We start from the raw sequence: 72,089 nt of genomic DNA, 5'->3' as shown, positions 1-72,089 counted from the left end.
GTGATCATGGTGTCTCTTCACAGCAATGGAAATCTTAACTAAGACAGACATCATACCTAGCTTTGCATTTTTGTTTAGAATAATACAAAAGTAGTTTATTTTATGTGCACATGCTTCATCAGGCTAAAATTGAAACATAATGGTCTCTATTACACAGTAAAACTGCCTACTTAATATGTTCTGACCTCACTTTTCATCCATTTGCTACATTAAGCAGTATACTTCAAGGTCATTCAGTATGATATTATCATCTTCCAGGATAAATGTCTTTTTTTGTTTCTTTGTTCTTCCTGGTTAATGAAAAATTTGATCTTTATTACAGAATATACTTGTGACATCATATCCTGTAGAATGAGATGCAATTATAAACAACAAAAGACTTTGAAAATGCATCATATTTCTAGGTTTGAAGTACAGAAAAAAGATAGCTGCTTTACTCTTGGGTGTACAGTCATCCTTCCTTAATCAGATGAGGCAAATAGAAGTCCAGCCAGCTAACAAAAACGCAGATATCAAGTTATACCAGATTTCAATGTGATGACTGCAAGCTGTGCTATCTGTTGATCATTTTCAGGAACTTTTGCAATCCCACTAGTTTGTATTTTAGAACCAAAATCTAGTCTTTCATTTCTGGGTCTTGAATATATGGACTACTTAGAGCTAATAATTCTAAACAAAATAACATATATGTTGAAATTCTAACTCCCACTACCCCAGAGTACTACTTTACTTGGAGATAAAGGTTTTACAGAGGTAATAAACAGTGAAATAAAGTCATTGGGGCATGCCCTAAAACCATTATGATTTTTGAATTCCTAGAAAGTGACAGAGAGAGGATGGTTGACATAAAGACTCAGGAACAAGGCATCCATATATGCAAAGCAAAGAGGCTTAGGAAAAAGATTCATTTCCCACGGCCTGTCAGAGCCAACTCTGTTCGAAATTGCTTTGCAAAAAGCCTACCATTATGCTACTTGCAGACCTGAATTTATGTATTCCTGAAGCCGCCTAGTCTGTGGCTTAGGCCTTCCAAATCTCCAGTAATATATTATAGTAGCCCCGAATAACTAGTTGCTTTAAGGCTCTTCCTGAGGGTGCAATGGTTTCCATATCTAGCCAGGGAAAATTGGAATTGTTTCTTTTAAGCACCTACTATATGTGTGAAGTAAAGTATATGTATAAAGGAATCTGTGAGGCATGCCAATGAAGAATGAGATGGGGAAGTCCTGGAGAAATGTTCTCCAGGCAATGCAGAGGCTCCAAGTCCAAAACTTCAGTTTTCTTTCTAAATTCATTTCCAAGCTGTTCATGCCATATTATCGTTTCTGTGATGTTATTTTTTCTATGATCCTGGAGATTGAACCCAGAGTCTATGTGAGTACTATGCCTTAGTATTTGTTTTAAATAATTTTAACTCTGGTACTGGAGAGATAGCTCAGTAGTTAAGAACACTGGCTACTACTCCAGAGGACCTAAGTTTGATCCCTATCACCCACATATCAACTCATAACTCCAGTTCCAGTGGATCCCACTCTCTCTTCTGGCTTCCATGATACTGTTTGCATGTGATACACAGACTTACACTCAGGGAAATCACCTTTCACAACAAATAAAAATGAACAAATCATTTTTAGAGAAGATTAATTCTCCTCCCTACTATAGTGAAAGACAAAGTTCACCACACCTACCATTTCTGCAAATTGCAGTATTGTAATGCATGCTAGTGCTTCCAGGGTTGATGTGACCCAGGCAACCCCAACAAGCTAGATATTGCTCTAAATAGGCTAATTAAAGAGACAAATAATAGTAGAAAACAGAGAAAAAAGGCTTATTCAAATGTGGTCACATTGGGGAAAGGAACAAATAAAAGCTTCATTTACTGCCCTCTCCCCCATAAGTTCATCTTTGTAACCTGCATAGCTATAGACCAGGTGAAGGTATGGTCCTATTCACTATAAACTTGTCAGTGTTTTAGATTCAAGCTGTTCTGCAGGGTGAAGTAATAAATCAGAACTGTATGGTAAATCTTTCTGTAAGACAAGTTGCCCCAGCCTTTTTCTTCTCCCATCATGAGACTCCTGGAGGAATTCTAATTCTCTGGAGACTATTGTTTTATTCATAGTTTGATAGAGCAGTGGGTCTCAATGATTGATTGCAGCTTCTCCTCTTTCCTCTCCTCCCAGTCCCTCCTTCTCCTCTACCCTTCCCCCTTCTCCTCTACCTGTCTCCCCTTCTCAGAAAATGAGAGGCCTCCCATGGATATCAACCAGGCTTTGCATATCACATTGCAGTAGGACTAGGTGCATCTGAGAAGAATAGTTCTTAATTAACTAGCCATACAAATATTACTTCAATGACCCAAACTCTGAACTTGTGCCAAAAAGGCATCCACCAATCTATTCCTTCAAAAATCCATTCCTTCTGTGCCAATTTTGTGGCAAACACTGAGATCAGAGTGGTGAATTAAGTAGGTAAGACCCCTAGCTCTCCTTTGGAATCACTACTAAGGACATGCTTAGGTGTGGAGTAGAGTCACCCTGAGCCTATAAAACAAGTTACCTTTTGTAGCACCTAAGATTGTGAGTGAGTACAAGATATTGGACAGTTAGTTATTTATCCTGTTGTAGGTTTGCTTCTGCTTTGATTTGGCTGTTACTAGGACTTGGTTGCTCTCTCTTGGAATATGTAACTTGTTTTTTTAAAATTGATAAGATCCCACAGTTAAGGGATTTTGTACATTTTTAAGGAGAACAGGGACTTTTAAAAGATGAAGTATTCAATGTTCAATATCTTTAGTCATCAGGGAAATGCAAAAGATAAAAAACGCAGGTGACAGCACATGTTAGCAAGGATGTAGAAAAAGAGGAACACCCCTCCATTGCTAGTGGTATTGCAAGCTGGTACAACCACTTAAGAAATCAGTCTGGCAGTTCCTCAGAAAATTGGAAATAGTTTTGAAGACCCAGCTATATCACTCTTAGGCATATGCCCAAATGATGCTACACCACACCACAAGAACATGCTCCATTATGTTTATAGCAGCATTATTTATAATACCCAGAACCATGAAACAACCCAGATGTCCCTCAACAGAGAAATAGATACAGAAAATGTGGTACATTTACACAGTGGAATACTACTCAGCGAAAATTACCCATGGCTTGAGGTCAGTATTTCTATTTTGGTCATGCTCCAAGAATGGCACATATCGCTTGATCATACTAGCCCTTTTTGCCCTGGAAATACTTTTATTTATGTCCATCATGTTAAAGCTTGTCTTTAACAACATCAACATGTTGGCAGCCAAAGTACAGGGCTTGAACTTGAAAATGGACCCCCAGACAGAGTTGTTAGATTAACAGCCTGGCAAGCTAAGGACGGGTAAGATTCTGCACAGAGCCTTACCAACCTAAGATATAAGTATATTGTTTTTGACAATGCATATTCCATGACAGGTAAGGAAGGCATTCTGGTCAGAATGATCTAAGATAGGCTCAGTCTTGTTTATGAAATAAAAAAAGGGGAGAGGCAGAAAGCTTTTGGGGCTCCTTGGCAAGAATCTGATATGGGCCAAGGACAAGGAAATGGGCTGCTTAGCAGGAATATGCCATTGGCCAAGGACAAGGAAGTGGGTTTCAGGCAGGAATCTAAATCTTAGGCTAGAACAAAGAAGTAATTTCAGGCGGGAATCTAAATCTTATGCTAGAACAAGGAAGTAGGCTTCAAACTTGAAAATGTCTTTGGGCTACTACAGGGAAGTAGGGTCAGATATTTTGGTCATCCTCATAAGCCATTAGAAACAGTAAAAAAGGGAGTGTTCACAGAATTTTGTTTATTGCCTTGCTTATTCTTTGATTATTTGTGTTTCTTGTCTTGCTTGTTCCTTGACTATTTACATCTATTGTATTTCTAGTTCCTCAACCTAGAACTGACCTTAATACTTGCTTGTAATTAAAATGGTATAAAAGCAAAAAAAGGAGGGGGCTAGGATAGGGGATTTCTAGGGAGGGGCAATGGGGAAAGGGTATGGCATCTGAAATGTAAATAAATAAAATATCCAATAAAAATCAATGACTTCATGAATTTCACACACAAATGGATGGAACTGGAAAATATCATCCTGAGTGAGGTAACCAAGACACAAAAGAACACACATGGTGTTGTGGTAATTATTTAAAACCAGCCTCTGGTCAAGCCGACTATCTAAGCTGGGTGGGTCTGCCTAGCCCAGCCTATGTTTCTTGGCCTGGGGCCATGTGCATGCTGCAGCTAGAACTGCCCTGCCAGAAACACCAGCCCTACCACCCACTAGATACCAGAATGAGAGATGGCTCTGCCAATCTTCCACGCTGTCTCCACAAGGCAGGACATTGCCCAGACCATTCCGCCATCCATGCGGGGCCAGTAAGAGAATGAGACTCTAATTCTTATAGATTAATCAAAGGCTTTATATGTTTGATAATGATTAATAACAAGATGCCCATACAAAGAGAGTTGTATCCCAATTAGCTAACCTAATTATAAGTTTATAAGTTGTTCCCCATGAGTGCTCTCCATACCTGTGTGGTTCTTCATCTTCCTACAGCTCTGCCCTCTCTAGCTCCTCCTCTTCCTTTTTTATCTTCTGCTCCCAACTCCTCCTCTTCCTCTCCTTACTCCTCCTACCTTAGCTCCTCCTACAACATGGTATGGTATATACTCACCAGTAAGTGGATATTGGCTCAAAATCTCACAGTGCCCATGATACAACCCACAGACCATATGGAGTCTAGAAGGAAGACCAGGGTGTAGATGCTTCAGTCTTGTATTGAGGGGGGAAACAGGATGATTGTGAGAGGTGGAAGGGGAGGGGGACAAAGGAGGGAGAAAGGAGGAGGAAGAAATAAGGATGGCAGTATCAGAATCTGGAGGAGACTTGAGAGAGGTACAGAGGGTCAGGAAGTCGAATAAAAATAGGTAGCAGGGTGGGTGAGGAACTGAGGATAGCCACTGAAGGGTCCCAGACACCAGAGAAATGTGAGGCTCCCAGGATCCAATGGGATTGACTTTAGCCATAATGAGCAGAGAAGGGGGAGATAGAACCTGCAGAGACCACCTCTATCTAGTGTCCTGGTACACTGATTTCCACTTTTAGAAAATGTTCATGGGCATGCTTGTACTCATGGAGGTCAGAAGACAGTTCCAGATCCCTTGGGGCTTACATTGCAGATGGTTATAAACTGCCTTGCTGGTGCTGAAAATCAAATCTAGATTTTTCTATAAGAGCATCTATTGTTCTTAACTGATGAATCATCTCTCTAGCTTTGGCAAAGTATATTTTTGAGCCATATTTTAACTCATCAAAGGAACTTTTGACTTATAGCTCAGTTTTACTGTCTGCCTAGCCTGAATTATCTGTAGCAGGACTGAATCCTGCAATCTGTAGCAGAGACTAGTATTTATCTATAGATTCAAGGTACTGGAGGAAAGATGAGGACATTAAAGGATATTCTCCTTATAAAATGCTTCTGATGCCTTTATGCATGATAATAGATGCAAATGAAGAGTAAGAGAAGGTTGACATTTCCTTGTTTAACTTTAATATTGACTCATTGGAATAATGTGAAAGTTAATGCATCTAAGGAGGAAAAACACCAAACACTTAAAAATTTATATTATTTCCATGAAATCTTTTAGATTGTTAGTATTTTTAAAAATAAAATTGCAACTGAAAATATACTGAATATTGAATAATAACACAAAACAGAAAGAACTGCAGCTTAAGTATCTTTAGTTCATTGAAGAAAAATAAAAACTCAAGTCAGTTATGTCTAAATATGAAAAGTCAGAGCCAACAAGAAGGCACATGACCAAGGCAGTAACAGCAATGGAATTAAAACCCAGACCTTTCCAGATACCTACTCACACCTTTGTAAGACACGCTGCATCCATAAGTCTCTTGTGTATCCTGGTCTTGTCTCATAAAAATTTATAGAGCCATCAATGTCTTCCATAAAAAAATCCAGATGAATTTCAGTTTTAATGAAAATATTAAAGAACATTATTTTAGCAAACATTGTTTATTTGCAATATCTCTTCCTGTTAAGCTTGATTTAGAGTTTAAGCAGAGATACCTAATCTTATATAAGTCTCAGCAGCAAATAATTCAGGCTTCAAATCAAATAAGGTTTGAATTCAACTTCCAGATTTGTGGGGGTTTTCTTATAATTCAACAATGCAGGCTGTTGCCTTTTACACAAGGAATTGTATGTCTCACCTATAATCAAATGAACTCTTTGAATTACATACAGATCAGTTCTCTTCTGTTTTGAAGTTTGCTGTAAACAATCAGAATCCACAAGATTCTCCAATTCAAGAAGACATTCATTTTTGCTTGCTGAATTTTTTTTATTTGTATGTGATATGGAAGTAGAAGAAATCTATAGAGTCCTAAAGTCTCAATTATAGCTTAGCTTTATATATTAAAGTTCTAAACATTTATAAACAACATTCCATGCTTGGATGCCATGTGGCACACATTCAAACCTGTCTAATTCCCCATGGGCTAATGTAGACAGCAAAATTTCATTTGTTGTCCTGAGTTCTGTATTTCTCTGTAGGCAAACAATTTCTGATTGCCCATTCTAACAAGGTCACAACAGTAGACTCTGAGATGAGATTCAAAGTTGAGAGTGGTGGCACAGGACAGGGCAGGCAGGAGCAGTGATGACTTGAGCCCAGTACTTTTCATATCACTTATATACTAAAAGAAACAATATGTAAGTAAACATTGCATTAGATTACATTTCATCTGCATTTATATTATTGAAGGTCAGTGAAGGGAGGGAGGGAATGTTTCAGAGTCAATTCTCAATATGCTCGAACATATAACAAGGACATATGCTCAACTATATTCATAGCAGTCTTATTTATAATAGCCAGAAGCTGGAAAGAACCAAGATGTCCTTCAACTGAGGAATGGATACAAAAAACGTGGTATATTTACACAATGGAGTATTATTCAGCTATTAAAAGCAATGAATTCGAGAAATTCCTAGGTAAATGGATGGAACTAGAAAATATCATCCTGAGTGAGGTAAGCCAATCACAAAAGAACACACATGGTATTCACTCACTGATTATTGGATATTAGCCCAGAACCTTGAAATACTCAAGATTCAACTCACAGGCCACATGAAGCTCATGAAGAAGGAAGACCAAGTGGGGGTGCTTCGGTCCTTCTCAGAAGGAGTAACAAAATCCTCAAGGGAGCAAATATGGAGACAAAGTGAGGGACAGAAACTGAAGGAGGGGCCATCTGGACACCATTCCACCTGGGTATCCATCCCATGTGCAGTCACCAAAGGTAGATGCTGATGTGGAAATCAGGAAGTGCATGCTGATAAGAGCCTCATATGGATGTCTCCTCAGAGGTCTTCAAGAGTCTGAAATATTCAGAGGCAGATGCTCACAACTAGCCATTGAACTGATCATGGGGTTCCCAATGGAGGAGTTAGAGTGAAGACTGAAGGAGCTGAAAGGGTTTGTGGCCCCATGAGGAGAGCAACAATACCAACCAACCAGAGATCCCAGGGTCTAAACCACCAGCCTGGGAGCACTTAGGGAGGGATCCATGGCTCCAACTGTATATGTAAGGGTGGAGGGCCCTGTTGGGCATAGGTGCGAGAAGAGATCCTTGGTGTCATGAAGGCTGGATGCCCCAGTGGGTGGGAATTTGAGGGTGAGAAGGTAGGAGTGGGGAGTAGGTAGAGGCACATCCGCAGAGAAGCAGGAGGAGGGGTGAGGGGATAAGGCATTCCTAGGCGTGGGGGGGATGGGGTAAGGGGATAACATATGAAATGTAAATAAAAAATAAAAAAATAAAAAATAAAAATGAAGATATTCCAATAAACTGAGTCACTCAAAACATTTGTGCTTCAGTACATGTGAAAGTTATATTTTGTGCCACAGTCTATTAAGCATACAAAAGTATTATATCTAAAATGTACACACTTAAAGCATACAGGAGAACCAGGGGTCGGAAGTTGTAATGTCCTGATAATTGTTCTTGTGAAAGACTGGTCTGTAGCATGTGAAACTGCTTTCTACCATTTCACCCTCAGTAGACTAGCTAGGAGTTCAAGGCCAGACTGAACAACATAGCAGGCCCATATCTCAAAAACAATAGAGAAAATTAAATTTGTGAGAATTTTGATATTCTTCCCTGTTTCATAAAACAGACTGTTATATGTGGATGTATCAGAGTAGTGATGTGGATGTCATTCTCTTGTACTTCTTTTATTATCATGTTATTAAAACAGGGCCATTTTTTCTATAGTCATGGAATTGAGTTTTGTAAATATGAAACAAAAGGCACCAACCACACTTGGAATTTGGCAACTCAGGTCTCAAATTTGCCTCTGTATGAGAACTTAGGCCTATTTTTTTTTTAAAAAAAGACTTATTTATTTTATTTATAAAAGTGTTCTTTCTGCATATATACCTGGGTGCCAGAAGTGGGCATCAGATCCCATTACAGATGGCTGTGAGCTACCATGTCTTTTGCTGGGAATTGAACTCAAGATCTCTGGAAGAACAGCCAGTGCTCTTAACCACTGAGCCTCTCTCTAGCACCAAATTAGGGCTATTGATGAGACAAAGTAATCCAAGCATTTGGGAGGTTGAGGCAAGGCAGTCAAGAGTTAGAGGCCAGCCTGGACACATGGAAAGAAATGTCTGCAAAATTTAAGTAGCTATGTATATGTATATGCATATATAAATGTATATATGTCTTTATTTATGTCTGAATGCTTCTTTAGCTATAAATCATATAGTTCATATTTACTCTTGATTTTTAAAAATTAGTTTGTCTATAGGTGCCCCTTTAATATAATTGTAATTTAAGATAACTTTTTTTGGTTTCTCGGGACAGGGTTTCTCTGTATATCCCTGGCTGTCCTGGAACTCACTCTGTAGACCAGGCTGGCCTCGAACTCAGAAATCCACCTGCCTCTGCCTCCCAAGTGCTGGGATTAAAGGTGTGTGCCACCACCGCCCGGCTTAAGATAACTTTTTAAAAATTTACTTTTATATGTACTAATGTTTTATGTACATGTATGTAAGTTCACATGTGTGCCTGAAGCCCACAGAGTTCAGAAGTAGCCACTGGAAAAAAACTGAAGTTACAGATGTTTATGATCTATCATGTGGATGTTGAAAATCTAGCCTATGTCCCTTGTAAGAATGACATATGCTCTTAAGTGTTCGCCATCTTTCCAGCTCACCAAAAGCTTAGTTTTATAAGTTACCCTGTTTATTTGAACTTATGCTAATAGTAAAAAACAAGTAGAACTTTTATGTCAGGTTAGATTGTAGTTTCCATGTAACTGTTGTAGATAGTGCAGTTTCCCAGGGTTCTGTTCTCATTGAGTTTCTCCCCATGGAAATGGGTTGCCAATCTCCATTGTAGTAAACAATTTGGAAATGGCCATAAGATTTTTCTTTGTGCTAAGGAGATAATTTTAAGCACACTATTTCTTTGGGAATAAGATTCTATGTACCAAGATGATTGTTACATTATAATAGAGAAAAGCATAAAGAACACAAGTGTCTAACAGTAGAGAATTTCTAAATTAATTGTGGAATCTCCATCTAATGAAGTAGTATGCAACTCCTAAAGTCAACTGTTCTAGTTTGGTTTCATTTGTTGTTATAAAACAGTGAACAAAAGCCACTTGTGGGGAGGAAAGGGTTTGTTTTTCTTTTCCTAAGAACATGAGTTTCTTTTCCGCAGAAACTCAGCGGGAATCTGGAGTAGCAGTCATGGAGGAAAACTATATGGTGGCTTTCTCAGCTTGTTTTCTTTTTCAGCTTAGGACCACCTGTCCAGGGGTGTCACTATGCACAATGAGCTAGGCCCTTCTACACTCAAGAACTATTCAAGAGAACTATTCAAGAAAATGGCCTGAAGAGCCCAATCTGATGAGGCCATTGTTCAATGGCAGTTCCTTCTTCTCAGGTGACTCTCATTTGTGTCAAAACGACTTTTCTTTAATTATATGAAGACTATTATAATAATGTTAATATGTAAAATCAGAATATAAAATTGTATGTATAATAATGTAGCAATTGTGTTACAGATAAATAAATAAAATATCCTAAGGTAGCATTCATAATTACCTCTGCCTGATTAAAAAATATTCTTGTTCTTCAAATTTTTTATTTTTTCTTCAATAGGTAAAGTATTAATTTTGTAATAACAAAAATACACAAATGTGATGTGTATTCAATTGTTGCAAAATTATTAGAATGGTGTACTTGAATAACAATAGCAAAAAAGCTCTTTTGCTTTTTTATGTAATAGAGAAATCATTCCTATCAATTTCTGTTCTCCAGAACAATATACAGTCTTCAGATAGTTATTTGTACCATGTTAGAGTAAGATCGATTACAAATACAGCCATATGACCCCATACACATCTCAGTTGATTAACTGGCCCTTTGAAGTCACTGCATGAAAGAGTTTTCCATGTCCTCTAATTTCAGACAATGGGTGTCATTAAAATATATACATTTGTAAAATTTTCAATTCTGTTTGAAGAGGCATTCTATAAATATGCTGAATATTCAATTCCAAGTTGAAGATAATGGATAGTACATCTTTAGGGACATGGTGTTCCACATGAAGACAGAGACAATGTGTTGCTTTTCACAGGCTTTAATTGGAAAGGACCTTTTTGCATAGAAAGATTACCTTCATTTGAATTCTCTTTGTATTTGTGTCACATTGGTGGTTTTACATACTCAAGAACCAGATGATAGATCATCTGCCTGTCGGATAGATACGTATTTCAAATGCCAATCTATCTTTTTAAAAATGAACAAAAGGTCAAGGGTCTTTTCGAAAGTGCTCCGCAGGAGATGGAATGGGGCTGAATCCTCAGAGGGCCCTTCATGCTCAAGCTGGTGCTGACTCACAGACAGATAATACATTTCATTCAGCCACATAGCTAGATGTAGATAGTTCCAGCTCCCATGTTTTCTTCTCAAATAAATTTTGTGATCAAAAGGTCCATATATATAGATATACTTGTAGTGCTAAGGTTGGAATCAAGGGCCTTGCACAAACTAGGTAAGCACTCTGCTACTGAGCTAGAGGAGTCTTTTTCAGGCTAAGAGATGGGTTTCCAAGATACTGGGTCAGTAGCCTGTGGGGTGATAATTGGCAAGAAGTAGCACATCTTCCTTCCTGGGTTTATTCTCACAGCAGGTATTGACAAACATGATTTTGAATTCCTGAGCTTTTCACCTTTATCTCCTGAGTGCTGAGATTACAAACTTTGAATTTGGTGCTGAGGATCGTGCCTTAGGCTTTGTGTACACTAGGCAAACACTATATTAAGTGAGCTATGCCCTTTCCCCTGTTTAATTTTTTTCGCTCCTTACGTATCTCCATCATTTCCTTTCTTGAGATTCTGTTCTCTCTTCCTGCATATGTTGCATTTCCTTCATGAACTTCATGACTAGATTCTGGCCCAAGTTTGGTTTTATTCTGCTCTCAGTCCTTAGAAGCTGATGCCTATTTCCTTATGAACCTGACCTCCAGCCCTTTCCCCTCACCCTATCCACACAGGGCTCTAGCTGGATTCTAACATTTGCTGAAATTAGCCTAGTTCAAATAAACAAATAATTAGCATTGAAACGAGATACTTAGATGCTCAGCAACAAACTAACATGAAACATTATCCTAGAGTTCATGTAAATTAGAGCTTATTTTCCCATATCAGTAAGGAAGTGTATAATTTGAAAACATTTAAAGGAAATCAGTTTCCCCTCTTGAACCAGGCACAGTACAATGTCACACAATTTACTTGTTTTTAACTATTAAGTATGACTAAACAGTATGAAACACTAAACTCAGCATCCTGTAAGTTGAAGTTAACTCATTGAAATTTTAGAAAATCAGTTTGCAAAGGAGTCTTGGACACAATGGTTAAGACATGCTACCCTTCAATGCTTACTAATACTAAGCATTCTCTGTGTTTTAGAGCACTGTTGTTAATTACTGGGCAGGCCCAGAAGTATTAACAGAGCAGGGTTGGATGCCTCCTCCCCTGCCAAGGCCTGTGTAGCTGGGGAGACAGCAAATGTTCCTGCAACACTAAGTGTTGGCATGTTTACTCACCATTTTCTCTTAACCCTACAAAATTAAGAAGCTAATTTTATGTTTGCCAGGCAGGGTGGCCCTTGCCCTTTTGTTTTTCATGATTGAGATAACTGAAACTTGCTTGTGTTTTCCAGCTAGAAGCCACTGCTGTTAATGCTTTCAATATGGAAGCACTCTGGTTAAAGCATTGAGCCAAATTTAAGGGAATTATCAAGCTTTCGGAACTAAAGTATAAACAGAGGGCAATTTTCAGAATTTTTAAGTCCTTCTTCCTGGCTCTGAAGTCTTTCCCCGAGGCTGACGTTAGGCAGGACTCAGTCATTTTCCTTGAGGCACCAAGTTAAGTTCCTCAGGAAATTAGCTTTTGTTGTGGCCCATCCTGTGTTTCGTACTTAGTTAATCATTACAGATTCCTAATTTGGTATTCTAAGTGTATGATTTGGTGAGCCACAGAATACTGTAATTTAGTATTTGGTGCAGTCAAGGTGACCATCCAAAGTAATGCTTATGAAGGGGATTGAGGCAGTAGAAAAATGACTAAGCTGCTCAAGCACATTTAAGACCATCCATGTCTAAGTGAGAGGCAGATAGTCAGGCCACGGTTTTTCCACCTTTATTTGCATTTGTAAGCATGGAAGGAAGAGCTGTATCTATTTGAAATAGACTTTTGAATAGTTCAAAACAAAAGCTTCTGGTTGAATTTCACTACTGTTTTTTTTTCCTGGTATTAGGCCTCAAACCCAGAGTACTGCATATACAGACTAAGCAAGAACGTTACTGCTTAGTGATATTCCCTGCCCTTGAGCCCAGTTTTAAAGAACTAATCGTGTTCTTTTCAGAATTTGAAAGACTTCACACATATTTATCAATATTGATTGTTCGCCATTAATATACAGATGATGCTGTAGCTTAGTAAGCACTCAGTCTACCTTTACTTATATTTTCACTTGTCCAATAGAAAAATATAATTTTTGAAGTTACATTTCATTTGAAAATTATGTGAGAGGAAATAATGAGAAATATTATACATAGATTATTTAATACAGACCTTTCTATGGCAGAAGACAAATGTTAAACGTTGTCAGGGAACCATAAAAAATTAATGCTACACAAGATAGTTTCTCTGTCTTCAGTTGTGCCTACATCTTCATAACCTAGTCAAGCACTCCACAGCCACTTAACTACACCAGAAGCCCCAAACAGATTCTTTGCACTAGGAAGTAGAAGTGGAAAATAGGTGAAAGATAAAAACCAACAAAATGAAAACCTCAACAAAACAACAACCCCCTTAAACAAAACAAAGAATTTGACACATCTTATTTGATTGATATATAGATGAAACTTACCACCATAAAGACCATTATTTTTTTTTCTATTGCAATAATTATATTTTTAAGACAAAGAAGTATGAAAATATTATCCAGGCATGAATTAAGAGAGAAATTCTATCTTTTGACATTTTGTTTACTATAATCATATGTCTTAGATATTGTCTTTTTTATTGGATATTTTATTTATTTACATTTCAGATGCCATACCCTTTCCCATTTCCCCTCCCTAGAATACCCCATCCCATCCCTCCTTTTCCTTTTTGCTTTTATACCATTTTAATTACAAGCAAGTATTAAGGTCAGTTTTAGGTTGAGGGACTAGCAATACGATAGATGCAAATAGTCAAGGAACAAGCAAGACAATAAACACAAATAGTCAAAGAACAAAAAAGGCAATAAACAAAATGCTATGAACACTCCCATGATCACTGTTTCTAAAGGCTTGTCAGGATGACCAAAATATCTGAGACAACTTCCCTGTCCTAGCCCAAAGTCATTTTCATGTCTGAAGCCTACTTCCTTGTTCTAGCCTAAAATTTAGATTCCTGTCTGAAATTACTTCTTTGTTCTAGCCTAAGATTTAGATTCCCGCCTACAATCACTTCTTTGTTCTAGCCTAAGATTTAGATTCCTGCCTGAAATTACTTCTTTGTTTTAGCCTAATGTCAGATTCCTGCCTGAAGCCCACTTCCTTGTCCTTGGCCAATGTCATATTCCTGCTAAGCAGCTCATTTCCTTGTCCTTGGCCCATGTCAGATTCTTGCCAAGCAGACCCCAAAGGCTCTCAAACTCTCCTCTTTTTTTATTTCATCAAGACTGAACCTGTCTTAGGTTGTTCTGACAAGAATCCCTTCCTTACTCATTGTGCAATATGCATTATCAACACAATGCACTTATGTCTTAGGTTGGTAAGGCTCTGTGCAGAATCTTACCCGTCCTTGGCTTGACAGCCTGTTAATTTAATAACTCTGTCTGGGGGTCCATTTTCAGGTTCAAGCTGTGTACTTTGGCTGCTAATACATTGATGTTGTTAAAGACAAACTTTAACATGATGGACAGGAATAAAAATATTCCCAGGATAAGAAGGGCTAGCATAATCAAGCTATATATGCCATTCTTGATTCTTAAAGTAGCAATTTTAATGCTAACAAAGCATGCCTCTCACTCTTTTTCTTTCCCTCCCTCCCTTCATCCTTTCTCTTTCTTTCCTTTTTTTTTCTTTATTCCCTTTGAGATTAGGTCTTACTATCTTTGCACCTCAAGTTGCCTTCACACTCCTGACACTCATGATTTGTGCTCTATCTTCGGTAATGCTGGGATTAAAAGCATTCCCTACTGTACCTGGCTAAATTTCAAAATATCTCTGAAATACTTCTGATGAAACAATTCTGATGCACCATTTCTAATAAAATGGGTTCTATTAAATGTAGTGTATATTTTGTGGAATTAAACTAAATTTACATTTAAAACTGCTAAAGTAGTTTATATAGTTACCAATAAACAAATCCAGGAATACAAATTTATAGCTATGGGTACAGCTTTTGATCTTCAGTTAATAATAGATAGCATATAGTGAGACTGAAAATAAATGGACTTCCCATTTGGTATGTATACTGTGTGAGAATATGCTGAGGTTTAAAATTCCACCTGAAAGTAACCCTGAAAAGAAAACATTAAATATTTTATTCAAAATATGGAATAATTAGGAGATTGCTGTTTCAGAAGTTCATTGATCATAAGCAATAAAATAATCACAATGAAAAATTATCCAACAAAGATTTTATCGCTAACTAAATATTTATTAAGTCCCGTTTTTCTTACATGGGAGTAATAGAAGATTTGATTCAAGAAAGGAGAAACCTCAAAGTTGGCCTTGAAGTGTTTTTTGGAAACACAACAAAAAAAATTTCCATATCTTCTTTCACTGTTTTTTGTCAATCTCATACAATCTGTCAGCTGTAACAAAAATCCAAAGTTCCATCTCATCTGCTCAAAATGGTTCACTGATGTTCTAATTAGATATTATTCCCCATGGCTTCTAAAACCTTATACTTACTGTTTTAAATTTCAAACTATTTTTTAATTTAAAAGTATGGAATCTGTTTTGAATATAAAACAAATTCAGAAGTTGCTACACCTTCAATTAAGTAACTGGAAGCACAATTAGGTCCTGGCTGTTTATTCTGAAATAACGACTGCTTGCCTGTGTCAGTAATTATTCATACACAAAATTTTGCACTTTTGAATTTTGGCAATTAGTTAAATCATGCAGTTAAATTAGGCATAACAATTGGACATAGAAGAACAAAACACAAATAGAGAAATCAGAAAAGGCATCTCTTATAAAGAATGAGTAGCTGTCTGATGTCTTTTCAGAGAATTTTTATAGTTGAGGTGAGAGATTTGTTGATGAGAAATTTCTCTGCTTGTACTGTTCCCAGAAATCCTTGGGATTCATGGCAGAGTTGAGGGTCTTTGAAAAAATCCATAGATTTCTCTCTGAAAAATCACTAATGGAGGGGGATTATGGACCAGACCCTTGGCTTTCCCCATCTTCAAGGGAGACTTAATTTAACATTTCTGGTGATAAGGAGAAGCATGTAGAATATTTTCCCTTCTCTATTATCTCCTGCTGCAATTCTCATAGTCAAATACAAAATGCAAACTTCCTGCAGAAAGGCCTGCAACAGATTTCTGGGCATTGGTAATATACTCTGTGATTGTCTTCCATTTTGACTTTTAATAGATTCTTTTATAGAGTCCATAAGAAATCTGAAATTTGAATTTATTAATGTGTGTGTATTTTTATGTGCACATGAACACATACATGCATATCAAGGTGTGCTTTTGGAGGTCACAGGATAATTTGACAGTTGATTCTCTCTTTTGGCTTTGTGAGTTCCAGGGATTGAACTGATTAGCCTTGGCTATAGGTGCCTTTACCCACAGAGTCATTGTGTTGACGTTAGGACTTTTTTGAGACAGGGTTTCTTCTTGTCTCCAAAGCTCTGAGGATAATCTTGAGCTTTTTCCTGGTCCTGTTGCCTCTACCTCCTAGGTGTTTTGATTATTATAGGCATGTATGCCACTTCTGGTTTATGTGGTTCCAAGAATAGAACCCTAGTCTTTGTGCATACTAGGTAATCATTCTGCCAACTGAGCTACATCCTAATCCCAATTCCATAAGACTTTCTATGTTTTTGGTTGTTCCTGAGAAAGTGCCTGAGTTGAGTCATCTCAGGAACAATCTCTATCTTGGTGACAGGGTCAAAACTGAGTTCATGTTTCCAAGCTCTTGCACCAACTCCTATCCTGCTTCTTTAAGTGTTTCATGTTTGACTGTCAACTAGTAGAGAATGTGAAGAGGGAAGTTGCCTGCTATCTAAACTAAGACACTCAAGTTGTAAATGTATTGCCTATTATGACTTAATTGACAACATGTAGTCATTCCACTCCTTTGTTACTGGACCAAATGTTCACCAGAAGGACCAAAAGTCCACTAGAAGGACCACTAATGCTATTAATCAAGGATCTGAAAACCACGTGACCCAGATAAGGGTCAGTCACCAATGCTTACATCCTTGGTCAACCCCTTGTGTCAAAATATGATTGGATAATGCTACAGCCCACTGCACTCCCCCTGGCTTTGTGATCTCATCCTTTAAAAGTACAATTTCCCTTCAGAGTCACAGGTCAGCTCCTGAGTGTGTTTTGTGTCCCTTATGGATCAGTAGGGGCCTGAGTACAGTAAAAATTTGCCATCTGTTTAAATACTTACTGAGATGAATGTTCAAAGACACAGCACCTGACTCTGTGCTGTTGTCCCTGACAGGTCAGTTTTTGCTACTTAATCCAAATACAGATCTTGCTTTGCTGGACTCTTGTGACTATTCAGGTTGTTTTGTGTTTTTGAACCCCAACAGTTTTAGTTATTAAATCCACTTTTTTGTCATATTATCTTTAGTGATTATACTGAAAATGGCCTCTTTCAAATAATGCTAAGTAAAATCTTGAGAAAGGGAGCTGTTTTGAGTTGGTTCTAACCATGAGAATATGTACACACACACACACACACACACACACACACACACACACACACAAACACACACCAGAGAGAGAGAGAGAGAGAGAGAGAGAGAGAGAGAGAGAGAGAGAGAACACATTTTGTGTCTGATGGGCATTGCTAGTCTTACAAGATAAGACACTGTTTCTAAGATTTTTTTTCACCAAGCTATATAGGGCACACACAGCATCTAGAATCTTTACTCATGTCTATACTCTTGGGTTAGCATTAGAGGCAGCTATAGACTTGATAGATTTATATGAAAAGCATGTAGATATAAAGGTGTTTAATTTCAAGATTCATCAGTTGATCTGTAAAATTTCAAAGTTAATTAAGATAGCACTAATTCTCTCTATGAGTATATCTCTCATAAACAGACCTGGATTGAGTATATAGTTTAGATGGTAAAATGTTTGTAGAGCATGGGTAAAGTCCTGCATTCCATTTCCTACACTACTCACCAAAACCAAAACTAAATAAAACAGACAACATGGAGTATATTTGTTCAAAATGCATATCACTATATATTACTGGCAAAATGTGAAATTTGGAGACTTTTGATAGAAGTTCATTTCATACATTGTTTAATATATTTCAGGTATTGTTCTTTTGTTTTATGATTTAAGACGGAGTCTCACATAATCCCAGTTGGCTTTGAACTTGCTATATAATTGAGGATTCCTTTGCACTCCCAATCCTCCTGTCTATAGGTAGGTCCCAGAGAGGTGCACATGCTGTTTTGAATTTCTTATCATTGTATAAAGGAACCTCGTGGTCTGGACCTGATTGGAGGGGCTTTTGCTGAAGGTAATGGCTTGCCACAGTAGCTTTCAAGTCTGTGTTGAAGAAACAAAAGCTTTCATTTCGTATCACTTGCATAAACTATTTTTGTAGCTAGATAAATCAAGTGATGTTTCATATTTGTTAGTTTGATTTTCTGTTCCTCAACTTACCCTGTAAATTCACACTGTGCTTATAAGTAGTGATGTAGTTGCTAGTTCTATAAAGTCATGTGCAAGGACTTTGTAATTTAAAGAAACAAAACATCATTGAAGTGTGTAGACTTCCAGGTATGAAAAAGGGAGTGCTCAGAGTGGAGGAGGGTTGCAGCTTGCAGAACAAGGAGTCATGGACTTAGACTCTGTTAAAAGTAAGGTTTCAAGAAATTGAGCCCTTTTATTTTTTAAAAATTGAAAGACCTGAATGAACTTTTACATTTTTCTCAGGTTGAATGAAATAGCTGTGAAATCTGGCACGACCAGGTTATGAAGATTGCCAATGGCAGAGACCTTGAAAGTCACGTTGCTTGCTTTTTTTTTTTCCTAGAATTTATTCAACACTAAAATTATTCATAGGAATAACTTTCATTATTTAATTAGGGGAAGTCTGTATTATCATTTGTTTTTTAATTATTTTGTAAGTGGTGTGTGTGTGCATGAGCATGCACATGTGCAGACCATGCATATGTATGAAGGTTAGAAGACAGTTTTTCAGATTTTTCTCCTCCTACTCTGTGGTTCTGGGCATTGATTTCAGATTATCAGGATGGACAGAAAGTACCTTTAACACTAAGCCAGCTCATCTGTCCCCATTACTATTTTTTTAATTTACATTTCAACAAAAGTAAATAATAGGATAGAAAAAAATTACATAGTGAATAACTCTGCAAATAGTTGTATTTTTTCCTTTTAATTTAAAATGCCGAGTGAGAAGCTTCCTATTTCTAATTGCTGAGAAAACATATTTTTTTCTGTGTTCAAGCTGAGGAAGGAACCACAGGAATAATTTTCATTACTGAATTAGGAGAAGCTTACATTCTTATTCTTCTTTTGATTGCGTGTGTGTCCATCCATGTGTGTCTGCCTGCCTATGTGTTTCTGCCCATGTGTGCTCACTTGCCTGCCCACGTACTCACAGAGGTCAGAGGGAAAATTCCAGGTGTCAGTTCTTTCTTTCCACCAAACATGTTTCATAGATGGAACTCAGATCCTCAGGCTTAGTAGTAAAAGCAAACCTCTTTATTCACTGAGTCATCTTGCCAGCCCCCATTGATATTTTCTTATTTTTTAACAAAATGAAATAATGAGACAGACTAAATTCCTCTAGCTGCAATACAGTTAAGCCATCCCATCATTAGTAGGTAGCCACCTTAATTATGTGAAAAAGAATTAATGGTACTTATGGGTCCATGTGCTTTATTGTCCTACATGAATAACTGTGAAGGGAACAATCCTCACCATATGACTTCTTACAGGTGAGATTCGGTGTTGTGCTGAGCTCTGTACTTTAGAATTAGTAACTTTCATATGCCAGAGAAAGTAGATTAAAGAGGATGAGGATTTAGATTCTTATCTAAATTTTCAGATTATTTTTATTTTGTATATATTCATGTTCTGCCTGCATGTATGTATGTGCATCACTTATACATCTGGTATCCATGGAGAAGAGGGTGTTGGATCCTCTAGAACTGGGGTTCCCAATGATTGTGATACATGTCGTAGGTATTGAGAAAGAGCCTTAGTGTTGTGCAAGAGCAATCAGAGCTCTGAGCCACTAAGCTACCTCTCCAGCCCTCACTGGGATTTCATTTGTAAAGACAGTGTTCTTTCTCTGCAGCCCAGGCTGGCCTGAATTCCTGACCCTCCAGTTGTTTTCCTTTGTCTATGATTGAGAACTTAAAGTCTCTGCATGGCTTTTCCTAAGTAGTATATAAATATTAAATTGACTCATGCTATTTACAAGAAGCAGAACAGTGTTCCTGTTACTTGCTATGCATTTATGGAATGTGTGTGTTCTGACTTGACTTTCCCTAATGTCTCTAGAGAGGAGGATGTTAGCAGGTTAATGAGTTTCTCTTCAGATTCTAATAATTAAGCACATTGTTTAAGTAACAGGATGTTCTTTGATTTTGGTGCTCATGACTGGCAATAAATGTCTTCCATATTTACACATAGAATTTGTACCTCTGGGAAGACAGAGAGCCGAGGGCCATCAGCTTTGTTATAAGGGACACTAGATATTACTGAGTTAAGCTAGTATTCATTTAGCTTTGGAAAGGAGAACATAAATATACTGATTTGGTTACTGTTCTTTTGTACGGTGATGATATATGTATGCACTGAATGTTCCCAGAAATTCCTCTTGCTTCGTATTTATTTTCTGTCAATGTATGCTTATTTGCTGCTGTTTTTCTTGGCGTCAGGTGTTTAACTGTTGGTATTATCCCTTCAAGCTCGTTTCCTTTTCAAGGTATACTTTGAATTTCAAGATTCATTTAAGCTCTTACCAGACATATTGGGTAAAACTCTAAGTTAAACTGTAAGCTCCACTCACTAAAAGACCAGGTAACTTCTTGGAATGCTGAGAGTTGTAGTTCTTGAAAAATAACAACACCACATGGGAAAATTTGGTGGCTATATGGATTTGTCCTTAAGTCCTTAAATAGGTCTTACAAAACATGTTTCGAGGGCACTCAGTTGGGAATTGCAGGGAGTCATCGTGACCAAAGTGCATCTTGGTCAGTGTTTAATTAAAGCATGACTCAAATTTAGCTCAAAATGGTAAATCTCAGGATTAGAAAAGTATATATATATATATTTATATATATATATATATATATATATATATCTGTGTGTGTGTGTGTGTGTGTGTGTGTGTGTGTGTGTGTGTGTGTGTTATATTTCCTTCATATCCAATGGCAGCTTCCTCTCCCTACTCTCCTTCCTCACATCCTCCCTTTATCATCAGAAAAGGCTGAAGCCTTTTTGTAGATATCAACCAGCCATGACCTATCAAGTTTCAGTGAGACTAGGCACATTTTCTTTTGAAGCTAGACAAGGCAGCCCAGTTAAGGAAAAGGAATCCAAAGGCAGCCAATGTAGTCAGAGACAGCTCCTGCTCCTGCTGTTAGGAGTCCCATATGAAGACCCAGCTGCACAACTATTACATATGTGCAGAGGGCCTAAGTTATCCCTTCCATGCATGCTTTCTAGATAGCAGTTCAGACTCTAGGAGACCTTATGGCCCAGGTTAGTTGATTCTGTAGGTTTTCTTTTGGTATCCTTGACTCCTCTGGCTCCTCAATCCTTCTTCCCCCTCTTACACAGGATTGCCCAAGGTCCACCTAATGTTTGACTGTGGGTCTCTGCATCTGTTTGCATCAGTTTCTGGGTGAAGCCTCTCTGATAACAGTTATGCTAGGCTTCTGTCTTCAAGTATAGCAGAATATCATTAATAGTGTTAAGGGAGTGCTCCCTCTCATGGCATATTAAGTTGGATCAGTCATTGGTTGGCCATTCTTTCAATCTCTGCAACATTTTTACCCCTGCACACATTTTGTAGTCAGTACAAATTTTAGGTTGAATGGTTTGTGGTTGAGTTGGTGTCCCAGTATCTCCATTGTAAATCTTGCCTGGTTGTAGGAAATGCTCAGTTCAGGTTCCATATCCCTATTGCTAGGGGTCTTAGATAGGGTCGCCCTCATAGATACACTGAAACCTTTATGAGTTAGCTTCCTGTGACAGTTTTCTGCCTGGTTTCTGGATTCTGGTTTTAGGGGTATCTTATATGGGGACATAGAGAGGCTGATTAGGTTCAGGAGACATCCTGTGACCCACTGGTTAATTCTGATTAACTTGGGGAGTTCAACCAGAGTCACCAGATTCTCTCTTCTGACACTTAAACCATGAGAACATCCTTGTGAGTCTGGTAGCTGAAGTACAAAGTTTTGTCCTCTGAGAATCCTGGCACCTTGGCAATCAATAGGATTCCAATGCCTAGGATATACAACAGAGTTAAGGAAATATAGGGGTATTCCATGACACTTGCAGTCAAGCTGATGGTTTGGATAGTCTCAGTGTGGATTTGGGAGCTAAGGAGGTCTCAGAGAGTCTAAGCCTAACAGTTCCTAGTGTCTGGATTGTAAGAGAAAGTTATAAGAAAATTTCTCTGGGTCAGACTAATGAACTCCTGAAGCAGAGGACTCCAATTGTTAAATATCTTTGTCTCATGTTTTCTGTTGTTGTTGGCTCTATGTTTTCAATCCATTGACATTTTGACTCCGTGTCTTGTCTTGTGGATGGACCTATTGTTATATGCTCTGACTTGGGGTGACTGGATAGACAAATGACAGGACTGATATGGTGTTCCAAAAGTCACTCCTGAAACTAAAGGATCTTTGGGTACATGGGATATGGTGGGTCTGTGCACAACCTATAGCCACTTACTATGGCTCTCCAATATGGATATGGCCAATATTAAAGTTGTTTTATGCTTTTCTACTTTAAAAAAAAGCTGGCTTTGGAATCAGGTTTGGCTCACTCCTTTTCAGACCCAGGCATGTTTTTAAAGTCTCTATGTTCAGGGTCAGAAACTGTGACAAAACAAAACAAACAAAACAAAATAGTTAAAGAATCATTAGCTTATTTATTGTATATGGTTAAAAATCTGAAATATCTGTAACAAAAGGTTAACTTAAAACTTGTAACATGGAGTTGATGATTAAAAGTGTGCGCATAGGTAATCTTAAAGGAACCATGTGGCATGATTCTAATTTGGAATATAAGCAACTCATTGCTTGCTGCTATCTTTAGACAGCTGCATGGCTCATTTCCATCTTGGCTAGGGTTGGAGAGGGTAGATGTCATATATCTTCACCACCATCTTTGGACAGCCATGTGACTGGCAACTGTCTTTGTTGGAGGGGATGAATGTCTTTATGGCTTTACCGCTGTCTTGGTTAAGGGCAAGCCTGTGGGTGTGGTATGGGCCAACCAGGGAGACAACAGGTCTTTAAAGATACCTGTTTAAATTGGGATAGGTTTTTTTTATGGTAATTACTGTCCTGTCTTAAAAGCAAGGTTTAAAAGAGATAGGATTTAAAAGCAATGCATGTGTGATGAGATATTAAAACAGAACTTCCATGCATTCATATACAAGAGCACACATTGCCTGCAGCCAAACTTTGTAACATAAGTATCACTTAGATGGTATTGATTTTAGAGACAATAGGTTGTTTACACTGTTGGAGCTTGGTTTTGCCTTGTACAGATTATGCTTGTACCCTCTGTCTTCACTCTTGAAGTAACAAAGGTACTTCATTCTAACATTACTAGTGCACACAGTTGATATATGTTAAATATTTTTAAAGAGGAAATTTTGGAGTTCTAAAGAAAAAATTAAGAATCTGGATATTTATAACAATCAGCTTTTAAAATATTTAAGTCTATGATTTCAGACACTTTAAATTTATAAGATACTTTATTATAGTGTCTTTATTAATACGTGATATTTAGAAATAAATATGAGGTTAAAAATTAGGACCACACCCATGAGCACCAAATATCAAAGAACTCTTTCATAGGGGTAGCCTAGGGTAGCCTGCATGTTTGCATTGCAACTCATAACAATGGCAAAATTGCAGTTGTGAAATAGCAACCAGAAAGATTTTGTGGTTGGGGGATGACCACAACATGGGAAACTGTGTTGAAGGGTTGTAGCATTGGAAAAGTTGAAAACCCCTGGCTTAGAGAATGTCTCTCCTTATCTAAGGTCTATTCATGCTAACAAAGATTGATTTAAGAATTTTTGTCTAACCTCTTTGTCTTTGCTAACATTGTTAAGCAGTAGCTATTTTGGTAAACTGAGTCATATAAAAACTGTTATAGTTTATAATGGTGCACTATGTAAATGATTAGAAAGAAGAAGGTTCAAAGTCATGCTGAAGGTCTAAAAATATGTCCTAAGGTATCTAAAAATCTGAGAATGAAAAAGCTTAATTAAGTTTTGAGTGTCGGGGGGACTTCCAGTCTGGGCCCGAGCATAGAGCAGGTCACAGGCGGCAGCTCCGTACCCAACCCCAGAAAACCGAGAGAAAGAGGGACTCCCAGGAGCTTGAACTCAGACAGCATCCCCAGGTAAGGAAAAAGCAGCACTTGCACCAAACAGGGAGCAACCGGGACCCACTGGGACCCAGGAATTCACTCCTGGCACAGAGCGGGCTCCATCCAGTCTGGGCCCGAGCACTCGCAGATCCCGGGAGGCAGCTCTGCACCCAATCTCACAGAATCCAGAGGAAGCGGGGCTCTCAGGACCTCTCTGCCAAGCAGTATCTTAGGCTAGGAGGTGGCAATACTTGCCCCGAAACAGGGAGCAACTAGGACCCACTGGGACCCAGGAATTCACTCCTGGCCTGGGGTGCGGGTTCCTTCTGGTCTGAGCCCGAGCAGATCCTGGGAGTCAGCTCTGCACCCAATCTCACAGAACCCAGAGGAAGTGGGGGCTCTCAGTAGCTCTAACTCAAGCAGTATCTTAGGCTAGGAGGTGGCAAAACTTGCCCCCAATCAGGGAGCAACCGGGACCCACTGGGACCCAGGAATCCACTCCTGACCCGGAACCCGGGCCTCTTCCGGTTTCCACCTGAGCACGGAGCACATCTTGAGCATCAGCTCTAACCCCAGCAGCAAAACCAAACCCAAACAGTTCTGACACAACCTAGATAATAGGAAAGACAGGCTCCAGTCAGAGACAGCACAGATAGCACAAAGGTGATCCAGATGGCAAAAGACAAGCACAAGAACACAAGCACCAGCAACTGAAGGTACTTGCCATCATCAGAACCTAGTTCTCCCACATTAGAAAGTCCTGAACTCCCCATATCACCAGGAAAGCAAGAACCAGATCTAAAATCACTTCTAATGATGATGCTAGAGGACTATAAGAAGGAAATAAATAACACTATCAAAAAACTTGAGGAGAACACAGGAAAACAGGATGAAGTCCTTAAAGAAACACAAAAATCCTTTAAAGAATTACAAGAAAACACAAACAAACAGATGAAGGAATTGAACAAAACCATCCAGGACATAAAAATGGAAGTAGAAACAATAAAGAAATCACAAAGGGAGACTACTCTGGAGATAGAAAACCTAAGAAAGAAATCAGGAGTCATACACACAAGCATCACCAACAGAATACAAGAGATAGAAGAAAGAATCTCAGGTGCAGAAGATACCTTAGAAAATATTGACACAACTGTCATAGAAAACGCAAAATGCCCTTTCCTCTGGCGGCAGCCATCAGGTGAGCCAAGATGGGTGCATACAAATATATCCAGGAGCTATGGAGGAAGAAGCAGTCCGACGTGATGCGCTTTCTTCTGAGGGTCCGCTGTTGGCAATACCGCCAGCTCTCTGCGCTGCACAGGGCTCCCCGCCCCACCCGGCCTGATAAAGCGCGAAGACTGGGATACAAGGCGAAGCAAGGTTATGTCATTTACAGGATTCGTGTCCGCCGTGGTGGTCGCAAACGCCCGGTTCCTAAGGGTGCAACTTACGGCAAGCCTGTCCACCATGGTGTTAACCAGCTGAAATTTGCCCGAAGCCTTCAGTCTGTTGCTGAGGAGAGAGCTGGGCGCCATTGTGGGGCTTTGAGAGTCCTGAATTCCTACTGGGTTGGTGAAGATTCCACATACAAATTTTTTGAGGTTATCCTCATTGATCCATTCCATAAAGCTATCAGAAGAAATCCTGACACCCAGTGGATCACCAAGCCAGTCCACAAGCACAGAGAGATGCGTGGGCTGACATCTGCTGGCCGAAAGAGCCGTGGCCTTGGAAAGGGTCACAAGTTCCACCATACTATTGGTGGTTCTCGCCGTGCAGCCTGGAGAAGGCGCAATACTCTCCAGCTCCACCGTTACCGCTGATACACATATTTGTACAATTCCTATCCAATAAACAATTTAGGACAGTCATTTCTGCTTAAAGGTGTTATTTGTTAAAACTAGTCTACAAATTGTCATGAGTGCTTTGTGAAAGTATAGAAGTTAAGGTGCAATAATTGAAAACTGTGGGTGATGGCGCATCTTGTTTTCTGATGTACTTTCTTTACATTATCTGCTTAGGGGATTAAGTTTATAGTGTTTGTGCCAAGTGGTATCTGGTGTGTAGGATCCTATAAAAGGAATCCCGAAACTAGCCCTAGATGTGTTTGGTGCATGAGATATAATCTACAGCTTTATGGTGGGATCTGGTTCACTGAAGTGGCTGCTTGGGAGTTTGATTGAGTACAAACTTTAGAGTTGGATTATGATTGATTACAAATGTGTAGGAAGAGGGTTTCAAACCTGTTTTGTGAATATGCATAGAGAAGTGAAAACTAACCCACATTTTGAAAATTGAATCCAGGGTTCCATTTTCAGAAGACTAGGTAAATTTGTTGGAAGAGGTTTACGTTCTGTTGGATCTAGAGTGTGGGTTTGACACTGGAGGATTTGAAACTAGTGAAGATTGAACATTGGATGGAGTAAGGCAGATTATTTCCATTAGAATTTGTAAGCTAGTAACCATATGGTTCCAAGTTAGTATGAACCAAGCAAATATGAACGGTGATTAAGCTTTTCTAACAGCTGTTGTGTGCAGGTGGGTCTCGAGTTCCAGGACTGCCTACAATAGAGAGAAATTTTCTCTATGCCAGTCAATTCATCATGGGTAAGATAAGTCCATTGGTAGTGTGATTTCATTGTTTATAGTCTACTCATAGGTAGTTGCTGGGGTTGCTGCTTCCTGGTACTGCCTGAATGTTCTTCACATTTCACAAAGGCCACACACACCACTACATTTTATTTCTGTGCCGTGCTTTGTAGTAGTTTCCCACAGTAATTTTTGAGTGTGGAAGAAACAGTATTATCCCTATCACATATTGGGGTTTGCTGATTTGAACAGCTGGCTTGGTATCAAAATCTAATTGATGCTTTTGTTAAACTGATTTTTTGGGGGGAGATTTTAAAAGGATGGTTTCCAGAAAATACTAGACTCAAAATCTTGAGACCTAAAATACTTTTCTATTCAGCAAAGCAAGTCACTGTATATTGAGGTTGTTCAACTAAAGTAATAAATGTCTGTTAAACAAGAAAAAAAAAAAAAAAGAAAACGCAAAATGCAAAAAGTTCTTAACACAAAATATCCAGGAAATCCAGGACACAATGAGAAGTCCAAACCTAAGGATAATAGGTATAGATGAGAGTGAAGATTCCCAACTTAAAGGGCCAGTAAATATCTTCAACAAAATTATTGAGGAAAACTTCCCTAACCTAAGGAATGAGATGCCCATAATCACACAAGAAGCCTACAGAACACCAAACAGACTAGACCAAAAAAGAAATACCTCCCGTCACATAATAATCAAGACACAAAATGAACAAAACAAAGAAAGAATTTTAAAAGCAGTAAGGGAAAAAGTCCAAGTAACATATAAAGGCAAACCTATCAGAATTACACCTGACTTCTCACCAGATACTATAAAAGCCAGAAGATCCTGGACAAATATCATACAGAACCTAAGAGAACATAAATGCCAGCCCAAGCTACTTTACCCAGCAAAACTCACAATTACCATAGACGAAGAAACTAAGATATTCCATGACAAAACCGAATTTACACAGTATCTTCCCACAAATCCAGCTCTACAAAAGATGATAGCACGAAAGCTCCAATACAAGGAGGGCAATCATACCCTAGAAAGAGCAAGAAAATAATCCTTTTTGATCAAACCCAAAAGAAGACAACCACACAAACGATGTCTCCCCTATTAGCAAAAATGACAGGAAGCAACAACACCCTCTCCTTAATATCTCTTAACATCAATGGACTCAATTCCCCAATAAAAAGGCATAGGCTAACGGACTGGATACACAAACAGGACCCAGCTTTTTGCTGCTTACAGGAAACCCACCTCAGTGACAAAGACAGACACTACCTTAGAGTAAAAGGTTGGAAAACAATTTTTCAAGCAAATGGCCCTAAGAAACAAGTGGGAGTAGCCACTCTAATATCGAATAAAATCAACTTTCAACTTAAAGCTATCAAAAATGATAAGGAAGGGCATTTCATACTTGTCAAAGGAAAAGTCAACCAACATGAACTCTCAATTCTGAATATCTATGTGCCAAATACAAGAGCATCGACTTTCATAAAAGAAACCTTACTAAAGCTCAAAACACACATTGCACCTCACACAATAATAGTGGGAGACTTCAACACCCCACTCTCAGCAATGGATAGATCATGGAAACAGAAACTAAGTAGAGATACAGTGAAACTAACAGAAGTTATGAACCAAATGGACTTAACAGATATCTATAGAACATTTCACCCTAAAGCAAAAGAATATACTTTTTCTCAGCACCTCATGGTACCTTCTCCAAAATAGACCATATAATTGGGCACAAGACAGGCCTCAACAGATATAAAAAAAATTGAAATAATTATCTGCATCCTATCAGGTCACCATGGTCTAAGACTGGTCTTCAAAAATGACAAAGAGAATGGAAAGCCCACATTCACATGGAAACTGAACAACACCCTACTCATTGATAATCAGGTAAGGGAAGAAATAAAGAAAGAAATTAAAAACTTTTTAGAATTTAATGAAAATGATGATACATCATATCAAAATCTATGGGATACAATGAAAGCAGTGCTAAGAGGAAAATTCATAGCTCTAAGTGCATACAAAAAGAAACTGGAGGGAGCATACACTAACAGCTTGACAGAGCACCTGAAAGACCTAGAACAAAAAGAAGCTAATACACCCAAGAGGAGTAGACGGCAGGAAATAATCAAACTCATGGCTGAAATCAACCAAATAGAAACAAAAAGAACTATCCAAAGAATCAATAAAACCAGGAGCTGGTTCTTTGAGAAAATCAACAAGATAGATAAACCATTAGCTAGACTAATCAGAGGGCAGAGAGACAGTATCCAAATTAATAAAATCAGAACTGATAAGGGAGACATAACAACGGAAACTGAAGAAATTATAAAAATCATCATGTCCTACTACAAAAGCCTATACTCAACAAAATTGGAAAATTTGGATGAAATGGACAATTTTCTAGACAAATACCAGTTACCAATGTTAAATCGGGACCAGATAAACCATCTAAACAGTCCCATAACCCCAAAAGAAATAGAAGCAGTCATTAAAAGTCTCCCTACAAAGAAAAGTCCGGGACCAGATGGTTTTAGTGCAGAATTCTATCAGACTTTCAAGGAAGACCTAATTCCAATTCTTTTCAAACTATTCCACAAAATAGAAACAGAAGGTACACTACCCAATTCATTCTATGAAGCCACAATTACACTCATACCTAAACCACACAAAGACCCAACAAAGAAAGAGAACTTCAGTCCAATCTCCCTTATGGACATTGATGCAAAATTACTCAATAAAATTCTAGCGAACCAAATCCAAGAACACATTAAAACAAGTATCTATCACGATCAAGTAGGGTTTATCCCAGGAATGCATGGTTGGTTCAATATTCGGAAATCCATCAATGTAATCCATTATATATACAAGCTCAAAGAAAAAAAACACATGATCATATCACTAGATGCTGAGAAAGCATTTGACAAAATTCAACACCCCTTCATGATAAAAGTCTTGGAAAGGTCAGGAATTCAAGGTCCATACCTAAACATAGTAAAAGCAATATACAGCAAACCAGTAGCCAGCATCAAACTAAATGGAGAGAAACTTGAAGCAATCCCACTAAAATCAGGGACTAGGCAAGGCTGCCCACTCTCCCCCTACTTATTTAATATAGTACTGGAAGTCCTAGCCAGAGCAATTAGGCAACACAAGGAGGTCAAAGGGATACAAATTGGAAAGGAAGAAGTCAAAATCTCACTATTTGCAGATGATATGATAGTATACTTAAGTGACCCCAAAACTTCCACCAGAGAACTCCTAAACCTGATAAACAACTTTAGCAAAGTGGCTGGATATAAAATTAACTCAAGCATATCAGTAGCCTTCCTCTACTAAAAAGATAAACTGGCTGAGAAAGAAATTATGGAAATGACACCCTTCACAATAGTCACAGATAATATAAAATACCTTGGTGTGAACCTAACCAAGCAAGTAAAAGACCTGTATGACAAGAACTTCATGCCCCTGAAGAAAGAAATTGAAGCAGATCTCAGAAGATGGAAAGATCTCCCATGCTCATGGATTGGAAGGATTAATATAGTAAAAATGGCTATTTTGCCAAAAGCCATCTACAGATTTAATGCAATCCCCATCAAAATTCCCACTCAATTCTTCACAGAGATACAAAGAGCAATCTTAAAATTTATTTGGAATACTAAAATACCCAGGATTGCGAAAACTACTCTCAGCAATAAAAAAACTTCTGGAGGAATCACCATCCCCGACTTCAAGCTGTACTACAAAGCAATAGTGATAAAAACTGCATGGTATTGGAACAGAGACAGGCAGGAGGATCAATGGAATAGAATAGAAGACCCAGAAATGAACCCCCATACCTATGGTCACTTGATCTTTGACAAATGGGCTAAAACCATCGAGTGGAAAAAAGATAGCATTTTCAACAAATGGTGCTGGTCCAACTGGTGGTCAGCATGTAGAAAAATGCAAATTGATTCATACTTATCTCCTTGTACGAAGCTCAATTCCAAATGGATTAAGGACCTCCACCTAAAACCAGCCACACTGAAACTAATAGAAGAGAAACTGGGGAAAAGCCTGGAACACATAGGCACAGGAAAAAAGTTCCTGAACAGAACACCAATGGCCTGTGCTCTAAGACCAAGAATTGACAAATGGGACCTCATAAAGCTGCAAAGCTTCTGTAAAGCAAAGGACATAGTCAATACGACAGAGTGGCAACCAACAGATTGGGAAAAGATCTTCACCAACCCTACATCTGATAAAGGGCTAATATCCAAGGTATACAAAGAACTGAAGAAATTAGACTCAAGACAATCAAAGAACCCTATTAAAAAATGGAACACAGAGCTGAACAAAGAATTCTCAACTGAGGAAGCTCGAATGGTTGAGAAGCACCTAAAGAAGTATTTAGCATCCCTAGTCATTAGGGAAATGCAAATGAAAACAACACTGAGATTCCACCTCACACCAGTCAGAATGGCTAAGATAAAAAACACAGGTGACAGTACATGTTGACGAGGATGTGGAGAAAGAGGAACACTCCTCCACTGTTGGTGGGATTGTAAACTGGTACAACCACTATGGAAGGCAGTCTGGCGGTATCTCAGAAAATTGAACATAGTGTTACCCAGGGACCCAGCTATACCACTCCTGGGCATATACCCAAAAGAACTTTCAACATACAACAGGGACACATGCTCCACCATGTTCATAGCAGCCTTATTTATAATAGCCAGAAGTTGGAAAGAACCCAGATGCCCTTCGACAGAAGAATGGATGCAGAAAATGTGGTACATTTATACAATGGAGTACTACTCAGCTATTAAAAACAATCAGTTCACAAAATTCCTAGGCAAATGGATGGAGCTGGAAAATATCATCTTGAGTGAAGTGACCCAATCTCAAAAGAACATACATGGTATGCACTCACTGATAAGTGGATATCAGCCCAAAAGCTCACAATTTCTAAGAAACTACATATAGACCACATAAAACTCACATAGAAGAAGGAAGACCAAAGTGTGGATGCTTTGGTCCTTTCTAGAAGGAGTATCCAAAGTTTCAACCAGAGCTCCCAAAGTCTAAACCACCAGCCAGAGAGCACAAAGGGAGGGACTCACGCACCTGTATAGGGAATTGAGGGTGACCTTGTTAGACTTCAGTGAAAGTGGAGGGCCAAGGTTCCCGAAAGTTTGGATCCCCTACTGTGTGGGAATTCGAGAGCAGGGAGATGGGACTGGGAGGATGTTTAGAGCACACCCTCACAAAAATTAGGAGGAGGGGGTATGGGACAAGGGGTTTTAGGGGAGAATGGGAGAGGAGATAACATTGAAAGGTAAATTCGTATAATATCCAATAAAAAAAAAACACACACAGATAAAGGGTCTAAAAAAAAAAAGAGAGAGAGGGAGAGAGTTTACTTATTTTAAATTAATTTCAAAAGTTTCTAGGAGTTGCTAATTGGCTAAGATCCTATTTTAAGCTCTCCATAAAATAATTTAAGTCTCTGTTCAATAGTCTCAAGAGAGAGGTAAACCCTAATTTTCCTCAACAATTAATTGACAAAAGAGAGGTAATATCACAAAAAGTAGAAGAAGCTATTACTAATCGATATATTATATAGTCTGATTAGTTGTCAGCGGTGCTATAACAGTCCTTTGACAAAAGATTATTAATATAGATTTATATATCCTTAAATAGGGTCTTCATGACTCTCTGAATATGGAAGGAGTGACTGTTGGTGCTTCAGCCCTGATTTTACAAGAACTCCTAAAAATTGGCTTTAAAAACAAAAGAGGGGGAACGGTACCCCCTTAGAAGGAGTCCCCCTGAAATACTCTCCATCATGCCTTGTTCACTTTTATCTCTCTAAAGCTGAAAGCTCATGGCAAATCTGCTGCTGACTGCCTCTCGAACCACCAAGATCAAACAAAACTTTGCCACAGATATGGGGAAGGACCATCTTACCCTTAAAGGGAATGGCCCAGACCCAGTTCCCTTATGGGGCCGAGGACTGATATGCCTGTCGATACCACAGAAGGCACAGCTAACCGGCTACCAAAAAGATTAATGAAAAAAATAGATACCCCCACAAAGACAGGCCTAACCATAAATACGATGAATAACAATTTACATCCAGGGAAGAGAAATCTCCCTGAGAATCCCCTTCTTTTTCCTTTCCAGGTAAAAATGAATCACCCGTGATGTCTGCCATTAGAAGTTCTAATCCAGATGCTGGCCTCTGAACTTATACTACTCAGACCTTTGAAGGACCACTGACAAGAACATCAAACAGCTAGAGATTGACATCACTAATCTGAAGAAATCCCTCGTTTCGCTGTCTGAAGAGAACTCCTAAAATCGCAAAGATCCTTATTGGACTTGATTTACTCTAGTACAATAGAAAAGGCTGCATACAGCTCTTGACTGTGTACAACCCTCAAAGAAGAAGGTTGCCTTTACATAGACAAGACAAGGAGGGTTAAAGAGAGCATGAAATAGATAGTGAATGCCCTAAGAAAAATCAGAGAGAGAAAGAGACAGATGAATGCTGGTACAAGAATTGGTTTTCAGCCTCTCCAAGGTTGTCAACCCTATTTCCTTCCATCTTGGGACCATTATTTGGGTTCTTTTTGCTTTTTTTCTGCTGCTCCCTGGCCCTCAAATAGGCAGACTAACTCTGTGATACAACAGATAAATAATTTGGTAGCAACACCTACTCAGATACATTATCATAAGTTAGCTATGGAGGACCACGAGACTCAAGATGAGGTTGTTACTTTATACAGTGTGTTCCCAAAACCCATCTCCACCCAACCTAAAAGGGGAGACTTCTGCCCCTAGACCAAGCAGAGAGGGGCCACCCAGAACCCCCTCTGTCAGGCGATCTGAATTCTTGCTTAGGCTGCGAGGCTAAGCACTGCAAGGGAATATAAATAAAAGATAAAAATATCTATCTGGGTTCCCTGAAGGACAAGCCTGACTGCATAGGGGTTGATGTCAAAAGTATCCCCTCTCCAGGAAAAAGACATCGGGACAGGTATGGCCCTCATGCCTCACTGGACAACGACAGGGGGACTGGAGCCATTACAAGGTCCCCTTCAAATACTGGAGGTCAGGCCTCTATCCCTGCCTTCGCAAGTTTAGAATTGCCACAGCCCTTCTATACTTAGAGAAGGGAGGAGATGTCAGGGGCAGCCCTGATTACACACTGAAGGCCTAAAACCAGCCATAGGCCTAAAATCAGCAATAGGCCTGTCATGTATGTATACTAACACCAAGTCTTGGGTCTCAGTGGAAAAACACTGAAACAGATGGCTATAAGCTATTGTAAACAGGCAGCTTTTGTGGAAATTTACAAGCCTGAATAGTCATAGACCTTGTAAATAGGTAGCCTGGGAAGACAATACCAACTTAGATAAGGATAAGCGAGTCATAGGCAGAGTCATAGTGACTTATCCCCTGAACCTTCACCCAGCCGATACCTGGTTCTGATGATATCTGTATCCCCCCTGATCACCCACACTCCAGTGTCATTCCCTTCCCCACATCCTGCCTTTCTGTGTTTGTAACCCCTGTGTGAATGAATTACGATTTGAGAAAAAATAAATTATAAAAAAAGAAAAAAAAGTTTTGAGTGTCTTGGAACATGATTTAAAATATGTTAATACAAGTTTTAAAAGTATAAAAAATGATTTAAGGTATGTGAAAATTGGAAATGCTTCAGATTTCTTTCCCCTTTTGTGCCACTGTTATACTAAGATTTCGAGGGTTCAGAGTTTTACTATTGATCAGTGGAGTTCTGATAAGCTGGCAGAAGACTGACTATTTACCATTCAGTCATGAGCTCCAGATTTTAAATTTTCTTTGGTTTTCTTCTAAAAATAGATTTAAAGATACTTGTCACAGAGTTACAACATATATCTGGCTCTCTGGACAGAGAAAAATGTTCATGCTTTTTAAACCAAATAGTTTTTACTAGGACTAAAAAAGTATGAGTCTACTCCAGATATTTCACAATTTGGATTTTACTACAGACTAATGCCAGTATATCTAGAACATTTATTTCTTTTTGTAAGCTAAAACTTCATGAAAACTTCATGGAATGAAAGAAATCATAAGACTTGGATCTTCTTGTGTCACAGGTCAAGCGGACTCCAGATAAATACAGCTTACAGTCCCACACCTGTCTATTCATGAGAATGAGATTTCTCTCCTGGTCTTTGGATTCCTCACATCCTCCAAATACTAGGACTATGGACCTAAAAGTTACAAATGTGAGATTTCCATCTAAAGTTTCTAAACTAACTTTTTGTCATAGTCTTGACTTGTTGCAGCAGATTTTCATGTTGGTTGACAGACACCATCCAGGGATCAACCTGTGGACTGCCAAATGCTCAGCTCCAGACTTTCCTGAAAGCAGATGTAAACCTTTTCAACTGATATGATTACTTCCTGCCTTAAGCTGGCTCAGCTAACCAGATGCTTCTGATAAATGCCCCATTGCCCAGCCTTTGACTAGCCTTTCAGCCTTCCTGGGACCTGACAGTGATGCCCTATTTTCAGCTTTAAGTAGATATAGAAGAGAGTATTTTGTTCCTTGCCCCACTAACAGGATGAAGGGCTAAGACAAAAGTAAATTCCCTGACATAGGGGACAAAACTGCTATCTGTGATGCCAACTGGCATACGAGGAAAGTGGGCCCAGATTTATCAACTGGTGGATTAATTAACTGAAATAGTTCTACCGTATGATAGGACACTTGGCCTGCTTTATGGAGAACAAAGAGGTATTATATGGCTTTAAGAGAAAATTGTTATTTCTATACAAATCATTTGGGATTGGTATTATAATCTGGCAGTACTAAAAAATATTACAAAAAGGGGACCTGAGATCAAACAAATGACTAAATAACTAAATAAATAAATCGACTAAATGATAATTCCTATCTAGAATTATTAAGCTGATGGTTTTTGGGTCCCAGTATAAACAAGTATCCATCACAGAGTCAAGGATTTGATCCAGAGTACAACTCAAAGTGGGAACTTAAGACCTGAAGTTAACCTATAAGCTCCAATTGCCCAAGAAACAGCTCCCTGTAAGAACTTTGGACTTTTTGTATCTGCTGTTAGTCAGCCTCCTTCATAGTGTACTTGAAATTTATCCTCTCTAATGTCTATTCTTTTTTTTTTAAATTTTTTTATTGGATGTTTTATTTACATTTCATATGTTGTCCCCTTACCCCATCCCCCACCCACCCAGGAACTCCCAATCCCCTCACCCCTCCTCCTTCTTCTCTGTGGATATAACCTCTATCTACCCCCCCCACTCCCACCTCCCCACCCTCAGAATTCCCACCCCCTGGGGCGTCCAGCCTTCATGAGGTCAAGGTTCTCTTCTTCCACCTATGCCCAGCAGGGCCCTCCACTCTTACATATTCATCTAAAGCCCTGGATCCCTCTCTAAGTGCTCCCAGGCTGGTGGTTTAGACCCTGGGAGCTGTGGTTGGTTGGTATTGTTGCTCTCCTCATGGGGCCACAAACCCTTTCAGCTCCAATGGTCTTCACTCTAACTCCTCCATTGAGAACCCCATGATCAGTTCAATGGCTAGTTGTGAGCATCTGCCTCTGAATATGTCAGACTCTTGAAGGCCTCTGAGGAGACATCCATATCAGGCTCTTATCCAATGTCTATTCTTTCTGCAACAGCTACCTTTCAGTTTCGTTAGTTTTCCATATAGTTCTAGAATTACAGGCATGAACCACCACAACCAGCCCAAAGTATCAAGCTTTTATGATCGCCATGCTTAGTGGTGTGGGCCTGTCTGTAAAACCAGCAACTCAGGAGAGTTAGAAAGAGGACCAGAAATTCAAATCTTGGCTGAACAACTTAATCAGACTCTGTTTCTAAAGAAAAAGCAAAAATGGGACCAAGGATACAGTTCAGTGTTAGAGTGCATGTGTTAAGGCCTTGGCTTCAATATGCAGTACTTAAAATAAATAAACAAAAATAACTGGACATAAAAGTATCTTTATGTCAGAGTCCCTTGACATATTGACTGGGTTGTGGTGACTGGAGGCAGCAGAAATTCCTGATGCATCTCCACTAGGTTGGGAAATTGTTCCTTACTTATAATCATATATATGCATACATATATATGTTTCCTTTGTTGCAAAAACACCACAATTTCCTTGACACATTTAGATGTTATCTTCATAGGCTAGAGATTTCTCCTCTCCTCATCTCTGTCCTGTTGGCTTGCCACACTTTTGTAAATCTGTTTACATCTCTTTGGACAGGAGTGAGTAACACTTGTGATGGACAAGAGGTTGGTACAGTATTTCAGGAATGAGGCCATACATGGTGGTAGAACCCTTGCCTACTTTGCATGAAGCTATGGCTTTGATATGCATGCTCCCAGAGCTTCCAGAATATGGCATTTGATTTTTTAAAATAATTTATTTATTTTTTTCAAATTGTAATTCATTCACACAGAGGTTATAAACACAGAAAGGCAGGACATGGGGAAGGGGATGACACTGGAGTGTGGGTGTTCAGGGGGAATACAGATATCTTTCAGAACAGGATATCAGCTGGGTGAAGGTTCAGGGGACAGGTCACTATGACTCTGCCTATGACTTGCTTGTCCTTATCTAAGTTGGTATTGTCTGCCAAGGCTACCTATTTACAAGGTCTATGCCTACTCAGGCTGGTAAATTTCCACAAAAGCTGCCTGTTTACAATAGCTTATAGCCATCTGTTTCAGTGTTTTTCCACTGAGACCCAAGACTTGGTGTTAGTATACATACATGACAGGCCTATTGCTCATTTTAGGCCTATGGCTGATTTTAGGCCTTCAGTGTGTAAGCAGGGCTGTCCCTGACATCTCCTCCCTTCTCTAAGTATAGAAGGGCTGTGGTGATTCTAATTTTGTGAAGGCGGGGATAGAGGCCTGACCTCCAGTATTTGAAGGGGACCTTGTAATGGCTCCAGTCCCCCTGTCATTGTCCAGTGAGGCATGAGGGCCATACCTGTCCCAATGTCTTTTTCCTGGAGAGGGGATACTTTTGACATCAACCCCTATGCAGTCAGGCTTGATGGCATTTGATTTTGTTTTTCTTTTTTCATCTCCCTGTCTTTAAAGCTGTTTGGATTATAGACCAATTTCAAGTCTTTTTATGTAAACACATAATTTTTCCACTGTAGAAAATGATATTCCATGTTGGTGGACAAATCTACTTTCATTTCTTTGTATTTTTTACTAGCATTATATTAGTTGTACAAAACAAAACAATGAGTTTCTTTCCTTCCTTCCTCCTCATCCTCCTTTTTTTTGAGTGAAAGTATTCACTCTGAAGCCAAAGTGACAAAGTTCAGTGTGTAGTTCAAGCTGACCTCAAACTTGTAGTGATCCTCCTATATTAGCTTCTTGAGTGCTTGTATCATAGATATGAGCTACTGACTTGTTTAACAGTGGGTTTTATTATGAAATTTCTTATGCATATCCAGTTGGTTTTCTTCATATTCACCCCATTCGCCTTTCTTCTGTATTAATCTTCTTGTCTTAGACTCCCACTGGTTGGCTTTCCCCCTTCTACTGTAATGTGCTAGTTTTCTTTAAGGAAACACTGAAAAATAATTTCCTTAAATCTACACAACTTTGAAAGCCTTGGCATAATATTTCTGTATATTTTGTTTGGGAGGGAGAAGACTATAATTTGTTAATTTAAAAACCCCATAATCTGAAAGATTCCCTTCCTCTACCCACCTTCCCTGTTTTCTGAGTCTTCTGGAACAAGCCTAACTGCCTTGAGGAGCCTGCTATGCCTGGCAGATATCCATTCTACTGACACCTCTCCTTCTGCCTTCATCGGGCCTCAGACTCTTGAACCATACAGATCCAGAACCATACAACACAAGGATACCCATCAGAGGCTTGTCACATCAGGACCATCAAGTTTAATCCCCTCCCAGTACCTACTACGATAGGAACATTCAGGAACCAAAGCCATCCAGAAGGCTACAAGTCCTCCAATGAACATAATCAACAAAAGTCGGGGCAATATGACACCTCCAAAGCACAGCTATCCTTCTACAACAAGCCCTGGATATTCTATCACAATGGAAGGACAAGAAAATTACCTTAAATCCAATCTTATAAAGATAATAGAGGCCTTTAAAGAGGAAATGAATAAATCCCTTAAAGAAATATATGAAAATACAGTAAAAAGGTAGAAGTAATTAAAGAGGAAACAAATTAATCCCTTAAAGATATACAAGAAAAAATAATTAAACTGGTGAAGGAATAAAATAAAGACCTGCATGATCTGAAAGTGGAAATAGAAGCAATAAAGAGAACACAAATTGATGGAATCCTGGAGATGGAAAACCTGGGGAAGAGAGCAGGAACAACAACAAATACAAGCATCACCAACACAATACAGGAGGCGGAAAAGAGAATCTCAGGCATAGAAGATAAACAATAGAAGAAATTGATACATCAGTCAAAGTAAATGTTAAATCTAAAAAATTCCTGACACAAAACATCCAGGAAATCTGGGATATGATGAAAAGATCTAACCTAAGAATGATAGGAATAGAAGAATGAAAAGAGTCTCAGCTCCAAGGCCCAGAAAATATTCTCAACAGAATCGTAGAAGAAGTCTTTCCCAACCTAAAGAAAGCAATGCCTATAAGCATAGAAGAATCATATAGAACAACAATTATACTGCACCAGAAAAGAAAATCCTCCTTCCACATAATAATCAAAACACGAATCTACAGAGCAAAGAAAAAATATTAAAAGCAGCAAGGAAAAAGGGGCAGATAACATACAAAGGCAGATCTATCAGAATTACAGACTCCACTTCTCAGCAGAGACTCTAAAATCTAGAAGGGCCTAGACAGATACCAAGAAAAAAATCAATCAATATAGATGGTGAAAACAAGATATTTCAAGACAAGTCTAAATTCAAACAATATTTATCGACAAATCCATCCAAACAGTTAATACTAGAGGGAAACCTCTAAACCAAGGAGGATAACTACATCTAAGAAAACACAAGAAATAAGTAATTCCATACCAGCAAAACCAAGGGAAGTACACACACACACACACACACACACACACACACACACAGACACACACACAAACAAATACCTACAACATTAAAGTAACAGGAAATAAACTCTGGTCATTAATATCTCTCAACATCTATAGACTCAATTCCCCAATGAAAAGATACAGGATAATAATATGTATGTGAAAACCGGATCCATCATTCTGCTACATACAAGAAACACACCTTAGCAATAAAGATATACATTACCTCAGAGTAAAGGGCTGGGAAAATGTATCCCATGCAAACATACCCAAAACGCAAGCTGGAATAGTTATTATAATATCTAATAAAATAGACTTTCAACAAAAATTAATCAAAAGAGACAGGGAAGGACACTTCATACACAACAAAGGAAAAAACCTACCAAGATGATGTCTCAGTTCAGAATATCTATGCTCCAAACATAAGGAAACCAATATTTGTAAAAGAAACATTGCTAAAGCTTAAGGCTGCACATCAAACCCCACACATTAATAGTGGGAGACTTCAATACTCCACTCTCACCAGTTGACAGCTCATCCAGACAAAAACTAAACAAATAACGAAACTAACAGATATTATAAATGAAATGGACCTAACAAACACCTATAGAATATTTCGCCCAAACACAAAAGAATATGCTTTCTTCTCAGCACCTTCTCCAAAATTGACCATATGGACAGACACAGAGCAAGCCTCAATAGATACAAGAAAATTGAAATAACGCCTTGTATCATATCAGACAACCATGGATTAAAGCTGGACTTCAACAACAGAAGAAACACTGGGAAACTTACACTTATGGAAATTGAAGAACTCTCTACTCAATGATTTCTGAGTCAGGGAAAAAATTAAAAAGACTTTCTAGAATTCAATGAAAATGAAGGCACAACATACTCCAAAATATGGGACACAAATGAAAGCAGTGCTGAGAGAAAAGTTCATAGCACTAAGTGCTTCCATAAAGAAATCACAACGTTCTCATACTAGCAATGTAAAAGTACACCTGAAAGCTCTAGAAAAAAAGAAGTAAGCACACCAAAGAGGAGTAGAGATCAGGAAATAACCAAAATCAGGGCTGAAATCAATCAGTTAGAAACAACGAAAACAATACAAACAAAACTACAATGAACCTAGAAGCTGGTTCTCTGGAAAATCAAGAACATAGACAAACTCTTAGTCAAACTAACCAAAAGACAGAGAGTATCCAAATAAACAAAATCGGAAATGAAAAGGCAGACACAACAGACAATGAAGAAATTCAAAGAACCATTAGGTCTTTCTTCAAAAGCCTGTACTCAACAAAATTGGAAAATCTTAACAAAATGGATGACTTTCTAGACAGATACCACTGACCAAAGTTGAATCAAGATCAGGCGAACTATTTATAAAGTCCTATAGCCTGTAAAGAAATAGAGTCATTAAAAATTTCCCAACCAAAAAAAAAAAAAAAAAAAACCACCCAGGGCCAGAAGGTTTAGTGCAGAATTCTACCAGACTTTCAAAGAAGAGCTAGTACCAGTACTCCTCAAACTATTCCACAAAATAGAAACAGAAGGAACACTGCCAAACCCATTCTATGAAGCCATAGTCACCCTGATACCTAAACCACACAAAGACTCAACAAAGAAATAGAACTCTGGACCAATTTCTCATATGAACATTGGTGCAAAAATACTCAATAAAATGCTCACAAACTGAATCCAAGAATGTATCAAAAACATCATCCATCATGATCAAGTAGGCTTCATCCCAGGGATGCAGAAATGATTCAATAAAATAAAAAGCCATCAATATAAGCCACCATATAAGCAAAGTGTAAAAAAAAATTACATAGTTCTCATTAGATGCTGAAAAGGCCTTTGACAAAATTCAACACCCCATTTATGTTAAAAGTATTAGAAAGATTAGGGATACAAGGCACATATCTAAACATAATCAAAGCAATATACAGCAAGCCAATAGCCAACGTCAATCTAAATGGACAGAAACTTAAAGAAATTCTACTAAAATCATGGACAAGACAAGGCTGTCTACTCTCTCCCAATCTATTCAATATAATACTTGAATTCTAGCCAGAACAATAAGACAACTAAAGGAGCTCAAGAGGATACAATTTGGACAAGAAGTCAAAGTATTGCTATTCACAGATGATATGATTGTATACACAAACGACCCACAAAATTCTACCAGAGAACGACAGCTGACAAACATCTTCAACAATGTGGCTAGATAGAAAATTAGCTCAATGAAATTAGTAGCCTTCCTTTATACGAATGATAATCTGGCTGAGAAAGATATCATGGAAACAATACCCTTCACAATAGCCACAAATAATATAAAATATCTTGGCGAAACTCTAACCAAGCAAGTAACAGATGTGTATGACAAGAACTTCAAGTCCCTGGAAAAAGAAATTGAAGAAAACATAAGAAGATGGAAGGATCTTTCATGCTCATAGATAGGCACGATTAACATAGTGAAAATGGCCATGTTACCAAAATCAATCTACAGATTCAATGTAATGACCATAAAAATTCCAACAATTTTTTATAGAACTTGAAAGAACAATTCTCAACCTCATATGGAAAAATAATAAACTTAGGATAGCCAAAACAATCTGAAACAATAAAAGAACTGGGGGAATCGCCATCCCTGACCTCAAGCTATACTACACAACAATAGTGATAAAAACTGCATGGTATTGATACATAAGCAGACATGTCCATCAATGGAATGGAATTGAAGACCCAGAAATAAACCCACACACCAATGGACACTTGATTTTTGACAACAAAGCCAAAACCATACAATGGAAAAATAGAAAGCATCTTCAACAACTGATGCTGGTCGAACTCGATGTGTAGAAGAATAAAAATGGATCTATATTTATCACCCTAAACAAAACTCAAGTCCAAGTTCATCGAGGACTTCAACTAAAACCAGATACACTAAATCTCATAGAAGAGAAAGTGAGAAATACCCTTGAACCCATGGGCACAGGGGAAAATTTCCTGAACAGAACTCCAATGTCTCAGGCTCTAAGATCAACAAATGATAAATGGGCAACTGAAAAGCTTCTGTAAGACAAAGGACACGGTCAATAGGACAAAATGGCAGCCCACAGACTGGGTAAGGATCTTGACCAATTTTGCATCTGACAGAGGCTTAATATTCAAAATTTATAAAGAACTCAAGAAATTAGCCATCAACAAGCCAAATAACCCAGTTCAAAAATAGAATATGAAAATCCCCGAGAAGCCGGGCAGTGGTGGTGCACACGTTTAATCCCAGCACTTGGGAGGCAGAGGCAGGTGGATTTCTGAGTTCACGGCCAGCCTGGTCTACAGAGTGAGTTCCAGGACAGCCAGGGCTACACAGAGAACACCGTGTCCCGAAAAACCAAAAAAAAAAAAAGAAAGAAAGACAGAAAAAAAGAAAATGGCTGAGAAGCACTTAAAGAAATATTTCACATCCTTAGTCATCAGGGAAATGCAAATTAAAACAACTCTGAGATTCCATCTTATACACATCTTACACGAGGCCAGTTCCACAGCTGAAAATAAATGGCAAATGAATGGATTGGGTTTAGTTTTCATGGTAATTGAAGAAATCTATGAGTGGGAAGCATGCATTTGTGTCCATAGATGAGCCTCTGCTTTTTACACAAGTGCTATATGGTGGAGAGAGGCAGGATATGGGTCTAGAAGATGTTCTGCTGTTGATCTTTGTCATTTCCTCTATTTTCTTACAAGTGAATTATCAAAGATCCATTTTAAGCTTCTCATTACCCATTTAGGTAAGCTCTGAAACTTCTTTCTTTTGGAAAGGAATTAATATTGACACATCAGGATTAACTGAGGAATGGGAGCTTAGGAGAACAATATGGTGGTGGAGGAGGAAAAGTGTCCATTAGTTGAGCTTGGAAAGAAATAGTGAACATTTAACCCAGTTTGTCCAGTTTTGCGCAGAATACATGAGCACCTAAAACAGGGTAGAATTAGGAAATAAAAGATAAGAGTGAACTTTCTCTGTGTAAACATTTAACTACAAGAGACATTCAGGGACAACATTCTGGTCATTGTGTTCTTAGATGTAATGGCCTATTCTGATGATGTCAATAGAAAATGACCACAGAGGCTCTTGGTGAGGTCTGGGCTAGAGGGAAGAGTAGGAAATGCTTAGAAGCCAACCAATAGAATGGGGATATGTGGGAAGGCAAGGGTAGAATCAAAATCAGGGTGAAATGTACTTTCATACTTTTGTTTAGCTCAACATCATCTAGAATCTTGAAATTCAAGGTAGTGTCACTCTTTGCTATAGACCAGGGATTCTCAGATATTTAAGCCCTGTGTTTCTGTTATTGCTGTCAAGGGACAAGGCTTTCTGCATGATAAAAGCCATCCCCTCATTTTTCCAACTTCAGACATTTGTGTGTTTACAGACATGCTGTCATTACATTTATGGTTTTTGATGACTTTCAAGAACATGATCAGTTGCAGAAAGCCTATTGGACATAAATGTACTTGCTATGGGGCATCACAGTGTTTTGTTGATAGCTAAGAGAACAAGAAACAGAAGAAACATTGGGTTTTCTGCTTATTCCCAATGAACTACAAAGGTTACAGATGGAATTTGAAGAGATGTAAGGAATGTGGGTGGGAGACAGTGTGTGACATGTTCAGCTGCATTTGATAGCATCCTATGAGCTGGACTACACTAGAAAGTGAAAAGCTACTGCAGTGAGCTAGGCCCAGGTGGCACCACTTGCCACACTAACTCTGATTTTAGGAAATGAGCTGAAATATCTGGATTTCATTCCCCTGTATGTCAAAAGAGGAAGGTACTGTCACTAGGATTGGCTGCAGGTGCCTTTATTTATTGCTAAGTTCCTGTATCTCAAGATAAGTAAATGCAGTTAATGAGCTCTAATTTTGAAGAAAATTTGATTGGAAATAAATTGGAAGTTTCCAGAGTTGGTTTGATGTAGTTTAACATCATTTTTGTCTACTTTAGAACTGTAAATATTTTAGACTTGCTTACTGATTAAATGTTTTTAAATAAGTCTTATATGAATCACAGAAGATGACTTCATTCAAGTTTATGAAATGATATCCTGAATTTTCTCTACAAATGTAAAAAAAATTCTGGAATCATACTGAGATTTGATAGACTATTTTTTATTTACTTAAGCAGAGGTTTATAAAAACATGTGCATGTTTCTCTCAGCCTAAAGAATTGATCCTTGAGAATGCACAGAAAATTTTGTATGGTGATTATCTTCTGCAATAACATTGTAAGTATGTAGAGGTTTAAAAAAACTACTGGAACTAGAGTAATATTCAAAGATGTATCCATCTCTGTATTCTGCTTTTCTCTAGATCCTTTCTACTTTTCTTTCCAATTCAATGTAAACATTTTAAACACTTTCTGGCCATTATTGCCCATTGAGTCCATAGAGTTCTCCTAGACTCAATAGAGTTCATCTGGAGGAATAACAACATCTACCTGGGATTCAGGCTACCCTAGAGCAAAAGCAGGTCTCCCTGGGTCAGAGAGCACTGATTAGTAACCATTGTCTTCCACTTCAGGGACCAGAGAGGGCAATCTCTGTCTCACTGTGTCTCTGTTTCTCTGTCTCTCTCTGTAAATCAGTATGTCATTCTCTCTCTCTCTCTCTCTCTCTCTCTCTCTCTCTCTCTCTCTCTCTCTCTCTCTCTCTTTGAAACTTTAATTTTTCAAAACCTATTTTTAGTTATGGTTCTTAAAGGATTTATCCTCCTTTGTATCCCACCACCCAGCAGAGATACTGGGAAAGAAAGGATGCAGGAGAAGTGGAGCTGTTTAGGAAGGTTCTTTGGAGCAACTCCCATCTGCATTGTATGGAAATCAGCAGTTCAGTTTACAGGTTAGCAGGCAGTGGCAGCTCATTCCACTCACAAACACTTCATGGATACACCAGAAGTTCAGTTCCTTAGAGTCAGGATAGAAAATATGAATCAGCAGCTGTGGCACTACCTATCCGAGACAGCCAGGTCTCAGTCTTGACCTGAGTCAGCAGGAAGGACCAGGAGGAAAGCCAGAAGTTCTTTGTTTTGCTTCTCTCAGGGGGCACAAGCTAAGTTCAGGGAAGACTCGAGACCACAGGCTTTATAAGCACAGCTAGCTTTATAAGCAAGTCAAGCTCAGCCTCCATCACTGTCCGTACAGAGTCCTAGTCATACCCTCCAAACATCACATGTCCTTCACGGATCTTGCCTCAGCAAGTGTGTTGCCTCAGCACATGCGTTTGTCTCAGCTGACTTCACTCTGCCAATCAGCCCAAGTCTGCAAAAGTGACAAGAAACTGCAGCACACCACCAGAAGTTTTTTGGTGCATTTCTCTCTATGGAGTCCTGACAAATGCAGCTATGCAATGTAAGATGGACACACCTGTGTGTCGTTAGCAACGAATCCTTCATGTTAGGAAAGAATCCTTTCACACGCTTGCTTTAGCAGAGTATCCTCTCTCCCGTATCTGCTTCAGAGAAAAGTTCCTTCACAAGTCTGCCTTAGCCTTTTTCCTGTGTCCACTTTAAGGAAACATTCTTGCACGTGTTTGCTCCAGCAAAAACACCATCCAACACCATCCAACACAACTGGCTTTCCAAAAACCCTTCTCTCTCTCTCTCTCTCTCTCTCTCTCTTTCATTGGCACTACGAAAAGCTTTATATCATTTTCATCTTTGTTCTCTCGTTCTCTCAGTTTTGTCCAGATAATCTGATTGTTGCATTGTTTGTCTTTTAATATCTCTGTTCTTAGCCTTTATGTTTCCCTTGACAGCAGAACATTTTTCTCAGTGTGTCCTCCTGCAGCTGTACTCCAGGTTCTTTGTGTAGCACATCATGGATGAATACTTCAGTTAATGATTTCTGGCCAATATCCTTCGTGGATCCTTACCCAACTTGGTGCCAGCAAAAATCCAGGGAAATGTTTGTCTGCTCATCTTCTCCTTTCATTACTACTGCTCTTTGGTTTTGGAGGGGAGGGGGTATCACTGATGCAGGTCACTACCCCTAGAGTGTCATATATTGCTCATTATGGAGACACAGAACTCATTTTGATAATGTAACTCTGTAGCCAGACACGAGACATCACCAATTGATAATATAACTTATCCAGCTGGCTTTCTCTGTAGACACAGGCTACTGGCTTACTCATTCTTCTTACAAAACTTCTCTGCACAGCCATGACTTTTCTGTCACTTCCTATTCAGAGATAAGTGTTTCTTCTTGCCGTATCTTTGTGATTTTAGACTGCTACTGACACTCTCCAAGTTACAACCCCTGAAAAGCTGCTGCAACTCTAGCTGCTTTATGTATATTAAAGATTAAGTAGAGAATTAAGACTCATTAAGAAGAAGAAATTCAGCAAAGATCTCCCATCCATAGAGAGGAAGAGTTGAAAAGTCAAGCCAAGTACAAATGATTTCAAACCCAGGCTAATAACAGATTCTTGACAAACATAATCAGTAGTCTCTGCATTGATTAAAAACACAGAAAATGTTCTAGTGTGAAGCTCAGTGGTAGAGCACTTGCCCAGCACACATGCGTGTCTGAATCTCACCCATTGCACTCCATAATACACCAGAGTGTTACAAATGTTGTGCTTCTCCCTGAAATGAATGTAATCTGGAAGATAGAACAAAGGGGGCTTTTGGATTCTTAGTCCTGAGAAAATGTTACTCTATTGGGAACCAAGGATAGCCACAAGGGTAGACATTTCCCACAGAAAACTCAATTTCATAAATCTTTAGAACAAGCCAAGGGAGAAGAGTTCAAGCATCAATTTCAATTTATAGAGAATTTAGAGACCATGAGCCATCAGCAATGTAAGTAAAGTCCTTGAATTTATGCTCTTAACAGTGAGACACTTTCCTACTTGCATAGATTTGAGTGCAGTGGTCACAGTCTTGTGTTCTGTTTCTACTCATATATTTTCTCCCACTTGCAGCAGCCTAGAGTGGGACCTATTTTGCATTGAGCTTTAGTCCAAAGAAAGTAGAAGACTCAATGTGATGTGCCTCATCTCAAACTAAGTGGGGCCAGTGATTATTCTCAAGATGTACTTACTTTGACTCTAATTCAGGATCACACTTTTAGCGTCATGGAATACTGGAACATTTGTGTCAGCAGGTGTTGACAAAAGTTCTATGCCTTACACATGCTCCAGATATGGCTCCTGCTGTATTTGTCAGGAATGGTAGGAGCTCAGATGTGATCAGCAGATTATTTGTTTTAGAGAAGGTCGATATTGTCACAGAGTCAGGGTAGAGAGGGAAACTTGAAGTTTGAAACATTAATTTTGATGATTCTTTATTGAACTTTATTGCAAACACTCATCATTGGCATAATGGGAAACATACAAGTGATTCTCTACTGCAGAAAGTCAGTAATGAATTAATTCTAGTTACATACTGTTTAATAAGTAAAACTATTTCTATATGCAAATATGGATGGATGCAATTTATGTTTTAATTTCTTTTGGTAAATATGTATCTCTGTGTGCATTCTTACGTGTGTGCACATGTGTACACATATGAATTGAGTCCAAAGATTATTCATTCTCAATCACTCTCCACCTCATATTTTGAGACAGAATCTATCACTGAACCTAGAGCTCACTAATTGGCTAGGTTGGCCAAGACTATTCAGATATCTACTAAGACTCTAGTGCAGTGTAAGGATTAAAGCTGCAGATCTTCATACTTGGATTTTTCATGTGGGTTTTGGGGATCTGAACTTAGCTCCTCAGGCTCATGCACGGCAAACACCAACAGAGCCATCTTCTGTTCAGCCCCCATATAAATTTTCTTAAAAAAAAAACCCAACACCACATTTTAAAGTCAGTAAGAACAAAGGGTTGATTATGAAACTTTGGAGAAACATTTGCCAGGCATATACAAGGCCCTAGGTTTAATTCCCAGCATTGCTAACAAACAAATAAACAGATAAATAAAGTAAATATGAACAAAATCAGTCCATTCTTAAAGAGAAAAAATGATTTGCACTGTTGGCAGTTTTGACACTTGCATGTATCTTCAGTGATAAATTTGAGACCACAGATCATTGTCTACTGTTTGGGAAAGGAATATGTTACTGTACTGTGATTTCACAGAAAATTATTTTCTAATAGGAAGCCTGCTTACCCTAGGATATAGAAAAATAGTAACTTTAATCTTTGCCTTTCTTTTAATGGCATGAGCTCCAGAATTATAACCCTTTTTATTATAAATAAAGATTTTATTTTATATACTGATCACAGTATTTTCACTTCTGTTCCATCATGTTTTACATGTCTTTATTGTTGTCCACCAGCCTGAGTACTGGAGCTTTATAACAAGCCTTGATATCTATTAAGTAAAAACCCATTCTGTTTTATACTCTTATTCTTTTTTTTTAACAGTGGTAAAATAGACTTTTATTTACTTTGTCGAGTCAGAAGGTTGTAAAAAAAATTATTGCTAAAGTAGATACCAAGCAAAACAGAAAGGTACTTTAGAAGTCCAGTTACCTTGGAGTTTATTTAAACTAAAGAAAAGGTCGTGTTTTCATGCTATACGTACTTGGTTCTTTAAATAACAATTGTGGCAAACAGCAGAAAGAATTAGAGAATGCTGCACTTGTGATCCATACAAAACATCAACATCTTGGGTTGTACATAATTAAAGAAACATCTTACTTTTCGAAATATTGTAATAGCCAATATATAGAGGCATGCCTTCATGAGGGCATAGGAATGCAATTTAGAAAAGGAAAAAAAATCACATGGGAACTAGTCAATTTCTTTAAAATCACTGAGCAAGAAAAGCAACATTGAATTTCCGTACTGATTTTATGCAGCTTCTATACAGTACCTTGACTTAAATCCAAGAGCAAAGTTAAGACTCTCCTCCTCTATTTTTGGTAAACAATTGCATGGTAAACTTAGATGACTTTCCCTCTGGGTTTTACCCGGGAGTGGCCTTTTTAATATTTATTTAAAAGAGGGCAGGTTTGGCACTTTTATACTGATGTCACTAATGTTAATATTTCTTGGGATCTCAGGAAGATTCATATTCTTTACAGCTGATACAGCACGGGCTGGAGCTCCTGCTAAGCCAGCCTCAGATTTCTCCAGTTTATTTTGTGCATCAATTTGTGTGACGACCTCATTCATGTTGGTCTCCAATCACCCCCCATCATCATTTCTGCAAGAATATTATGAACTTTGTCTACGTGGAATATTAAATCCAGTTCACAGACATTTTCAAAACATTTGTCTAATGTTTCCACAAATACTTGAATTAGATCTAAAATGCCAAGTTCACTTTCTGAGTAATCCACACAGAAGACAAAATATAATGTTGCATAATGTCTGTAAATGAGTTTGTTGTCAGATCCTCCAATTAATAATCCTCCTTCTAGGAAATTACAAACATTCTCATCTTACTTAGATACCAAATGGAAAGTCTCCCTGATGATTTACTGTTGCGTATCTTCACTATAAGGCTGGTAGAGCAACAATACCAACCAACCACAGCTCCCAGGGTCCTAACCACCAGCCTGGGAGCACTTAGGGAGGGATCCAGCGCTTCAGTTGAATATGTAAGAGTGGAGGGCCCTGCCGGGCACAGGTGGAAGATGAGATCCTTGACCTCATGAAGCCTGGACGCCCCAGGGGGTGGGAATTTTGAGGGTGGGGAGGTGGGAGTGGAGGGGTAGATAGAGGTTACATCCACAGAGAAGAAGGAGGAGGGGTGAGGGGATAGGGGGTTCCTGGGTGGGTGGGGGATGGGGTAAGGGGACAACATATGAAATGTAAATAAAACATCCAATAAAAATTAAAAAAAAAAAAAGGCTGGTAGAACTTGGAGAGCCGCGGCTTCCCGTGGTTGTTGGAAGATGAGGATGGCTGGGCCGGACCAACCGGGTGGGCGCTGGGGCCAGGGCTGGGGCGGGCACGAGAGCCTCATCTCTGGGAGCTTGTCTCCTCTGCTTCCCCACCCGCCCCCTTCCGCACGCACGCTTATACTCTTATTCTTAAATTATTGTGGGGTTTTGGGGCTCTTTATTTTCCACAGCTAGATGAACGGCAAAAATTTCTTGAATTAATCATAAAATATTGAGCTGATGATATGGTTTATTGAGTATTGAGTTCCATCTCAGCTGTGCAGGAGTTGTGTTTGATGACAGAGACCTCTAATTCCAGTACTTGTGAACTGGAGGCAGGAGGATCTGGAGCTTAAGGTCAACTCTTGGGAGTTGAGGGGCAGCTAATTTAAATGACATTCACATTTTAGGTCAAAGCAAACAAATAAAACAAAAATTTAAAAATTAAAATATCCACAGTAATCTGAGGGGCAAGATGTGAAACCCTCTAGTATTGCAGTTCTTGAGCAGGCCTCTGTTATTGAGACCCTTAGCCCTATAATTATTACAGTTATTGCATGAGCCTAGAAAGCAGAGCATCTTCAGTCTTCCTCTGTGGTTAGACTTGCAGCTCTACGGCTTGGAAACGGAAATATCTCAGCCTTTGGAAGCAGCCAGTTTTCTACGTCTTGTATATACATAGAGGTAGGGGATTTCTTAGCTATGAACACAAACCAGCATTAGAGCTCTTAGCTGATGACTGGGAACACTTCTTCTGCCTCAAGTCTATTCCTGCTCCTGTTGTTGCTCTTCTGCCCTTCTTTCTCCCGTAGGTATTCTTAAACTGTCCAGCTATTGTTTCTGCAGCCGTATAGACAGCTACCTACCTGGCTGCTTTCATAGTTCAGTCTGCTGACACCTAAGCTGCCATTGCTGCTTTGCTGCCTCTTCTGTTCTCTCCTTCCTCTGATGATTTTTCCTGAGTTACCATCTTAGCTTATATTATAAAGAGAAGACAAGAAAATTTCACTTGAGGGGGATGGAGAAATGGATCCGTAGTTAGGAACACTTGTTGCTCCAGTGTATGACCTAGGTTTGGTTCCCAGAACCTATTTAATGCCTTACAACTATTTGTAATTCAAATTGCAGGAGATACAACATATTTTTCTGACCTCTGTAGGTTTCAGACATGCATATGGTACACATATGTATATTTGGACAAAACATTTACATAAAATAGAAGTAATAATATATACAGATATAGATATATTTACAGGCATTCTTAAGAGAAGTCTTTTATTGGGACTGGTGATACAAACCAGGAAACGAAAGGCAGCCAACTGCTAAATGTTTTCCTACAGACACATTGAGCCCAACTGCTATGCCTTGTAGAACCAGTCACAGTCATTGAGGCTTATATTTTAGGCCAATCACAGCCTTGCCACTAACTACCAATCACATTCACTAAGGATTATGTTTAGACAAATCACAATGTTGACTCTTAGGACCAATCATAGTCATTTAACTTTGTATTTTAGACTAATCACAGCCTGGCTCCTAACAGCCACCACAGCCATTTAAATTTGTGTTCTGACCAATCACAGCCTTGCCTTTTAGGACCAATCATAGGCAGCGAGTCTCATGTTCTCAACCAATCTCATAAGCAGTGTATGTTCTATAGTTGCTAGGATACAGTAAACATAGGACCAGTTGACTTCAAGAGAGTGGAGAGGTAAGGTTGAGTAAGTTGGAGCTCTGTTGTATAGGGCAAAATCCTGAGTTATTTCTTGTTTAATCTTGTCCCAATCATTGAAATAGGGATGGTGAACTCACCAACAGTAAACTGTGAATGTGATAATTTCATATTTCAGTTGTATCAGTTAATAGTTAATATAAAGTTATGTAGTTAACTATCTGAGATATTCAAGCTTAATTGTCTAACTTGATGTTTATGAAATAGCTTTCCTTTTCTTGAGTAATACTATTTATACCACAGTTCACAGTCTCTGGTACCCTCATGCTATCAATTGGCAAAAAGGACCAGACTGGCTGTATTTTTAAATACTGACCAGTTTTATGATGAGGGTTATACAGTACAACAACTACATAAAGGATGGTGAATAATAAGTGATAAGTTATAGGTCATTGATTTAAAAAGATGATAGATTATAGACAGTAGATGATAAATTATAGATTATAGAATATAAAGGATTAGATAATAGATAATAAATTGAAGAATAGAGGTATCAGAGAAAGAAGAAAGATGAACATTAGCTAGATATGTGATAGAGGAGAGATATGGGATAAAGGAAAAAGAGATTTGATGATAGACACAGAATGGGCAAAGGGTAGAAGAGAGAGCAAAGGATGATGTATGTAGAAGATCTAGAGGATAGATGCTAAATAGATGGAGATAGAGACACCATAGGCAACATAGAGATGGGACATAGACACATGCTAGAGGATAGAGAATAGACAGATAGAAGATAGATATAGGATAACTAGAAGATAGATGATAGATAGATAGAAGACAGACAAAATATTTATACTCTAGCTTCTAAAGGATACATGATAGATAAATAGGAGATAGACAAAGGATAGGTAAAGGAAAGAGGGTAATTATATGAAAGAGAGACACAGGAGAACTAGAAGTTAAGGACAGATGGAAGAGAGAATAGGGTGACCAGAGGATAAATGATACATAGATTGTAGACAGACACAGGACAGCTAGAGGATAGATGGTAGATACATGGCAGACAGATACAGGGTAGTTAGGAGACAGATGATAGATACATAAAAGACAGACACAGGATAGCTAGAGGATAGATGATAAACAGAATACAGACACAGGATACCTAGAGGATAAATGATACATAGATGGAATATAGGCACAGGATAGCTAGAGGATTGATGATAGATGGAAGTCATACACAGGAGAGCTACTGGATTGTAGATAGATAGATAGATAGATAGATAGATAGATAGATAGATAGATAGACAGATGAGATATAGAGCAATGAGAGATAGATAGGTAGATAGACAGACAGACAGGCAGACAGACAGACAGACAGACAGACAGATAGATAAACATAGATACAGGGTAGCTAGTAGATACATGATCCATGGATTTTATAAGATACAAGATACCTGGAGGTTAGATATGAGATATATGGATAGAAGCCAAACAGAGTACAGCCAGAGGATAGATGATAGTTAGATTACAGGGATTCAGGGTACCTAGAGGATAAGTGCTATATCCATAGTATGGAGATACAGGATAGCAAGAGGATAGATGATGTATAGGTGGATGGAATATAGGAACCAGATAGCTAGACAGTAGATGATAGATACATAGATAGATAGATAGATAGATAGATAGATAGATAGATAGATAGATCGATCACAGAGATTCAGGGTAGCTAGACAATAACCAATGCATCAATGGTAAAGAGACACAGGTTAGCTAGAGGATAGATGATAGATGGGAGAGGCACAGGATAGCTAGAGGATAGATGATAGAGAGATGTAAGATAGACACAGGAAAATGGGAAGATTGATGATAGATAGGTAGGTACATTAAGTTGGTAGGTAGACAGAAAGATAACAGACAGATAGATATAGATAAGCAGGGTGCAGGAGAACTAGAAGATAAATGTTTCATGGATGGTATAGATATACAGGATAGCTAGATCGTAGATGATAGATGATAGATAGATAGATAGATAGATAGATAGATAGATAGATAGATAAATTGATCACAGAAATTCAGGGAAGCTAGACGATAAATGATGCATTGATGATAAGGAGACACAGGCTAGCTAGAGGATAGATGACAGATAGATGGCAGATAAGGACAGGTTATCTAGAGGATAGATGATACAGAGATGTAAGACAGATACAGGAAAGTGAGAAGATTGATGATAGATAGGTAGGTACATAAATTGGTAGATAGATAGAAAGATAGATAGGTAATAGATCAAAAGATAAGTAGGATTCAGGATAACTAGAAGATAAATGATTCGTGGATGGTATAGATGTACAGGATAGCTAGATGATAGATAGATAGATATCACAGAGATTCAGGACAGCTAGATGATAAACAATGCATTGATGGTAAAGAGGCACAGGCTATCTAGAGCATAGATAACAGATAGATGGGAGAGGCACAGGATAGCTAGAGGATAGATGATAGAGAGATGTAAGACAGACACAAGAAAGTGAGAAGATTGATGATAGGTAAGTTGGTAGGTAGACAGAAAGATAGATAATAGACAGACAGATAGATATAGATAAGTAGGATGCAGGGGAACTAGAAGATAAATGGTTTATGGATGGTGTAGATACACAGGATATCTAAGAGACAGATGATAGGTAGGTAGGTAGATAGATAGATAGATAGATAGATAGATAGATAGATATGCAGGTTAGCTAGTAGATACATGAACCATGGGTGACATAGTGTCACACTGTACCTGGAGGATAGATATTGGATATAAGGATGGAATCCAGGCATAGAATAGCCAGAGGATAATTGATAGTTTACAGAAATTCAGGGTAGCTAGAGGATAGTTGATATGTTAATGGTATAGACATACAGGATAGGGAGAGAATAGATGATGTATAGGTGGATGGATGGATGGATGGATGTATACAGGCACAGGATAGGTAGATGATAGATGATATATAGATGGAAGATATACACAGGAAATCTAGAAGATTGATGATAGATAGAGAGGAGATAAGCAGGACAGCTAGAAGATAGATGATCCATGGATGAAATATAAACCAAAGGCTGCTAGAGGATAGTTGATAGATCTATGTATAGAAGATAGCTAGAGGATAAAGGATAGATAGATCACAGAGATTCAGGGTAACTAGATGATAAGCGATACATTGATGGAATAGAGATACAGGATAGCTAGAGGATAGAATATAGATAGATGGAAGATAGGCAAAGGATATCCAGAGAGTAGGTAATAGATAGAAGACATATACAGGAAAGCTAGATAATTGATGATAGATAGATAGATAGATAGATAGATACATACATACATACATACATACATACATACATACATACATACAAACATACCAGAGATTTACGGTAGTCAAAAGTATCCATGTATTGCCTAAAGACTCAGAATAGCTACAGGATAGCTGATAGGTAGTATAATAAAGACAAGATTGCTATAGAATAGATGGTAGATGCAGCACAGTGAGAAGATAAAGGATAGATAGTAGACAGGTAGTAGATCTACAGCATGGATAGACACAGGATAGCTGGAATGTAGATAATTAATTGATGGAAGATAGACACAGGATAGTTAGGATTGCTAAGGAATAGATGATAGTTGAGTAGAAGGCATATAGCAAATTGTTAAGATGATAGGCAATAGACATATTGACGATAGACATAGGATGTGTAGAAGATAGATGACTGATTGGTGGAAGATAATAGAGATAATGTAGACACAGGAGAACTACTAGATAATTGGCAGATGAAAGTTAAACACATGATAGGTAGAAGGAGTATGATAGGGACAGACACAGGGTATCTAGAGCATAGATGATTCATAGATGGAACAAGGGCACATGATAGCTAGGGGATAGATGATCCATAAATGGAAGATAGACTCAGAATAGCTGCAGTGTAGGAGATCCTTTGATGGAAGATAGACGCAAGATAACTACAGGATACATGCAAAAATAGACATAGGATACTTATCAGGCATATAGTTAGATAGACATAAGGGGGCTACAGCAGGTAGATGCTATAGATTGTAGAAAGATGTTTACTTAGTAAAATAATGGTCTTATTTATTTTTTAGAATCCACCTTTACCTGACTGAAAAAATGGAGAGGAATACACAAAAAAGGAGGTAGGAATTCATAATACAGTTGGCAAAGCTTTCTGTTCTGACCCCTGTTGTTATTTCAGTTCTAGACAAATAAACTTTCTCAGGGAAGCTGAGGGTATTTGGTCTCTTCCTTGGGTTTTCTATTCTCTCCAGACCCACTCTCATTGGAAGACCTAGTCAGAATTACTATTAAAGCAGATGGGAACAGAAGGGAAGCTAAGTGTTGCCATTTCACTCAAGCTAATTCAGGTTTAATGTAAGTGATTGCTAAACAACAATGCCAGACATTGTATTAGGCTGTACTGGGAAGACATGGAAATGGACTGGTCTCTACTTTTAACAGCCTCATAGTCAAAGAGTGGGAACATTGACTTTCATTTCATCATTTTGATAGAAATATATTTTATTTGTTTGCTTGTTCATTTATCATTTATTTTGGAGATTAGTTCATGATATTTAATCCAAGACTTGCATCAAATCCACAATCCTTCTGCCATCTCACCTGAGTACTGGGATTAAGGCCAGTTTCTGACATATCCTGCCACAGTAGTTATTGTGTATAATGAAGACCTTGGATGTTTTATTAATGAAAACGTCTGTTGTAGTTAGTCCCCCTATTGGGGCACCATAAGAATAATTAGCCTCAACTTTACCATACATAAAGCTCACTTTTATTTCTCTGTTAATTAGGAGTGACTCTAATCCACGCCGGAGGATAACCCATGAAGATCTTCGCAATTTGCTGAAGAGACTTCAGAAAATAATGGATAGACTTGGGTATGGACCGTCTAGAGGAAGACCCAGAGCACAGCCTGCAAGATATCAGTCTGCTATTGCCTCTGTGCCTTCTCAAAGAGGTTTGACTTAGGACCATTTCCCTGATTCTATGCTCTCTTTGTGGCTAAACTTTTCAAAATATTTTCTAGGCCGTGTCCACTCCCTCACATTGCATTTCTTATTCAACCCTAGTCAAAATGGCTATAGCTGCTAGCACTCGTCACCCTACTGCACCAGTTCTACACACACCCTGTTCTCATTGCCTCACCTGGGCCAACATAAAGATGGAAGGAGAGAATCAACTCCCCAAAGTTGTCTTTGAACCTCTACACATGAGTGATGGAACACATAAGCACCCCCTTACAAAATAAAAGTATTTCTCTAAATTATAAGTTTGAGGAATCTAATATCAATAATTATCTTAATATAACACCTGTTATTTCTTTTATGCAAAGGAACGTTAAATGTACGAACAAGTTATGTAAAAAACGAAGTTCCTGTTTTTAATACCTATGAAGAATACCATAAGATGGTTCTTCAGGTAAGGGTCTTTTTAGTTGTTGTTTATGTTTACATGTCACATAAAATGCAAGATGCACTACATCACTTTTCAAAGCACAGCTGGAAAAGAAGAGATTTCAAACAATAATGGAACAAATATTATAACAATACACATTCTTAGATGGAAACCTAAGCCACATGAAGACATCTTTTATCCTTTCAAGCACTTTTGTTAGAAAAAAAAAAGGTAGGTATCATATACTGAAATTTGTGTTGTGAAGAGGCTTCAAAATATCTCACTTGAAATCTGTCAATACTTTCATGAAGCCATATGCATATTTAAACTATTCTAGAAACTGACTATAAACTGCAGGGATGGTTGTAGGCACAAGTACAGGCTGTGTGCTGTGAAACTGTGAGAATCACTCCTCTACAACCATTTAGCTTCTGTCTGGTATTAGTAACTTCCCTGGAAAACCTTTTCTTAGAGAAGTTTTTCATGCCACAAATATGCCGTAAGTATGATCACAGCTGTTTTTAAGCACAAAAATGAAAAAAAAATTAAGGCCTGTGGAAACTAGGACAGCTTGAGTCGTTATTTTGACCCATGAAAAACAGTTGAGGTTTTTGTTTTGCAATTGAAGCTGGGGGTGTCAGCTCAATAACAACACTTGTCTAGCATATGGGGAATCCTTAATTCAATACTCAGTAAAAGTAGCATAAAATTTTTGATTAACCCGATGATGCTAGGAACTGGTCAGTTGCTATTTATGTGCTACAAATACCTTCCCTTGCATGAACCTTTGGGTGAGGATAAACTCAAACCAGTTCCAAACCCCAGCAGGTAATAAGAGAATATCTGAAACTAGTGGTTCAGTTCACTAATGATTATGATATGGAGATATGGATGATCACTTAGGAGTACTGGCTGTTCTTGCAGAGGATGTGAGTTTAATTCTCAGCACTCACACCGCAGCTCACAATTGTCTGTAGTTTCAGGTCCAGAGAATCTGATGCCTTCTTCTGGCCTGTATGGGTACCAGGTACACACATGGTGCACAGACAAATATGCAGGGAAAAAAACACTCATACACACAAAATAAAAATATTTTTAAAAGATTGTGCTTTTCATGATACAATTCACTTTATCAGAGGTTTATCACCAGTATTGCTCTTTTAAAAGAACTGATTGCCATTTTGTGTTTACTATGAGGTCCTGTTATTTGCAACTATCTATTTGCATGAATTCTATGAGCTTGTTTCTTAAAATAATCATTTTATTGTAGAACAGGATCAGGAAGAACTGCTTTGAAATAAATATTGGAGTTGTTGAGGATCACACAAGCAGTGTCTGGGTTGCAACTCTAAATTTAAGTGAATGTGGACATATGATTAGTACTTCCTAGGAGAGCCCTGCTTTATTTGTCCTTTTCTTAGAGGTGATACTGAGGCAGGCACACACATATCCACATCTACTTTCGCTGGACAACATTTTGGTATTTCACATGCTCTAAATGTCACCTTTTGGGAAACCTGACTTCACAGCATTATACATCAGAAAAGTGATGGCACTAACTATATTTTTAAGTAGAATACTAGGCTAAGTATAAATGAATGTGTCTTTAAAAAGTTTTAGCATTTAAATATTAAACATGTTTATAGTGTGACCATCTACACTCAGAAATGAATCTTCCTAGCGTGTGATGGAAAGTTTAGTGTTGATTTTGGGTACACTGACATTTGTTTGTCTAAGTGACACATCATTTGATAAATATCTCATGCTTAAGGTTAAGTAGACTCTGTGTAGGAGGCAGAATAATAGAATTTTAATTAAATATGTGTCTACTTTATTGATATGGAGGAAATGGAATATATTTTCTGTATTCTATTATAATAATTTATACACTTAGAAATAAAGCTATCATTTTATTATTGTTCCACTATTTAATTATGTTATTGTTCTGTCTTTATTAGTCATTTGAAAATATTTCGATTGTACTGAACATAGATGGAAAAGTTGTTTTTGTATCTCAGAATGTGACACCTCTTCTTGGCCACCGTCCAGTAAGTTCTTGCAGCTTTTGGGGAATTGGGTCATTCTGGATTGTTGTTCATGAGCTATTTCTTTTTAGCCTCATATAACTTATTGGTGTTCAGCTATGTCTCTGTTGTATCATCTTCTCTACGAGTTTCAGTGTTAAGTCAATAAAAACAAGCTGGGATTCCCACAAAAGCTCTTACTCTTCCCTGTACCCCATCCACTTCTCTGATGTGTGTCTAAGATGAAATGCCTGGCAGAAAAATAAAACATGCTTCTTGTTAAGAGGCTCAGAAAATGGCACTGAGCAGGGTAAATTTCTTTCTTCTTTTGGAATGACTGAGTGCTTGTGCTTTCATTCTTGATTTAAAGCAAGGCCTTTTTGATATCAGGTGAGCATACACCTACTGAGCTAATCTCCAGCCCTCTGATTCTTTTTATAATGATACACCCTCCCTTCGACCAATGGAAGAATAGGTAACACCTCCTGGTACTTTATATTTCACATCAAATTTGTTGAATTTTTAACTTTTAACTTTTTGCCAAACTCCTTTAAAAAATTAACGTACGAAATAATTGGGTTTCACTATGGCTTTCTTTCTTCCTTCCTTCCTTCCTTCCTTCCTTCCTTCCTTCCTTTCTTTCTTTCTTCCTTTCTTTCTTCCTTCCTCCTTCCTTCCTCTCTTTCTTTTCTTCCTTCCTTTCTTCCTTCCTTCCTTCCTTTCTTTCTTTCTTTCTTTCTTTCTTTCTTTCTTTCTTTCTTTCTTTCTTTCTTTTCATTCTTTCTTCCTTTCTTTCTTGGCAAGATAAGGTAGCATTCTACAGTTCGGCCCGCCCCAAAACTCTTTACGTAGCCTCAGGTTGTTCTTGGACTCAGGGCATTCCATGTTAATAAATGGACCATTGAAAACATTTTTATTGAAAAATGTACCATAAAGAAATAAATTTCTTTATGGTATGGGGTGGGGGGAAGGGTTGAACTTTTGTCCATCAAAACAAACAAGGCCAAATTAAAATTTAATTTTAAAATTTAATTTTAATTTTAATTAAAATTTAATTTAAGGGCTTGGGACTTGAAAGTGTGAGGAAGGTGCAAAAGAGAAAGGATTCACATCGAAGAGAGAGAAAGTGCAGAGTCAGGGGAAAGGCTTTCTGGCAGAGTTGAATAGTCACTGGTTGTGTGGCACGGTCGTGTGGGGTTTTCCCATCCACATTCACTTGCTTGGTTCAAGATTGGAGACAACATTATGGGTGAGGAGCTGAGAATTTTTCCAGGCTCATAGCAGAGAGGGAAACAAGACAGGGTGAAGATTACAGCATCTGTGGTCTCTGAGATGGGTAGGGAAGGGTCCATCTGTTTGAGGGAGATAATGCACAGGAAAACTGTGGCTAGAATGCATTGTAATGTGGAGTAATTGCTAGAGGGTAATGCAAACTGCCTGAAGCACAGCACCTATAGCTATAAATGGCACTGGCAGCACTAAATTCATATGGCAAGGATACAGGGCGGACTAATGCTATTAGTATGGAAAGCAAAATCTATTCTTTCTCCCGCTCCCCAGGAAGATATTATTGGGACAAGTCTATTAAATCTTGTCCCTGATGAACAAAAGGATGATGTATCTGAGAAGATCATTCTTAATCTTCCATTGGCACATATAGGTATGTATACATGGTTTTGTTTTCTTTTTGAATTTAATTTTTGAGTTTTGAGTGACAAGTAATACTTAGCTGAACAATTTCTTGCTCTCTTACCCCTTAATAATCTTTGAAAAAATATTAGTGTAGTTGCTGATAATATATCCATTTAAGTTTATAGCCTATAATGTCAAATACTACATTTCTCACACTAAAAAAAATTTCGTCTGGAGAAGTAGGGAGGAGCTCATGGGCCCTTACTCTCAGATGAGGAGCCCTCACCCTCTTGAGTGGAGGAACTCATGAGAGCTGATGGATGCTGAAGGAGGATGAGTGGGTTTTCTCTAAGGATGTAGTCCCTTGCAGTGGTTCTCAAATTTCCTAATGCTGAGACCCTTTAATACAGTTTCTCATGCTGTGGTAACCCCCAACCATAAATTTATTTTCATTGCTACCTCATAACTGTACTTTTGCTACTGTTATGAATGGCAATGTAAATATCTGATATGTACCTGGTCTTAGGTGACTCCTATGAAAGAGTTGTTCTACTCCCAAAGGGCTGAGAACTGTTGCTCTAGTAGAAGGATATGGGTAGCACACGTTGGAATTGTGTATTTTTTGGGACACAAAGTTAGGGAGGACTGAGTGGAGATGTGGAACTGGATCTGAGAGAAGTTGGAGGGAATGGGACATGAACATGATCAAAATATATCACATGCATATATGAAATTCTCAAAGAATCAATAAAATTATTGAAAAATCATCTCCACCCTGTCTTATTCTTTACCCTAAACCCTAATTACATCAGCATTTCTCTAATTTTAGTAGTGCTATAGAAATACCAGTGCTTTATGTTCTGGCTAGTGCCCTATTTTATGGATATAACAATGATGTCTCTGTGAGTACCAGCATTTATGGAAAGAAAATTGTGTTCTTTAAAATGTTGTCTTGACTAAGGAAGACTATTATTGTCTGAAATAATCCATCCAACTATATAACTTTATTTGTGTCTTGCTCTCTTTAGTGGGAAGTCTAATTGAATTTTGCTGTTATATAAGAAAAGGAAACGTAGGTCAGAGTGGCCAGGACAGATATCGTCATAAGGCCAAGTACCAAGAGAGAGACATATATGAGTATGTGAAATTCATCTTGTACCTACAGGATTCTTATGATGGTAAGCAACCCAGATGATGATATTTACATGATGTTCATGAGTGTTGTATTCTCTGATTGTTAGCATACTTATTCTTGTATTATTGTCATTTTTAAAATACCTGATACCGCTACACTCACAATTCCTGGCTACATTAGATATTTCAAAATACTGAAATTTATAAGGTGGGGTCATATAGAAACATGGATGATTATATTCATAGAGGATGTCTCCTCTTACAAAACAAAATAATTTTTAAAACCTAATCCAAAAAGGTTTAATGCACTGAATAGCTTAAAGGGAACTCCATGAATAATGTGGATAAGTTAGAGATGGTTTTTGCAGTTTGTAAACCATACCACAAATTAGATTAACTGGAGTCTAGAATTCTAACATCATCTCTAGGACCAATATATAGAATATGAACACTAAAGCTCTATACACTGACCTGGGGAAAGAAGTCATTTCTCTAAATTTTTCAATAGATAAAATTTATGTCAGGTATGCTATGGGACCCAGGTTTTGAGGGTTAAAGAAGTGCAAGCTGAGAAATCAAGATACACAATTAAAATTGAGCCATAAAACATATGAGTTAATCAGAGGTAAGGTATACTTTGTGCTTCAGGTACTCAAATGCTTGTTAAAATATTTCTCCTATTTCTTTCTTGAAAGTTAAAGCTGAAATATCATTAAAAATCACTTGGACAGATGCATGAACACACACACACACACGAACACACACATGAACACACACACACACACACACACACACAGACACACAATTTCTTTTAGAGACTACTGGAAGAATCCATAGGTCAACAGAAAAAGATTGACATCAGCACAAATTCACATTTGATTTTCAGTATGAATGCCTCATACGTTAGTGGTGACCAACTGGGGAATCTGGGGAGCTTAGCTGGAAGGGAAGGAAGATAAAGAGAAGCCCATGGCTCAGAATCTTGAAAAATGCCAGTGAGGTGGCAAACAGCATTGTGATATGGCAGTTGTCTGCCTGCTTGCTTAGCCAGTATATCTTCTAATTTAATTGCCATTGTGTCTGTCACTCTTAGAGTCATTTGTATTTTTCGGAAACTACGGTCCTAGTAGCAGAAACATTTGGTCTTCTTCTCCAAGGCTGTTATGGGAGCAACAGTACTATGTTGTGGGAAACATTTCTGTTCTACGTACACTGGATGAGTCAGTGAGTATGTTGTATATCTCTCCCACATTGACGGGCACATCATTTTCACTTTCAGCTACTGGACATCAGTGCACATACATTCAGTATTCAGTAAGGAAAGAACAGCTTGTATATTTGTGTTATAAAGTGAATTTTGACCTATTAACGGCTCTGTCCTCCCTCCCTCACACCCTTAGGTAGTTGATTGTAAAGGCTTTTTACAGCTCAAAGGAAAAACTAGTTATTAAAATGCATCTGGTAGATTGAAAATCCTTTAGTCTATATTTTCAATAACGTGCAATACTTTTCATGTCCTAGATACTGTGGTAAGTACCAGGGGAACACATACAGGCAGCCAACAGACAAGGCACTGATGAAAGGTATCATGAGGAAGTGAGTTGGTGATCTGTGTTTTGAATAGGCTATCCCCAAGGATAACAAAGGCAATCTATACAGAGAGTGCATTGACCTCAAATTGGAGAGTTTGAAGGAATAAAATTGGTTATGTGACTCAAATAAGCAGAAAGAGGGAAGGGAATGGTGGAGACAGGCAAGCGATAGATTGTACAGAACTTTGCTCACTGTAGTAATACATACAGAATTTATGCTAAGCAGAGGGTGAGTATGATCTGGACTGAAATCACTAGGCTGCTTTGTACGTGGAACATGAAATATAAAGAAACAAGAATGGAGATAACCAGATGTGAATGGCAGGAATCTGGACTGATTGTAGTCATAGGGATGGAAGCTTCAGGATTTGGAATGAATGGATACAGGACTAACTAGAACATTGTAGACTAGGTAGTGTTTGCAGCCTAGATAAAGAGCTCTGTTTGGCCTGTAGGCCATGTTTCTATTGTGATGCCATAGTAGATTACTCCTAGATTCAATTTTAGAATAAACCACTTTTCCATATTGAAGAGATCAAGGAAAGTTGTATAGAGGAGAAAACTGAAGGAAGTTGTCTGATTTGATTGTCTCATTCATTCTTCCTTCATACTAACCCTCTGGGATCTGAGTTTCATCTTCTGCCACAAGAATGTAGTCTTCTGAGATATAGGACGACTCAGCCCCAAGATCTGTTTCCTCTTCTGATAAAGAGAAAACAAATCTTGCTTGTCTCACCCATATTCCACTAGTCTCCATCATGGCACCAGAAAGTCTATTTGTGATTTCCTCCAGTTTTTTCTCTCTGGGCCTCTAGGATATTGTTTCTATACCAGTTGATATTTTGGAAAACACACTTCAAGAGAATAGAGATAGCAGTCAGGGAAGGCTTTATAGTATGCTGGTATAAAATAGTGAGCAGTGAATTTGGATCAAATTGAAATTTCTAGATCTACTAGTGTTGGGCTAAACCACTGTATGTGCATCCCTTGTTTTCATACCTGTAAACCTAGTATCTTCCTCACACCGACATGACATTTGGATTAGTTGTAACTTGAATATGTAATGCATGTTATAAATGTCAACTTTTTCTAGTATATAGGTACATTTAATTGCCAATAGGAGGCTAGGAGAAGGTGTAACTCTACTCTGTACAAAGCTGTAGCTTTGATTCTCAGAGATGCCAAAATGATGACAACTAATGATGCTAATTTTTTGCAGGCACAACCGGTTAACATTCAAACAAATGCTGTAGTTGTTGACTCCGATGATGACAATACTATACAATACCATAGGTAAGAGGTATCATGGCTGTAAGTAATGCAGAGCTGAAACATTTTTTTTTTGCTAAATAAGGCCAAAATAAGAAAGATTAAGAATTTTAGTGAATTTAAAAATGACCAATTTGCTGTTCTGTACCTACCTTATCATTTAATATAATTTGTCTTCCAACAGAATAAACACAGATGAATGGCTTTTTTATTTTTTATTTTTAAAATTCTCAAATTACGCTTAAAACTACAGAATTTTCCTTGCCTTTCTGTCTATTTGTCTCTCATCTCTCTACCTACCTACCTACATCTGTATGTGTGTTTGTGTGCACCATTAATACCACTTCCGGTTTCCATATCTGTGTATTTTAATGTATGGAAGGAATCATATAACTACTGTCTGTTGCATCATTTCCTAGATTAATCCAATAATGGTCCTAGAAAAAAAGTGACAGAAAAGAGCATATAATATACATCTGAGGTTGTTCCCTAATGATGCAGCAGTGGCTCATATCCTGCTCCAGCCACACAGGACAATGGAGCAGAACATTCACTTGCTGTCAAGTGTAAAGATGTCTAATGCAGATCACATTTTTTTTAATCTGTCAGTCTGTGTGTGTGAGAGAGAGAGAGTGGAGGGGAAACGGGAGGGCCAAGAGGGAGAAAGAAGGAAAGTGAAAAGGAAAGGGAGAGGGAGAATGGGGAGAGAGGAGAGAGAGAGAGAGCCCGAGTGTAAGAGAGAGCTAGAGAGAGCAAGTGAGCGAGCAAGCGAGCGAGAAAGCTCAAGTACAAGAGAGAGCAGGAGAGAGAGCAAGAGCAAGAGTAGGCAAGAGAGCGAGAGAGTGAGCGAACGAGAGCGAGAGCGCGAGCGCGAGCGCGAGCAAGAGCTAGATTAAGATTGATTTTACTGGCTTTCCAGGAGCTCACTATGCAGGCTGGCCTCCAACTCACAGAGATCCTCCTGTCTCTGCCTCCCACGTTCTGGGATTACAAGAGTGGGCCACCATGCACAGCCTGCTAGACAATTCGAAGGCAAAAATTTGCCTTATGCCTTCTAAAGAAACCCAAGCTTGGCTTTAAGACAGTTCTACCAAGCCAAGTAAATTTAAGGTGAAAGATAGATTAACATCTGAAGTACATGGGAGTGCCAGAGGTCCCAGGTTACTTACTACCTTAAAAAATTCACGACTGGGAACAGATGGATAAAAGGTAACAATATTTTGCAGCCAAGGCACGGGGTTTAGAAAAAGTCCAGGATGACGTCAAGTGTTTAAACTTCAACGATTGGTTTAAATTGAAAAGAAGGAGGAGTCTGAGTATTGTATGGTTGTCCGTTAAAACCGCAAAGCTTACAATTGGAATCCCGGCGAAGGCTCCGAAGCCTGCTGGCCGCGAAGCCTACCGACTGTGAAGCCAGCCTAGACAAACTTTGAATTTTGCTCATCTGTAAATTCACAACAGGGAATTCAACAGAGACAGAAGGAAGGTGGATTAGAGGTTACCTCTGGCCAGGTATTGTGTGCAGAGTGGATGGGGACAGAGAGGAATGGTAGCTAGAACAGTAAAGTATCTTTTCTGAGCTATGAAAATGTTCTCAAACCGTCTTGGGGTTGGAGATTTATCTTAGTGCTTGCCCAGCAACTGCGAGATTTATCTTAGTGCTGGCCCAGAGTCAGTCACCAGCATACAAATAAATACGTAAACATGAAAGGGCTAAAAATTCAAAGGGAACTAAAATTATTGTAATCATCTTATGATCTAAATGGACCAGAAATCATTGAATTGAAAGCTTTAATTAAAGTTTTTGAAATGTGAGTTTTGTCGGTTTTTTAGCATTTCTCCACTGGCATGGAACGTAGCTCAGTTGACAGAGTGCTTGCCTAGCGTAAACCTAGCAGCATATGCCGGTGGTATCAGAATTGAGAGGTGGAGGCACGTAGAGCAATTTAAAAATAATCATTGTGTATTTTGCCTGCGTGTATGTCTGTGTACCACGTATTTGCATTGCAAATGGAGGCTGGAAAGGGGTGTGAGATACTCTGGAACTGGAGTTACAGACAGGCATAGACTTCCATGTGGGAACTGGGAACTGAAACTAGGGCCTCTGAAAGAGAAGTCAGTATTCTTAAGTGCTGAGTCACTCCTCCAGCCCCAATATAAAAAATTCTAAGATCTTCCTCGACAACATACTGAGTTTAAGCCTAGCCTGGGATATGTGAGATCCTACCTTCAAAAGGAAACCAACATGTGTGTTGTATGTATGTACATACATGTGTATGTGTGTTATCTTAGAATTTTCTTTAAGTATTAACTATTGTAAATAATATGTGTTTATGTTTAAATTATTTCACCCTGAAAATCAAACCAGTAAGAGTAAATATTGTACATTTCATGACCAAATAATATATGCAGGTGGCTGCAATAATTCATTAACTGGCTTTTCCTGTTTTATCTCCTCTTTATGCCATCAGAATCTCACAAATATCATTTAGCACATTTACTGTTAGGTTATCTTATTTGTTGATTTTTTTTAGAGTCACACTTATTACTATACTTCAGCCTCTCATATTGTGTACTGATAGTGAGTTTCTTGTTGTTTGACCTCCCAAACATAAACCTTGTTTTTTGTGTTCTTGTCTTTGCAAGACAAGATTAAGATTTAAAACCAGGACATAAAATATGTTGGCTAAGTGTTTTTCCACGGAATCACACCTCTAATCCTATGACACAGGACATTTTCAAGTTAGGCGTACAAAGTAGTGGGTTTACTTATGGTATTTCCATACATACATATCATTATACAAAGTAGGTTTTTAATGTAATGTCTTTATTAATTCTTTAAGAATTTCACACAGTGTATTTAGATCATATTATCTCCAACTTCTCTTCCTAGCACTTCACAGATCAGTTCCTATGTATTTTCTCCTGTGGTGTGGCCATCAATCCATTCAGGAATTGGTTGGTTGCCCCATAACTTTATTGTAATGTCATGATTGTAAACATGGGCATGTCTTGCCATGCCAGGCATTATTGTTGATCACAGTGTTCACAGCTGGTAAGCCTGTTGATGAATTTCTTTCCTCAATCCCCTTCCAGTACTATGGAAGCTATCCAGCAGAGAGGAAGTTTCCTGACCAATACACAAAACCATGTTAATAATGACTTCTCTATGGCTTTATTAAGGCTTCCAAAACGACGCCGTAGGAGCGAAATGCAAACAGATGCTCAGGCTGTAGTTGTGAAAGTGGAGGGGCATCCTGAAGCAGGCACAGAAGTATGTACATTGACGGTCACTGAGTAGAACCATGGGCTTTTATTCTTGTAATGTTATTATTTAGTTAATGTGTGTTGTCAATATAGAAAGACTTTCATTTCAATTAGTGTCTTATGAGCATGGCAGTTTCTGACATTTTTTTCTTACTGTAAATAACTGTCATGCTTAGAATAGTCCCTGTGCTTAGCCTGATCCTAAGTTGAACATCTATAAATGGTTTAGAGTAACATTTGACTAAAATATAAGCACCCTTAGGGAAAACTGACATCGTTTGGTTCTTTTATTCTCCTAACTTGCTCTGTAGCCTTAACCCTAGAAATTCTAGTGACCTACACTTCTCTTTTTCCTTACAGCCAAAATACTCTTATTGATATTTCTCATTTAATCTGTCTAAAACATTATCTCATACTTGGCATTTTTTGTCTTTGAAGCCTACTTTGCATGGGAACTCTGAGAAAACCCATCAGTGGCCACTGCCTCTTTGAGGCTTAGTATTCCTAACAATATTTTGAAGGATATGTAGAGGGGTGTGTGTGTGTGTGTGTGTGTGTGTGTGTGTGTGAAGATTTTGTTTCATTCTTCAATTATTGAAGTATATTGTAAAGTATATCTAAGGTTTGGGGGGTGGCGGTTATCTGCCTGTTTTTGCTATTATGCCTGTCTTATTCTATCTTGTTAGTGAAATGTGTTATCTTCTGTTGGAAATTCAGGTTGAGATTTTAGATGGTCAACCAGCCACTCAGCGAATGCCATTTGAATTAGTTCATGTCCGGACACCGTCTCACTCAAGCACAAGCACAGGCATAAGTGCAGCCACAAGCATAAGTGCCAGCGGGAGGTCAAGCACAAGTAGTTCATCTACAGATATTACATCAACAACACCAGCATCATGTAGGTACAACTAGCTATTTGGATGTGGTCTAAAGAAATGGGATGACCTTCAAGGTGGTGGCAAGGTTTGAAATAAAGTTGGGCTCAGTTTATAATGGTATGAAATCACAGGTGTCAAGTCAAACTTTGCTCGTTTTCTGTAAACTTTTGGAGATGATGATTTCAGAGCAATAAAAGTAGATATCTCTTCACAGATTCAATCAATCACTACTCTTATACATTCTAGAAATTCCAACTAGAAATGTGCAGATTCTCCTTCTTCCTATTGAATTCTTATTATTCACTTGCTTTTGGGGGGGCACATTTTATTGTTTTGTGACAATCTTCTCTGTGCTTCCTACCTTAGCCCCTACATCTGGACAGGAGTATGTGATAGATCCAAAATATATGCTAGAGCCCCAAGACATGGAATTTGAAGTAGGTCCAGAATTCCTTCTAAATGACAGCCAAGAAGAACAGGCTCCTACAGAGCAAGGAGAATGCACTGAAGAGGATGTGAAGAAACCCTTGGAAGAGGCAAAGATATCCAATCCTAAGGAACATGTAATTGATGGAGATTCTGCACGTCATGATGCTTCTTCAGATGACGATTTCTGTATAATAATAGAAGATACTGAAGACAAGAAAGACCCTAAGGTCCAAGAAGTCATTGTGGGCCAAGAACAAGGACATCAGAAGGCATCTGAGGCTGCTCCATCATGTTCAACCACACCATTACAGACTGTGCGCCCAGAAGCTGTGGTAGAACCCATAGTACGCACAGATTTGCAGGTCCGTGACACTGAGGTACATTTGAAAGTCTTTCAAAATGCATTTTTTGCACCTCTAACATTGTTGAGCTTAAATTCACTTTACCCAGGTTTACTTTATAATTTCTAATGTACTAGCTTTTCAAATATACAAGAATTTTTTGTGTTTCAGAGAATATTTGAAGTAAGTTGAGCTGCTGTGAAAATACTTGATTTCTACTGGTCCTGATTTTCCTCATTTGTGGGCAAATCTCAAGAGAGGGCAGCTCTTTTGAAAACTTATACCAAACTTCCCCTCATCAAACGGCAGCATAAGCTAGGATTTTATCCTCTTCTGGCCTTCATCTCTTCTATCTGTGATTGTGGATATAACCATGTATTTGGATAATCATTTTTTTAAAGATAGGATTCTTAACTATACAGGATGATCAAGCAAGCAAGGAAGTGAGTTTGTATCAGTTATGCAGAATTGTTTGTATCTCTTACTGATCCAAAACACAGATACTCCTTCCCCAATTCCCCAGGCAATTTTCATAGAATGAAAACCTACAAGGTGGGTGTTTCAGTTTAGCCCCAGCAATGTGACAATGGCAAATTCCGGAGCCTTGGTGTCTTTGTTTTTGAAAATGCCTTCTTGCTTTGCAGGGATTTTTTTGGAGCACCATGAAATTTCTTTGAACTATTTAGAAGGAAATTGATGTGAATACATTTATCCTTTAAAAAAAAAGTCCTTAAACTAAAATGTTTTGAGTTTTTTTTCTCTTTGAATTAGTACACAATTAAATTCTCAGTATAGATATGGCTTTAAATTCTTAAAATAATCAGTAATGGGTCTATAATGTGGCTATGTATAGGAGGTGAGAGCCCAGGCAGGTCTTAGCAGGGCCCAGTGTAATATCTATATATCTGGGGTTTCCTGTGGGTTTGGGTGAGCAATCCCTCTCTGTGTCCACTGTGTTTGGTACATTAAGGAAAAACATGGACTAACAGCAGATCTTTGTAACTTCGTGTACTTACAAATACAGCCAAGAAGAACATATCAATCCCAGCGTTCACTTTTGGGGGAAAGGTTTGCCCAACTCTGTGGCCCACGAGTGATGACAAAGGTCTATGATTTGAGTATAAGCAGATCCTTCCATGATGAACCACCTTCTTACGCAGAAATTGAAGAGGAGGTATGGAAATTCATTTTACTTTTATAACTGAGGGGACATTTCATTTTCATAAGAAGTTGGATTGCTTTGTTTACTTGGCTTAGCCTACTCCATATGTTGCAATTCAGTTGTCCCAGAAAGAGAAAAATATCTGTGCAAGGTAGACCTGAATATAGGCTAGATGATATACACATGTTTGTGTGGGTGTTCTGGAT

The 72,089-nt window shown here is 38.4% G+C and overlaps 1 protein-coding gene and 1 pseudogene across 1 annotated transcript; one reads left to right on the top strand and one right to left on the bottom strand.

Annotated features, from left to right (window-relative positions):
• Positions 1-25,599: 25,599 nt before the first annotated feature.
• On the top strand, positions 25,600-26,291 carry LOC114639255 (60S ribosomal protein L15). The gene has a single exon (XM_028788006.1). It carries the CDS (start codon positions 25,629-25,631, stop codon positions 26,241-26,243), a length of 615 nt encoding a protein of 204 aa, XP_028643839.1. The 5' UTR covers positions 25,600-25,628; the 3' UTR covers positions 26,244-26,291.
• A 23,705-nt stretch (positions 26,292-49,996) lies between these two features.
• On the bottom strand, positions 49,997-51,904 carry LOC114639238 (annotated as a pseudogene).
• Positions 51,905-72,089: the final 20,185 nt, after the last annotated feature.

The sequence above is a fragment of the Grammomys surdaster genome, unplaced genomic scaffold (genome assembly GCF_004785775.1).
Source record: "Grammomys surdaster isolate TR1022 unplaced genomic scaffold, NIH_TR_1.0 125690, whole genome shotgun sequence".
Lineage (NCBI taxonomy): Eukaryota > Metazoa > Chordata > Mammalia > Rodentia > Muridae > Grammomys > Grammomys surdaster.
This window is presented reverse-complemented; position numbering and strand designations above follow the sequence as displayed.

What these genes read in the sequence shown, in the direction of transcription:
- LOC114639255 (XM_028788006.1), top strand. Translation starts at nt 25,629, where the DNA reads ATGGGTGCATACAAATATATCCAGGAGCTATGGAGGAAGAAGCAGTCC.